The sequence below is a fragment of the Chenopodium quinoa genome, unplaced genomic scaffold (genome assembly GCF_001683475.1).
Source record: "Chenopodium quinoa cultivar QQ74 unplaced genomic scaffold, ASM168347v1, whole genome shotgun sequence".
In the NCBI taxonomy this organism is placed as follows: domain Eukaryota; kingdom Viridiplantae; phylum Streptophyta; class Magnoliopsida; order Caryophyllales; family Amaranthaceae; genus Chenopodium; species Chenopodium quinoa.
This window is the reverse complement of record NW_018743391.1, coordinates 1,413,528-1,474,475: the sequence shown is the minus strand read 5'-3', so window position 1 is coordinate 1,474,475 and position 60,948 is coordinate 1,413,528. Positions and strand designations below refer to the sequence as shown.

At 35.2% G+C, this 60,948-nt stretch overlaps 5 protein-coding genes, 1 long non-coding RNA gene and 1 pseudogene across 6 annotated transcripts; 3 read left to right on the top strand and 4 right to left on the bottom strand.

The window, feature by feature from the left end:
• The first annotated feature begins 236 nt into the window (after positions 1-236).
• On the top strand, positions 237-1,400 carry LOC110738538 (annotated as a pseudogene).
• A 203-nt stretch (positions 1,401-1,603) lies between these two features.
• LOC110738677 (2-alkenal reductase (NADP(+)-dependent)-like) lies at positions 1,604-13,939 on the bottom strand. The gene is made up of 5 exons (XM_021919076.1): positions 13,484-13,939; positions 3,073-3,250; positions 2,823-2,989; positions 2,526-2,608; positions 1,604-2,292 (listed from the first exon to the last, which is right to left on the bottom strand). Exons 1-5 carry the CDS (start codon positions 13,709-13,711, stop codon positions 1,914-1,916), a joined length of 1,035 nt encoding a protein of 344 aa, XP_021774768.1. The 5' UTR covers positions 13,712-13,939; the 3' UTR covers positions 1,604-1,913.
• A 1,706-nt stretch (positions 13,940-15,645) lies between these two features.
• On the bottom strand, positions 15,646-20,329 carry LOC110738676 (2-alkenal reductase (NADP(+)-dependent)-like). Its single transcript, XM_021919075.1, has 5 exons — positions 19,785-20,329; positions 17,779-17,956; positions 16,783-16,949; positions 16,437-16,519; positions 15,646-16,233 (listed from the first exon to the last, which is right to left on the bottom strand). Exons 1-5 carry the CDS (start codon positions 20,013-20,015, stop codon positions 15,855-15,857), a joined length of 1,038 nt encoding a protein of 345 aa, XP_021774767.1. The 5' UTR covers positions 20,016-20,329; the 3' UTR covers positions 15,646-15,854.
• Positions 20,330-21,863: 1,534 nt separating this feature from the next.
• On the top strand, positions 21,864-23,960 carry LOC110738578. The gene is made up of 3 exons (XM_021918974.1): positions 21,864-22,086; positions 22,136-23,130; positions 23,241-23,960. Exons 1-3 carry the CDS (start codon positions 21,864-21,866, stop codon positions 23,958-23,960), a joined length of 1,938 nt encoding a protein of 645 aa, XP_021774666.1.
• Positions 23,961-24,846: 886 nt separating this feature from the next.
• LOC110738674 lies at positions 24,847-26,816 on the bottom strand. The gene is made up of 3 exons (XR_002514647.1): positions 25,733-26,816; positions 25,228-25,299; positions 24,847-25,052 (listed from the first exon to the last, which is right to left on the bottom strand). It is a non-coding gene; the product is annotated as an uncharacterized LOC110738674 (long non-coding RNA).
• Positions 26,817-39,506: 12,690 nt separating this feature from the next.
• LOC110738537 lies at positions 39,507-41,776 on the top strand. Its single transcript, XM_021918941.1, has 2 exons — positions 39,507-40,320; positions 40,817-41,776. The coding sequence occupies exons 1-2, from the start codon at positions 39,525-39,527 to the stop codon at positions 41,587-41,589; spliced, it is 1,569 nt and encodes a 522-aa protein (XP_021774633.1). The 5' UTR covers positions 39,507-39,524; the 3' UTR covers positions 41,590-41,776.
• A 13,589-nt stretch (positions 41,777-55,365) lies between these two features.
• On the bottom strand, positions 55,366-57,124 carry LOC110738576 (polygalacturonase-like). Its single transcript, XM_021918973.1, has 4 exons — positions 56,660-57,124; positions 56,074-56,363; positions 55,704-55,932; positions 55,366-55,584 (listed from the first exon to the last, which is right to left on the bottom strand). Exons 1-4 carry the CDS (start codon positions 57,122-57,124, stop codon positions 55,366-55,368), a joined length of 1,203 nt encoding a protein of 400 aa, XP_021774665.1.
• Positions 57,125-60,948: the final 3,824 nt, after the last annotated feature.

Sequence of the window (60,948 nt, the reverse complement as noted above, 5' to 3'; positions counted from 1 at the left end):
AGTAATAACCATGCCCTCCATGCTCGGTGTTACACTCATCAACTCCACTTAATCGACAGTTGGAGCATTACAAAACTATACACCTAATTAAAGATCCAATATGTCGGCATACCCAACTTTTGGACAAGTGGAACCAACTCTAGTTGTATATTTAATTACTAATTCTACAATAATAATATACTAACTTTATGTTATTGCTATATAATACAAAACTTTGTTACATTAACTTCATCAACAACTATACTACACCAAAAATCCTCCTTTTTTCATATATCAAACCAAAAACCTATCAAAATGAATGAAGATAACGGGGGGGAGGAAATACAAGAAGTAGTGAGTGAACAAGAAGTTGAACAACTTATGCAAAACCTTCTTAAAGTAACCATAATGAGTAACAAACTTGAACTAGTAAACTATCAAGGGTTTTGGCATCCTAATATAAAAAACTACCTTAAGACTTTTAAGAGTACCCTAATGTTTCAACGACACTTTCAACCTCGAAACACCGATATTATCATAGCTAGCTTCCCTAAAACCGGTACCACTTGGTTAAAATCGTTACTCTTTTCGGTTATTAATCGTTTTCGTTACCCTAAAGATCAAACCCCTTTGCTCAAATATCATCCACATGAGCTTGTGTATGGATTAGAGGTTGATGTTTATGGCAATGCTTTCGAGTATCCTCGGCCTCAACACCTTGATGAGCTTCCTTCGCCGAGGCTTTTCCACACCCACTTGCCCTACACTTCTCTTCCGGAGAGTATAACGACTTCGGGGTGTCGGGTTTTGTACATTGGTCGGAATCCCTTGGACACGCTCGTTTCGTTGTATTACTTCTCTATAAAAATGATGAGAAAGATGGAAGGGGAAGATTTTTGTTTTAGTATGGAGGACTATTTTGAGGATTTTTATGCTGGGAGGATGCCACATGGGTCGTTTTTTGAACACGTGGTTGGATACTGGAAGCAGAGTTTAGAGCGGCCTGATAAGGTGTTATTTTTCAAGTATGAGGATTTGAAAGAGGATCCGAAATTTCATGTGAAGAGGTTGGCTGAGTTTGTAGGTGTACCATTTTGTTTAAAAGAAGAAAGTGAAGGTGTAATAGAAGATATAGTAGAGATGTGTAGTATAAATAATCTAAGAGAATTAGAGGGTAACAAAAGTGGGGTGATTAACAAGTACTTTGAGAAAAATAGCTATTTTAGGAAGGGGAAGTTGGGGATTGGACTCATCATTTAACACCTTTAATGGTAGAAAGGATGAATAATCTCATGCATGATAAACTTGAGGGTACTGGTTTATCCTTCAAAATGGTCCAGCCTACTTCGTTAAAAAATTAGGTTACTTCTTAATTAATGTGTATTAAGTAAGCCGGATTAGTAAAGAAAGTTTTAAGTATCTACTTCTGTTTCATTTTGATGTTTTATGTTGGAATTTTATAACATATCACAATTTGAGACTTGTAAAATTATCGTATTCAAAATATATTTATTCCGTCTTTATTCACTTAACAATTTTAATCAAGATAAGTCTGTAAATTAAATTGGTGCATATTCACAGAGTATAAGGAAATTGTGTTAGCCAAATAGAGATGGAGGGACTATGAGAAAAAACATAGGTTATTAAGGTATTGTTTGATTTGTCTCGCTAAGTATTCCAAGAATTTTATACATTTGTACTATTGTTAAGGAATAAAGATGTACAAATGTACAATGACATGCAAAGTCAAACCAAAACACACACACACACAATTATTCAAGTAACAACAGAAATGCAAAATGGAAAAGTACATAAATAAGCTAAGTACACATCTAAAATACCCATAACAACCGTCTTTCAAGAGTAGAAAGTACCCAATTCTACTCCATAGACACCACCATGCTTAACACGACATACTCATGGCTCATTTACCGTTACTCACGAGCCACAACGACGAGTTGCTTCCCAACATTACGGCCAGAGAAGATCCCAATCAAGGCAGAAGGAGCATTCTCTAGTCCTTCAGCAACATCTTCAACATATGAAACCTTGCCTTCCCTTATGTATGGCAGGATCATTTCCAAGTATTTAGGGTAGAGATGATAATGATCGAAAGCTATAAATCCTTCCATACGAATGCGTTTAGCTATAATATTAGATAAATTGTAGACTCCCTCAGGCTGTTGGAGATTGTACTGTGAGATCAGCCCACAGACTGGGATTCGGCCATGAGGTCTCATGTTCAATAGAACCGCGTCAAGCATCTTCCCTCCAACATTCTCAAAATAAATGTCAATGCCTTCCGGAAAGTACCTAAGCAAAGCAAGATCTCCAAAATATAAGTTAGTACTCCCTCCGTTAAATGTTATGTGTAACTTTAATTTGAGGTATTATTATTTGTAAGAGATAAAATATTCCAAAGTTGTACATAACATTTAACGGAGGTAGTATTGTGGATGTTCCACTAGCACTACTGGCAATGGTCATTTAGACATTAAGTTTTGCACAATGTTAAATATTTGGCCTAAAGCATCATACATACTCACCGTTTCAAGGTTGCATCCAAGTCTTCCTCTTCTTTGTAATTGAAGGCTTCATCAAATCCAAATTTGTTTTTCAATAAATCAACCTAACATGGCAGGAAGTTATGAAAACAAGTTAGAACTAGATAATTTCAAAATCAGAAACAGAGCTTCTATTGCAAAGTTATATGAACATCGCCTTTTTATATAAACCCAAATAAAGATAGAGCAACTTAATTCCATTAATTATCCTTCAAAAATCAAGTGATATATAATGGTATCAAAATAGCATTTAAATGTGTTTGTCAATAAGAAAATCACCTTCTCTTTGCTACCAGCACTTCCCACAACATAGCAACCAGTTAACTTTGCGAGTTGTCCAACTAATTGACCAACAGCACCAGATGCCGCGGAGACAAAGACATGATCTCCCTTCTTAGCAGATCCAATTTCATACAAGCCTGCATAGGCTGTAATGCCAGGCATTCCTACAAATTGATAGAAGACAAACATATCAAATGAAAAACAGATTGGAACGCTGCAACATTGCTGAATCCATAACGAAGCTTACCAAGAATCCCAGTATAGTAGGAAAGCGGAACATCTGTATGCTCGATTTTAAAGGAAAGCTGAGGTGATGAAACAACACTATATTCTTCCCAACCAGTAAAGCCCCATACAAGGTCGCCTGCCTTGAAGTTAGGATGCCGAGAATCCAGTACTTTTGACACTCCATATCCGATGATGGGCTGCATATATTCAGCATCTTAGTTAACAGACCAACATTCATGTCAAACTAACAAATCTTTATCACTACTTTCTCAACCTAGATAATCAAAAGTATCAAATTAACAAATCTTTATCACTACTTTCTCAATCTAGAAAATCAAAAGTATCAAATTTTGTTTATGTAGCTTAGGTTCCCTTAGGAATACTAATATAGTTACGAATTCTTTACATTTAAAAAGGTTTGGAATAAACATGCAAGCTTATTACTTCCCTCCCCTCGTCTTCCTTTTCTCACATCATGTTTAATTTAATTATATAACACTCCAATCCTCCAAATGCCTATTAGCCCTATTTAGCACTTCAATTATAAATCCAATGAATGCAATTTACCAAAAAAATAGCACATGCCACTTATTCCAACAAATATTCTAGGCAATAAACCAACACTAATTAATACTTTAGCATAGTACAATATAATCAAATTGCATAAGCACTCAAATAATTAACTAGAAATATTAGCATTTATATTTCCACTCTTTTCTTCTTCCTTAAATTAGAGTTTAATACTACACTACCCTACCACAAATAATCAATATCAATATCAATATCAATCAATATATATGTATTAAAACTCAATGACATAAATTGTAATCTTGCCACGTGTTGCCAATCTCGTCCGTGTTGCCATGTCACCTATTATTACTGATTATACATCAATGTTTTCTCATAAAATTTATAATGTATTAGCATTAATATTTGAACTCATAACCTCATATATATTCATTAAAGTTAAACTTTAACTAACCAGTAACCACCACTCCAATGACATCTTATGATGATAAAATTGTATTAAAAAGTGTTACTCATGTTCATAAATTCTAAAATTTTAATTGTGAACTTATACACTAGTGGAAAAATTGTCATTTGTAACACCCTATTTGTAACGGACATGATAAAATCCGTTACAAAAAAGAGTAATTATAACGGGCAAAATTTTTTATCGTTACAGAAAAACTTATTTGTAACGGGCAAAAAAATGTCCGTTACGAATAATTAATAATTGTAACGGGCAAATTAATTCCCGTTACAAATAGTTATTAATTGTAACGAACAAATATAAATCCCGTTACAACTAAATAACTTTCTAGGGTTAAAGATCGGTTCCTACATACTTCCCCAGCCGCTTTTCTTCCTCACTCCTCTTCTCTTTCTCTCTCCTCAAATCACTCTCTCTTTCTGCATTTCTCTTCTTCCTCAGTCATCTTCTCTTTCTCTCTCCTCAAATCACTGTCAACACTGCTCATTTCTCTTCCCGCATTTCTCTTCTTCCTCACTCGTCTTCTCTCTCTTCTTGTTCTTCAAGCTCAACAACAATGGCGGCGACTCCATTGTCAGTCGAGAAGACCACCTCTGGTAGACTCGAAATCGAGCTTGCCGAAGTCGAAATGCCTGGACTTATGTCTTGCCGTACTGAATTTGGTCCTTCTCAACCTTTTAAAGGTGCTAAGATGACTGGATCTCTTCAAATGACTATTCAAACTGCTGTTCTCTTCCCGCATTTGAAATGGACTGTTTTTTCTAGGGTTCAAGATCTCAGATCTTGTGATTTTTTATTTTAGTGGGATTTGGTATATAATTAGAGTTTAAAATGAATAAGTGTTTAATTTGTGCAATAAATAATTCGAAATGGGTTGTTCATTTCTGGATTCTTAAGATCTCAGATCTTATAGAATTATGGGGGAATTAATTAATATTAAAATTAAAATGGATGATTTAATGGTGGTATTACTGGTATATACTTAATTTGACTCCATGAATAGTTGCGATTTTAAGATAAAGTATATTTTAACAGCAATATGATTGCAAAATTAGTTTCATTTCTTTGATCAGTTACTCAACCATGATTCATATAGGTTATACTACCTCCGGTCCTTTTTAGTTGTAACTTTGGGGGTCATTGCGGAGGCCGAGGCAAAACTTTTAATGGGTTGATTAGAAAAAGTAAGGGTAAGTAATTAGGGGAATAATATAGAGGGAATACATGTGGTACCATAATTTGACTTTTTTGGACCACTTGCACTTTTTGATTTTTAGTGGGAATTTCCCACCAACAGATTCTGGCAGCATACAAACAGGTGGGAAAATTGTTTCCCACTTTGTTTCCCTCCTAATTTTTCACCCCAAATTCAAATTTTTTCCAATTTCTTCCAAAATTCGAATTTTTCATTGTCATTCAAACAAAATGCCCCTTATAAAAGGAGGGCATCCTTTCCAAAACCCCATATCAAAAGAACAGTTTTAGGGGAATTGGGGAAGGGTTGGGGGTAGGATAGTTAAGTTAGGTTACATCAGAAATAATGTTTTGTCAATTCAAAATACAGGCAGCCCTATCAAATTACATCATTCTAAATCCTAATTCCTAAAGTTGTGTTAGTAGATGCAACTTTTTTAATTACAGGAATAGGCTCCATTGAAGACCGACAAAAAACAACCAGCCGCCACTTTATCACTAAAAAGCCACCCTGAAAAATAAAAATTGGAGGGACTCATGGCAGAGTTCATAGATGAGCTTATGGATGAGTACATTCAGCATCAACAAGCATTGGATGATGAATTCATAGAAGATAAACAAATTCAAGAAGAATATCCATGGTGGTACGATTCAGATGATGATCAACAACAAGAACAGGAAGCCAATGATGATGGATATGATGCAGATGATTATGCAAATAATGAAGAAGCACGACAGCATGTTAGAGCAAGCAGAGAAATGAATGTAGAAGAGAAAAGAGCACTTGTTGATGAGATTATGTTGCACATGGAGGGGGACTCACTACCAAGAGGCTTCTTAGCCAATTTGGCTAGAAAACATTCAGTGCACAAACCAACAACAACAAGGTGGTTCAAGGTAATCAAACAATATCTTGCTAAAAGTACTGTTGTTGATGTTAATACCAAAAAATTAGGCAGGACAAGACCCAAACCAAAAGTGTACATAGATGAATTTCTAACATCAGTACCACTATACAAGAGAGGGACAGAGAGATGTTATGATGCAGCCCTCAAAATACCAAAGACAGCACTCCACAGACTCAGGCAACAAGGCAGGATGAGAACACACACCAGCACAAATCGTCCAGCTCTTACAGAGAAGCACAAAGTGTCAAGACTCAAATGGGTCCTAAGTCACATAGATCCCATTTCAACAAAAAGGGACCCAAAATTCAGAGACATGTAGCAATGGATACATTTAGATGAGAAATGGTTCTTCATTAATCCAGAGACAAGAACATTTTATTTGCTGCCTACAGAGGAAGATCCATACAGGGCACAACAATCAAGGAGATTCAAGATAAAAGCAATGTTCATGGGAATGATTGGGAAACCCTTGTTTGATGAGCAAAACAACACGGTACATGATGAGAAATATGGTCTATTTCCTTTTGTCAAGTATGAAATGGCCAAAAAGAAAAGCAAAAACAGAGATGCAGGGACTCTAGAGACAAAGGCACTTCAAAGTGTCACAAAAGAATGCATTAGGGACATGCTACTAACACATGTGATTCCAACTATCTATGAAAAGTGGCCAGAACAGCTACCTAAGGACATCTTCATTCAATAGGATAATGAAAGACCTCATCAAGTTCTAAAAGATGAAGAATTTCAGGCAGCTTGTCATGCACATGGATTCAACATTCAATTCATTTTCCAACCAGCTCAATCACCAGAAACAAATGTATTAGATTTAGGTTTGTTTAGTGTTATTCAATCACTACAATACCAATCATTCCCAAGGAATCTAGATGAGCTCATAAAGGAAGTTGCTAGAGCTTTTGAATAGTTTGATCCAGTTTTGAACAAGTACACATGGATCACACTACAATCATGCTTGATTAAGATAGTAGAGAAGCAAGGTGGGAACAACTTCTCTCCCCCTCACATGAAGAAGAGAAGTTTGGACAGTCAAGGTCTACTACCACAGTTACTAGAAGTTGACAGGAATCTCATTGGTCAAGTTGTTCAATATTTAGATTCAGTGACAGTAATTGGTGATTATCAAGAACACATGGAAGTGGATGCAGAATGAAGCACATGAGGAGGACATTGCAAATGGAATAAGGACTCAACACATGACTGCCACACATAACCTTTTAATATTCTAACAACTTTTTGAGTGAGTTTATGTCTAGGTTATGTGTCGTTTTGGTAAATACAAGTTACACATTTATTAGGCAGTCATGTATTCATTATAGTGTTAATCTTTTGTTTAGTGATACATGTAATCAACCACGCTTTGAAATGTTTTGTAACTAATACTTCCATCAGAATAGGTGTTTTTTCAGTCAAAGCTTTAGTGAGTGTTGGTACCTCAACAAAACCTCATACAGAGATTACAGGAGCATCCACACCACCCAAGTAGCTATCAGGTGAGTCCCATCCTCATTTGGAAAATAAACAAGGTATGCATTTACAGTTGGGGGGACTCAATGCATTTTAGGGACTCAAATGCCAAGGAAGGACATCTAGTACATGCATCTATGATCAACCAGGGGACTCAGAAGGGATGTGTTAAGCATTAAACATGTCACATGGTCCAACTAACACAATTACAACCTATAGCAACCTAGAGCATAACCCTAGGACAACCATAGCACCACAATAGCCACAAGACAGAGCACAACCCTAGCAGCACATAAGCCACGAGACTGAGCACAAGCCTACCAGCACACAACACAAAGCAGAACCAAGACAACACATAGCACAACCCTACCAGCACACAACACAGAGCACAACCATGCCAGCACACAAGACAGAGCAGAACCAAGACAACACAGAGCCCAACCCTATCAGCATTTAAGATACAGCAGAGCCAACACAGGCCATGTAATCCCCCATATTTTTAAATATATTATAAATGAATTTATATATTATTTATAATATTTATTTGTATTTTTCCGGAATTTAATTTCAAAAGTTTCAAATTATTTTTGAGGTTGATAAACGATTTTATTACAAAGAACTTTTTATGAACCTTCCTTCTATAATTTATGTCCAACAAACAAACCAAACCCAATTTACTTTCTTAATTGACCCATTAATTTAATGAGGCCCAATATCCCTACTTACCCTACTACCCTCTCTCCTATAAATACCCCATACATCCCCAAAAATTTCCCCACACAAAAGGTTAGTCTTATTTTCTTTCTCCTTTGTTTTATTAATTTGTGTAATTATAATTATTGATTATGGGTTTTGATTTTATTGTTTGAAATTAATTTAATTAGTATCAAATTGTATTTTGATGATTAAACTTTATAATTTCAGATTTTATAAATGTTATAATTTTCAGATTTTTGTAAATTTAATAACCTAGGGTTTTTAATCATTGAAAATCATGATTTTAGGGTTTTTATGAACAATTGATTTAGGGCTTTTATAGTAATGATGTTTTGAAATTTTGGTGATTATACTACTAATTAGTTTAACTTAATCCCAGATTATCTTGAACACGTAAATTCGTGTTTTAATGTTTATATTTTGGTTCGTTAATATTAATCCCGTTCTAATCCCGATCAGGTTCTGAACTCATCTGATTTTGACAAAAAAGTAGTGTTTTCCATGTGGAAACAATGTTTTAAGAAAGACTCACTTACTTTGGTAGTGAGCACCACCCTTTCGTGGCCAAATTCAGCCTCTAAATATGATTTTCGGGCAGTTTTTGATTTTTAACGAAGATTTTTTTATGCTTAATGTTTATGATTAGTTTTGGGTTTTGATTTTATAGTATAAAGTTTATATTTTTAGTATCAAAATCATGTTTTTATGTTTTAAACTAATAATTTCAAATTATAATTGTTGTTATAATTTTCAGATTTTATAATTTTAAAAACCTAGGGTTTCAATTTATTTAAATTGGGATTTTAGGGTTCTTATGACTAATTAAATTGGGGCTTTTGTTCCTATTGTATTTCTAATGCATAATTAACCATAAAAACATGTTTTTAATGAAGTTTTAAGGAGTTTTAATCTAAATTATATTGCTGGAAATTTGGTTAAGTATTAATTTATTATTGTTGCTTGTTTTCTAGGAAGTGATTATTTCTTAGGAGACTTTTAAGTGATTAAAAGTGGCACAAAGGATTGTTTATACGAGGTACGCACATGTCTACTTCGTTGTAAGTAGTATCATGTTTAGGTACCAAAGAAAAGAACTTAGTTTCATGATTAGAGAACACTTGGATGAAAATTATTTGGTTATACATTTAATTAATTCATGTGCTTATGTTTATGAGACATGTTTTGGTGAATTGATTATGTTTGTATGGAATTATGGATGCAAGCATATTGAATTATATTGGATTAATTATTTGTATGGAATGTTGATACAAACATATTTTATTGGATTGGTTTGTTAACCACATTTGGATTATTAAAGGATTGGAATTTAATGGTTTAAATGGAATGAATTTATTAATTATTCCACAAGGTTATTTATTTTATTTTATTACTCAATCATGAATTGTTAGTATGTTGAGTAAAGGTGGATTAAGCCGAAATGGCTAGGTGAGTTGACTATGTTCAACAATTTGGATAATTTGGAAGTTTAATGGAACTAAAGGTCAACTTGTGATGTGATCACCATTGTCCTAAATAAGATTAACAGTGAATTGATGTATGATTGTTATGTATGGTCTTCTTGAATGAGTCGGTTATTAATTAAAATTGTAATCACGTAAAGTGAAACATGGATGAGCAATAAAACTCTAGAAAGCGTGCACTTCTAGAGTATTGACAATTATGGGTTGGGGTACACGGTGGTAGCCCATGGCTTTCCGAGGCTTGTTTGATCAACATGTCCTCTTTTCTTTTGGTATTTACATTTTATTTTTATAATGAAAGTTAGATGGGATCCTAGACTAACTTTGTGAGAATGGAGTCGCGCCCATTCTTGCATCGCGCTAAACTTTTATTTTAAATGGTCATTTGGGACCAAAATGATTTGGTGGATTGGACAACCTCGTCTATTGATTACTCCAACTAAATTAATTAAATTAAATATAAAGAGTCAAGTGTTTGGAATTGATTAGCAAGTATGTTGAGTCGATTGAATTGTTTAAGTGTGGAGTCTTGATTAATGAATTTATGTTGTATGTTTATTTACTTTAATTAGTTGAGCATGCTAGGCTTGGTACGTTGTAGCTTGTATGTACTCAGCTTTGCTGATTGCGTGCTTTTGTGTGTTTTCTTTTGGTCATGGCCTTCGCCTTTCAATGACCCTGTGATGATCCAATTATTACACTTGTATTATTGAGGAGCAGTATTGCACAGGTTAGCTTGATGATGTGAAGTTCGGGGATTTGACATACGCGTTGTCAAGGGATTGGTGTGATTGAGAGTATTTGTTCTTTGTGTTGAACTTATTTATGTTTTACTATTTTAATTATGTTTTGGGATTTTGGAATATTGGGTTGGTTTTAATAAGGGCTTTTATGGTTCCAATTTGTAAGCTTTGACTTATTGGTTTTCTAAATTATATTATTTTAAGATTTAAGTTGGATTTCCGCTGCAATACTTTGATAAAGCCTTAACGTTTTAACACGTGGCGCTAACATGCCAATGGTTCTCCTCTCTTTTTATTTAAAGTAAGTGGTTTGGAAAAGGGAGAATTATTGGGGTGTTACAGGACACCAACAACTCACAACCAACACAATCCACAGAACATCATACAGTGCACAACTAACACAACCAAACAACAAGTTTTAAATAGAGAAAATGCACAACACAATACAACAACAATTTTGAGATTTACCAGCACACACAAAACATGATCCAACATCAAAGGAAGACAATCACCATTGTAACAAACCAAACATAAACCAAAGGAAAACTAAAATAAACTAGGGTTTATAGAGTATACGCTGCGCAATCAGTTTGGAGGAGGGTAGAATTGAGGGTAGTAGATCTGCAGGTACGCCTCAATCACCTCTTCCCTCGACATCCCTCCAGGTGGACCAGATTTGATCCTCTTAGCTCCGTTAGAAGGCCCTTCACAGTCGTCGTGGGACCCAGGTGGCTTAGCCACCTCAGAAACCTCCAGATCTACTGGGTTTAACTTCCCAGTAGCAGATCCAGCAGCGGAGACCTCACCCTCAACAACTACAGCAGCAGGAATAGGATGAACCTCAGCAATCGAAATCACCTCAAGTGGTGGTTCATCAGCGGCCATAGCCACAGGGACCACTTCCTGAGGCTTCTCCTCCTCATCGCTCAACTCAGCAAGTTTTGCACCACGGATCTTCCTCCTTGCGATCACTGAAGCACGACGAACGGGTTTCATGTTTCCCGTTCCTCGCTCCGGCTTATAAGTTACACGCCCAGATCGGCGCTTAGATGCAGTTGATTCAAGGGTCTCATGGCAAAGAGGATCGAGTTCTTTGTCCGTTGAAGTAGACATAGTGGGACTCAAGAAGTAGAAGAACATAACAGAAGAATGAAGGAAGGAGAAAACCCAGATCGCAAGGAGAGTGACAGAGTTAGAGAGAGAGAAAGAGAGAGAGGAGATCCTAAACGGCGAAGAGTGAGGAGTGAGAAAAATATGAACTAGGGTTTCGGGGGGGTAATATAATCCGGAGAATTCTCCAGAATAAATGCACCCAACCATATTCATCTGATGAATTGAATGTTGTAGCATTCAATTGAGTTAGTTGGGATGATGGAGAATTTAAAGAGTATGGGGGTTTTTTTTAGTGGGAATGATTAATCTAATTGCTCAGTTAGGTAGTGTAATTATATTAGGTTAGTAGTATAATAACATTGGTTATAAAAATAAGTAAGGGTAAGATTGTAATTTTACCTATAAAAAGTTACTAAATGAAGGAAATAAATGGGAAAGTTGCAAGTAATGTGGACCCAAAAAGGAAATAGTTGCAACTAATTTGGACCAAAGGTAGTAGTTAATTAAAATATATAACTCAAAAATGCAAAATAATTTTACATAATTTTTCTTTTTAACCACAAAATATGTTACTAGAAGGAATTTATTATGATAGTTGAATTATAAAAAAAATCCCTTTAACAAATAAAACAAATTGATACAATTTATTATTTAGGTTGTTGCAAATTGGATAATTTGCCAATTACTACCGCAAGTTAATACCACTTTGTAAATTAATACCGCAAATTAAAATAGTTGTGAATTACTAACGCAAAAATTTTTAAAATGTTGCGATTACTACCAAACCCCCATTAAACCCAACTATGACGTCATTATATCCCTTTAACCCGTATTTGACCATGGTTAAGGGCTTTAACCAGCCCCCCAAAAAAAGAAAATGGGTTAGGGATATAATGACGTCATGGTTAAGGGTTTTAACCATGGGTTAAAGTGATATAATGACGTCATAGTTGGGTTTAATGGGGGTTTGGTAGTAATCGCAACATCTTAAAATTTTTTGCGGTAGTAATTCACAACTTTTTTAATTTGCGGTAGTAATTTACAAAGTAGTATTAACTTGCGGTAGTAATTGGCAAATTATTGAATAATAATGAATTTTGATATTCAACTATATTTAAAATATTTAACAAATGATTTATTTTTATAAAGCCATAACTTATATTTCACTTGCTTTATTTTGTAATAATATTTTATATACAAATAATAACCTGGGCATCGCCCGGGCCAAAAACTAGTTACATATAAAATCAGCTCATAAACTCCAAAACAACATCACTAAACAATAACTAAATAAACAGATAACTAGTTTGAGGCCCGGGCGATGCCCCAGGTCATTTTTTTTTTGTATATAATAGTAAATTGTTTTAAAAAATAACTTTAATAAATTAAAGTGAAATCTATTGATGGTTTTATAATTTTTTTTAAAAAAAAAATCATATTTTTTAGTAAATTTTATTGAGCATTAACAAAATTCATTATCATATTAGTTTGTTTTATCTGTTAAATGAATGAGCAAACGACAGAATGAGGATTAAAAAATTAGAATTTATGAACATTAATTTTTTGTGAGGAAAAATTAATGATTAGTTTTAATATGACATGAATCACATGACCTCACAGCATTTATCAATTCATGACAACACGTGGCAAAAATGATGACAAGTGGCATGATTACAATTCTTGCCTTGGGTTTTAATATATATATGGATAGATTAATCAACAATTATTAAACGAATCACAATCAAAACATTAATGAATAAAAAAAATCGAAAAGGGTATTAATCAAAATAAATCGTACCGATCCAGGTAAGAAAGATTCGACATAAGAAGCACGATCACGGTTGGTCATACGACTCCTCATATAAGGATCACAAGACAAGTAGAGATTCTTAAGAAGAATTCCATTAGAATCTTCTGGAAGTTTAAGGTTAATGTTGGAAGTTTTGACCTCCATGTCTGATTCTTTGGGAAACCCAACAACGTAATCCTTTAACACTACTTGTTTGTTGCTCACTTCTTCCGCCATTGTTGCTCTGTTTTGCTCTGTTTTTCTTTCTAGAAGTTTCTGAAAGTGGGTAATAAAGAAAAGGCTTGATTTGGGTTGAAAATGGAGATTGAATATATAGGAGAGCGAAAAGTGTGAAAGTTGAATGTGGGTGTGTATGATTGAGATTTTGAGGTGTATTCATACTTTTCATTGCTGTTGTTGACTGTTCATGTTCACGTTGAAGTTGTGATTATTTAAGTAGTAATGATGATTTAGGAATCATTATAATATGTGGTTAATGTTAATATATTATGGTTGATTAGAATAAAATTATTATTCATATCTATTAGTGTGATTAACCAAATGGATGACATACTTGCCCATATAGGGATCATTATAATATGTGATTAATATGGTTGATTAGAAATAAAATTATTATTATTCATATCTATTATTGTGCCACATTGTGTGATTAACCAAATAGATGACATACTTGCCCATAATTAACAAATTAGTTGACATAGACTACTGAATACTTAAAACGGACCGCAGATTTCCACTATTAATTTTAGGGGCCGTTTGGTTGGGGATAATCAAGAAAGGGAATGGAAATCAACTGGCTCGATTCCCTTTGTTGATGTTTGTTTTGCACTTTTTTTCATTCTCTTTCCCCTCTTCATTACCCCAAATCGCTCTAAGTTCATTCCCCACACCCCTAGACTTTTCCATTCCATTCCCTAGCCACCACCACACCACCACCTTCTTACCTCCACACACCACCGAGAAAACCCAACCACCGCACTACCCACGATTCGCCGCCTCTCTGACGACCTCCGACGATTCTCCCCCTCCCCGTAAAACTCTCTTCTCCTCACGCAAAAACATCCCCAACCCCTAGAAATCCCTCCCTCTCCCCGAAAAACCACCGTCTGACCCTCCCCACCCTCGAAACCCTAGCCTAGGGTTTCGAGGGTGGGGAGGGTCAGACGGTGGTTTTTCGGGGAGAGGGAGGGATTTCTAGGGGCTGGGATGTTACTAGGGCTTTTCTGGGTTGGTTTTTGGGGAAGAGATCGCAGCGCGAGGCCGGAGAAGGGCGGCGAAGGTGCTGCGAAGGGCGGCGAAGGTGAGGCACCCGGCGGTGTAGGTGCGGCTGGTGGTTTGGTGGACGAATGGTGGCTAGAAAAGGTGGAAAGTGAATGAATTAGGTGGTTGTGTGGTGGTGGGATGATGGGTTTGTTTCCCTTAGTTTTGAAAACAAACAACATAGAGAAAATTGGGTATTTTCATTCCATTCTCTTCCATTCCCTTTGTTCATTCCATTCCGTTTACCCCAAGTGAACCAAACGACCCCTTAATATATTCTTCCTCCAATCCTAAATAATTGACACAATAAAAATTGACACACATGCCAATACAACTTTAGATATATATGATTAAACAGTTTTAAAAAAATATAAAAAAGTTGATATTATGAAACTTATTAATACTATTGACTACCTCCGTTTTTTATTAGTTGACACGTTTCGATTTTAGTACTATTTACACACCTCTCTTTGATTATAATTTGTAATTTATATTTAAAGAAAAATATAGTCAATTGAGATTTTGTTACGAATGTATATATTCAAAATATCAACTTTTTACCCGTCAAAAAAAAAAAAAAATATCAACTTTTTATAATTTTTGCTTATCGATAATTGAAGATATTAATGATTGAATTTGTACATTGACAAATGTGACTAAAGATTCTTGTCAACTAAAAAGAAACGGAGAAAGTATTTTACAAGGCGAGGGCCGGGAAACAGATAAGAAAACCGGGGAAAGTATTTTACAAGGCAAGGGCCGGGGACAGATAAGAAAACCGATCCCGTAAATGCAAAGGCAAATCCGTTAACCCAAAAGGCCAAGACATATTAGACGTCATATGCAGATTTTCTTCAAACAAAAAATGCACAAATGTATGCCCTATATTGTTGAATTAACCAATAGATCCCAATTAGCATTATCAATTAAGACTGCAAGAGTATAACAAGATATGCAAAATGCATAAGTACCATACATATTTATTTTAATTACTATTATAACATAATCTTTCAAAAATAGAAACCACTCAATTCTACTCACTACAAACATCATCACTTAAAAGCTCAACACAGCATGTTCAAATTTCATTTGATAGAATTTAGTCACGAGACACCACAACGAGCTGCTTCCCAACATTACGGCCAGAGTAGATCCCAATCAAGGCTGCAGGAGCGCTCTCTAAGCCTTCAGCAACATCTTCAACATATGAAACTTTGCCCTCCCTGATGTGTGGTAGGATCATTTCCAGATATTTAGGGTAGAGATGATAGTAATCGAAAACTATAAATCCTTCCATACGAATACGTTTGGCTATAATTTCAAACAAATTGTGGACTCCCTCCGGCTGTTCGAGATTATATTGTGAGATCATTCCGCAGGTTGGGATTCGGCCATGAAGTCTCATGTTCGATAGAACAGCCTCAAGCATCTTACCTCCAACATTCTCAAAATAAATATCAATTCCCTCCGGAAAATATCTAAACAAAGCAAGATATCAGGATTTGAGGACCGCAGTCTTAGTTTAAAATTTAAATGGGCATATAATAAAACTTCCCCTTGTGTTATGAATGTTTCACTCTAGCAATGGTCACTTAGACATACCTTCTTGCACAAAGATAAGGATTTGACATAATACGTTATATGAAGTACATATTGGCAGTCAGTACATGTAAATACTCACCTCCTCAAGGCCGCATCTAAGTCTTTCTCTTCCTTGTAATTGAAGGCTTCATCAAATCCAAATTTGTTTTTCAATAAATCAACCTAACATGCAGGAAGTTGTGAGAGCAAGTGAGAACCAGAAATATATTTCAAAAATGGCAAAAAGGTTTTAATTGAAAAGTTGTATAAACTCTCTACCAAGTGATATTTAATGGTATCCAACTAGCATTCAAGAACTCTCCACCAAGTGCAACTTACATCAAGAACTTATATTTGTCAATCATAATTTTAAATGCTAAGATTAAAAATCATAAAAGGATGTCATCCACAAGTAACAATCAAACATGTAGAATCAAAAAAATCACCTTCTCTTTGCTACCAGCACTTCCAACAACATAGCAACCATTCAATTTTGCAAGTTGTCCAACTAGTTGACCAACAGCACCAGACGCTGCGGAGACAAAGACACGATCTCCCTTCTTAGGAGATCCAACCTCATAGAAACCAGCATAGGCTGTCATGCCAGGCATACCTACAAATTGATAGAAGCCAAACATGTCAAATGATCTGAATTATTGAAATAGCTGAGAAGAGATTAGAAGGCTGCAAAATTCCTAGCAGGAACCACCTCCTGTTGGAAAAAAATTTCTTATGGTATTCCTCAAGGTCTCAGTAATCTTTTCATTTACTTCTTAAAGCCCAAATTCTGAATACAGTTTATATATTGATACGTGAAAGCATACAGGTAAGTCATCCTAGATTATGTATTATTTCTTTCCCATCTCTTTGTCCCTATAGGCAGCGGGGTTGTGAGTCCCAGTCCTGATCCCTCAGTTATCCTGGATTGGAGTGATGAGTCTGCCTTCTTTATTGCCCTCATCAGCAATCAGCACTGATTTACAAACGTATTTCTCCCTCCTCACAATCAAAACCTTAAATTTCATAGAATCTATTCACATGCAATAGTTTTTACATCCAATTCAGATGCCTAACCCTGTAGAATTTTATCCATTTATAATATCTTCAGTAAACGCTCCAGACTACAGCATATTTTATCCATTTATAATATCTTCAATAAACGCTCCAGACTACAGCATATTTTATCCATTTATAATATCTTATTCTTCTGCTGAATGCTGATAATTAAAACTGAAGCTATTGCTTAATTCAATGCTTGTCAAGTTCTTGCAGCTCTACCCACAAATAGTATTTCCAGAGAACATTCAATGGTTTTTCCAAGCAAATAGAACAAAAACTGAAATGAAATAGTCGGAAAATATGAAAAGATACTATAGTTCAACTAGTACCACATTTTTCAGAGTTCCTAAAAATTAAAATTAAAGGAAAACACAAACACTTACCAAGAATCCCAGTATAGTAGGAAAGAGGCACATCAGTATGCTCAATTTTAAAGAAGAACTGTGGAGATGAAATAAGACTATATTCTTCCCATCCAGTTATTCCCCATACAACGTCACCCACCTTGTAGTCTGGATGCCGAGAATCCAGCACTTTGGACACTCCATACCCCATAATGGGCTGCAAAAAAATCAGCATTTTAGTTAACAGAAGTTTCACGCACACCAAAAAACCTCTATCACTACTTTTTTTTAAGGAAGAAAAAAAACAAAAAAAGTATCAAACTTTGCTCTTAATTTCTGTAGGACTGTCGATACATTTACAATTTTGCATGTTTAGCATGCCATAATTCTTATTAATTCAAAGGCCAACCAAATTCTATATAATGGGTCAAGAAGAACGTTGGCAGGACAAGGTAACTAGTTGAGGCAAAGCCACAAAACAAAGCTCACCTCCCTAACTCTAGCTTTAGCAAATCTTCTTAATTCTTGTAGTCTGAAAATTTTCTATTTTACTCGATAGGCAACAAGTTAATAAGGAAGCAGGCCAATTATGGGTTACTGACTTATCACGTTTAATCATCTTTCATAATTCATACATGTGCACATCGGCAGTCAGAAATTATCACCTAAAGATCTCATGAAATAGAAGAATCGACAAACATATTGAACATAAAACCTTGAATGAAAGATGTAGAATAGTGATCATATCCGTAATAGGTGGAAAATCAACTTGTAAACGTTCTGTGCAAGTGTATGATAGGCAATTACATCCATTATGAGGGATCAGATCCATAGTATTGCCCCTAACTACTTTAAAATGAGCTGCAATTAGCACACAAAACATTTTAACCAGAGATTATCAAGTACAATTCTATAATCTTTTACCCCTTTTATTGAATTTACAGTGTGTTTGGAGGGAAAAGAATGCGTAGCATTCATTTTATTATTCAGATACGACTTCACTCAGTGAAGGGAGGAGAATTAGAGGGATCCAGTTCCCGTCCCCTACAACACTATGTTCAGTCAACTATTTTGGAAGGAAAGGGAGGGGTTGTAAGGGAAGAAATGAGCTTGCATTTCCTTCCAAACTTTCAAACACTTGAAGGATTTAACTTATAAGAAGAAAATGAAAAGGGATTCCTCTAGTCCCCTTCCTTTCTCTCAACCCCCACATCATATCCAAACGAGGGAAGATTGATCCCTCACTTTCTATAACCCTCCCTCTAACTCTAAAATGCCCTACATAAACCATATTTGTCAGGGGATATAAGTTGAGGGAAAAGGAAGATGAAGAAAATGAATTCTTCCTATTCTCTTCCATTCCCTTCTCCCATGTCATGTTCAAAAACAAATGAAGATGAATCCTTCACCTTTTCTTCTCTCCCTTTCTCTCCAAAATTCCACTATCCAAACACACTCGTAAAACCGGGTAATAGACTATGAAATCAGTGATTTCATATGCATAAAGTCATAACAAATTATCTCATATCATTCAAAAATGCCTCCCCAAAACCTCTTATGCTAAACATCTCCACAAATAACACCCATTTTGCCAAAAATTAATGTAACAAAATTTATTAAACCACCACCAGCTTTGATTTTAACATTGCAAAAGCCTATTTTAACACTTCTAAATTTCCCAAATAACACATGCAACAAAAATTTCTAGATTATAAAACGAACCTTATTAATACACTTTAGCATACAATAAATTAAAATTGCATATAAACCCAAATAATTGAATACAAATATATTTCATTTTAACTGTCCCATTCCTTTATATAGAGTTTATAACATCACCCTAAAGTCCAACACTATAAAACATGAAATGATGAAAAGAAAGGTAGCACATTTACAAATTATTTAACCCCAAAACGAATTAATTAATCAATTAGTCAAACAGCAAATATTAAAATAATCAAAAAAGGCTGAAAAACAAACAATTAATTAAACAAACAATCAATAAAAAAAAAAATGAAATGGGTATCAATTAAAATAAAATATACCGATCCAGGTACGAAAGATTCGACATAAGTAGGGCGATCATGCTTGGTCATACGACTCCTCATATAAGGATCACAAGACAAGTAGAGATTCTTAAGAAGAATCCCATTAGAATCTTCTGGAAGTTTAAGGTTAATCTTGGAAGTTTTGAACTCCATATCTGATTCTTTGGGAAACCCAACAACGTAATCCTTTAAGATTACTTGTTTGTTGCTCACTTCTTGTCCCGCCATTGTTGCTCTGGTTTTTTGTTTTCTGGAAGTTTCTGAATGTGAGTAGAAATGAAGAGTTTTTTCTGGGTTGAAAATTGGTGAAGGGTTGGGTTTTTATAGGGGAGAGAAAGTGTGAAAATTGCAGATTATTGCACCGATTTGTGAATGAATGAATGAACGAGAGTGTGAGGTGTAGTGTAGACACTTTTTTTTTGCTATTTTTGACTGTTTAATGTTCACATTACATACACATTGAAATCTTTATCAATTTTGCAATTGAATTGTACCTTGTAAACTTCTAGTCACTCATTTTGCCTTCCAATAGTTGTTAACTTTTTTTTTTTTTTTTTTTGACAAATCCAATAGTTGTTAACTTGTTATCCTACAATGTTTCGGATTTTAATACAAACTCCGTGCACAAGCGAGATATGGACCATGTGGTAGACAATAACGGGGTGGTGTTTGGTTGGAGGGATAGGAATAAGAGGGATAAAGAGGAAGGATAAAGATAGAGAATTGATGAAATACTACCTCCCTTACATATTATTTACAACAATTTGACATAAATTAAAGAGGAAAAATGTCTAATAATTGCAAATAACATATAACGAAGGTAGTATATCATAGCACTTGATCCAAACTAGGATACCACCTATAAAGATGATGGTTTTGACTTTTGAGCTAAGACAGCCAACAAGGCAACAAGGGCATGGTGTAGCACAACACACAACACAACATGCACGGTTATTATGTGTGTCAAGTCATGGACCAAACTTGGGCTAGACTAATTTTATTGAGAGAATCGCAATGAAAACACGTTGAAATCAATGAAATGTATTGGGCAAAGACACGCTAGCACATCCCTACACAAGGGAACGCGGCTTGGACCGTCCTTTTTAAACTTTCAGCACGACACATCATAAGGGCACAACATGTAGATCGTGGGTCGGGCTTGGTCCAGTTAACCCCAAAATATGTGGATTAGGCATAGGCACGATGTTAACCACTTGTCCACCTTAGCCAGTATCTTCAAGCGATATGACTTCTCTTAAATAAAGACGATTTTTTATTTGGAACAAATTTACTCATTAATAAATTAATATATTTGATTATTTATAATTAGGGTCAAACTATTGCATTGACAAGTGTATCAAGTTTGACTATGTTAACTGTTATGTAACAGACGGAGTAATTACAATGATTACTGCATTTGATACTTATAGAAATTAAACAAGGACTGATTAAGGAGTAGCTAAATGTTGGGCCCGTATTATCATACGACCCATTGCATCTAGGGCACCAATCCAAGGCCAATAAGTCAGCAAGAATATGCAAAACGGCCTGATTGAAATAAACAAGGAAAGCAGCATCAAGCATATCAATCAAGAAGATACTTGCCAAAGATACATCTACAGAGCAGGAAACAAGATAAATCAAGAAGATCTTATGCACTTCAAGGATATTCTGAATATATTTGTAAACCCTAGAGATCCCTAGATATAAATAAGAAGAATTAGACATTTTAACAGTCATGTACGTTCGCATATACATAAATATAAACAACTTGCTCTAATTTTATCTACGGAACTGCGTCCCTACTGAACAAGGAGGCCTATCCTTACTCAGTATTGTATCTCTAAACTCATCTTCTTTTTATAAGTGAATGTTTACTGCTTACTTATTGATTACTTATTGATTTATTATCGTTCTTAGTTATTTCTTATGCTATTGGTAGAATGATTGTTATTACCCCTCAAACCTAGCAAATTCTTAGATACCCTTATTGAGATTTGCCTAAACAATTTGGCGCCCACCGTGGGGCTGATAATCAATTAACCTACCAATTCGCCAAAAACCAAGACAAACACCATGATTGGGCAACCAGTACCTTTTACTATTGCCGAAATTAATGAAGGAATGAACGCATTCCGCCAAACTTTAGACCAGCAGAAAAGCCAAATCGAAACGCTGCTGGCTCAAAAGGTTCAAACTGAAGCCAAACTCACCAGCCTTACCAAACAAAATGAAGCCCTTTGCAGCCAAATACAATCAGTTGCATCTAAAACCATTAACACCAGAAAGAACACTGAAAGTATAGCCATGCAGCTCGACTTGTCCGGAACCTTTCACACCCCTAACAGGGAAAAAGGATCTAACAACAGGGAAAAAAACCCTGGATCTAGACTCTTTGGATGCAGGAACCCCCAAGAAGGACAATCAAGAAAGAGCCAAAGAGGGAAAAGTAGAAAAGATGGTCAAGGAATACCTCAAGACAATCGAGGCCAAAATAGCCAAAATCCCTGGAATGCCGAAACCCATGGAAGAAGAGGCAGCAGATGGCTATATAGAATCCCCATTCTCAGAAGTGATCGCCATGGTAGAGGTCCCAAAGAGGTTCAGTACGCCCAATATGACTATGTATGATGGAACAACAGACCCCGACGAGCATGTATCCCTTTACAAACAGAAGATGATGACAAGCTCAATCCCTAGAGACATCAGAGAGGCTATCATGTGTAAAGGCTTTGGAGCCACACTATCAGGTCCAGCTCTAACTTGGTTCATTAATTTAGATAATGGGACTATTCGATCTTTTGCAGGAATGGTGAACCTATTCAAGGTCCAATTCGCTAGCAGTAGAAAAATAGAAAAGCAATCTTCAGATCTGTACCGCGTTGTGCAGAGATATGGTGAATCCTTGAGAGATTATCTTAACAGGTTCAACAGGGAGAAGATCGGAATACATAAGTGTGATGCTCCCACAATAATCGAAGCGTTCAGAAGAGGATTGCTAGACCATAGTGAGCTCTACAAGGAATTGACTAAGTATCCCTGTACAACCTTTGAAGATGTGCAAGCCAAAGCTATGGCTCAAGTCAGATTTGAGGAAGATGCATATGCAAGAAAGACTCCTGAGCCAGATCGCCAGTCAAGAAGGAACAACAATTTTCCCAGAAGGGATCATCGATTCAAGCCATATCAGCGTTCCCGCTTTGATGAGGGAACAGTCAATGCAGTCGAAGAAGAATTTTCTGATTGGAGGGAAGATCCTGAGCTCCCACCTAAGTTACATGAGTATTGCTTTAAAGGCAACCCTGCAGGAGTAATTAGGACCCTAAATAAGATGGGAGATACTGTGCAGTGGCCCAGGAAGAGTGACAGGCCTGGAGAGAAGAAAGATCCGTCCAGATGGTGTGATTTTCATTCAGATATCGGTCACACTACTGATGAATGTGTCGCGCTCAGAAAGGAAGTGGCGTACGTGCTAAAGAAGGGCTACCTCAAAGAGCTCCTCAAGATAAATCTAAAGCTTCTGGGAGAGAAAGAGAATCTAAACAAGGAGGTCCTCCTCCTCCACCTCCAATTGTCAAAACCATCTGTTTCATATCAGGAGGGTTAGAAGTATGTGGCTTGACGTATTCTGCAGCAAAGCGGCATGCAAAGGAGAGTAATAAGGATCAACTTGACAAGAGGGAGAAATCCAAAATAGACATTCCCATCATGTTCGAAGAAAGCGATGTAGTAGAAGGCCACCATAACGGCCTAGTGATTTCACTCCCAGTTGGAAATTGCATGATCAAGCGAATTCTAGTTGACAATGGAAGTTCTGCAAACATCATCATGCTTGACACTCTGAAACATATGAACATAGACGAAAAGAGCATCGTCAACAAGTCAACAATGCTAGTGGAATTCAGTGGGGAAACCAAGAAGACAAGTGGAGAGATTACATTGGCCACGTACGCAAAAGGAATCAACCTACAGGTCAAGTTCCTAGTAATTGACACTCTATCTTCGTACAATATGATCTTAGGCAGACCTTGGATACATGAGATAAAGGCCATCCCCTCTACATACCATCAAGTCATTAAGTTTCCTACTAGATGGGGTATTCAAGAAATCAGAGGAGATCCTAAGGAAGCAAAGGAATGTTACAAGATCGCACTAAAAGCAACATCTTCATAAAAGAGTTCAGCATAGCAATCAGAGGGTCAGCTGGGCCAAGAAAAGTTAAGCATAGCAGAGGAACAAGAAGCTATAGAAGTCCAGTTGAACCCCAAACATCCAGACCAAAAGGTCAGAATAGGATCAGAACTGAAGTCAGAACTCAGACAACAAATATATAACTTCTTAGAAGAAGAAAAAGATGTATTCGCTTGGACCCATGAAGACATGAAAGGCATCTCTCCAGACGTAATTACTCACAAGTTGAATGTAGATCCACTACATTCACCAGTAAAGCAGAAGAGAAGGAAATTTGCGCCAGAAAGGAACAAGATTATTAATGAAGAAATCCAGAAACTATTGAAGACAGGAAAAATCAGAGAAGTAAAGTACCCAGAATGGCTTCACTAGTGGAAAAAAGGTTATCCGTAACAGGCAAAAAGGGCTCATCCGTAACGGGCAGCGTCCGTTACGTATGCAGCCGTTACGGATAGCCATTATTATTCGTAACGGGCACTGTCCGTTACAAATAACTACTTATTCGTAACGGGCGTTTCCAGTGCCCGTTCCGAATAATGGGTTATTCGTAACGGGCGGTTCAGGTGCCCGTTACAAATAACCCGTTATTTGTAACGGGCATTTATTTTGCCCGTTACGAATAACTTGTTATTTGTAACGGGCAATTATACTGCCCGTTACGAATAACTCGTTATTCGTAACAGACATTAAATATGCCCGTTACGAATACTGTTTGATGCAATTAAAAAAAAATCCAGCACATGCTGGATCATTTTATCAAATAGTGAGATTTTTTTTTTCACAAGTATAATACACAGATAATTTTTTTATTACACAAGTATAATACACAGATAATTTTTTTTTACACAAGTAAATTATACATTTAATATACAATAAGCAAAAATATATTCATTATCACTTCAAAATATATCAACTTGCTCATAATGTCGCAATTTTACATCTTAAGACTAAGACTAATAAAAGAGCAAAAACAAATCATAATTTAATAAAACAAGTTTTATCCCAACATTTGTGGTTTGATATTATATGCTCCACCTTCAATAAGCTCCCTTGTGTAGATATTATATGCTCCACCTTCAATAATTTCAACAAACCAAAATTAACATAATTGAAAAAAATAATAATATCAAAATTAAAATATAATTGAATCAGCCCGTAAAAATAAATATAAAAACTAAAAAAATAATTGAATCAGCCCGTTAAAAAAAATGAACCAGTGTTTATTTCTGGGAAAATTGAAAAGACTTACTTGAATACCAGAGCAATCCATGAGTTTTTCATCAGACAATTTAAGAACATCATTGTAAATGTATCGTCTTGCCTATAAATAAATTTAAAATAAAAAAAAAAATCAGCAATTTAATTCAAAAACAGAGAAAATTGAATAAAAAAAAAGAGGAAATCCAACCAATAAATAAAAAAAAAATAAATCAAAATTAGGGTTGAACAAGAAAAAACAAAAACCTAATCAAAGCTAAACTTTACTAAAACCAAGACTAATTTTCATCAAATAAAATTAACAATTTACTCATAGAAGAGCAAAGAACAAGCTTTAATTCGACAAAAATAAAAAAAAAATAAAAAAAAAATTAAAAAAATAGTTTAAAGAAAGGAGATGAAATTTGATTATACCTGAGAAACAAACGCGGCGAGAAAAGAGAGAAGAAATCACGAAGAGAGGTCAGAATTGGGGAATTGAACGAAGACCCACCTAATAAAATGGCCAGAAATGAGCAATCCCTTTTTACACTTACCTAGATTTACACTTACCCAGAAATGAGCGATCCCTTTTTACACTTACCCAGAAATGAGCGATCCCTTTTTACATCAGAGAAGCAAACAGACATAATTATTCAAAAGAAAAACTATAGATCTACAACTTAGGAACGAGAAATCCACGCAAAAAGAAAGAACACCAATGCCGTACACTTACCATCGCCACCGCTTTACACTTACCCATATTTACACCCACGAAGCCAACCGACCACCACGAACACAACTCTTCTGACCCGTGACACCCACCTTAAAAATCAAGAAAGTTAGATCCACAAACTATTCACCAACAGAAATAATAAACGCTTCTTCGCTGTAAATCCGTCTGCAAATCGTGGAATTCCATAATCAAAAACCCCAAATTCATCAAAATTCACCTCAATCAAACCCTAACCTCCGACTCTGATCGTCATCTCCTTATTTCAATCGATTCCCAATCTCTTTTCTGCTCTTCCGAGCTCAAAATCAACCATAACTTCATCTCTTTCTCGAATTCTCGGAGCTCAACCACGCTCTTCAAAAAAAAAAAAAGAAAAAAAACAAATTGGTTCCTGCAACGGCATCGTTTGCATCTCCGAGTTCCCAAACAACAATATATTCTTATACAATCCTCTCACAAATTCACACCGTAAGCTTCCTTCAAAACAAATTTCAATCCCAGAATGTTATATTTTTGTGTCTGGGTTTGGGTATGACGTCAAGAATGACGATTACAAGGTTTGAGGAGAAAGGACTGATAATTATAACACCGTACTAAAGGTCAAGTGTATAGTTTATAGTTTGAAGGATAATTCATGGAGATGTATAGAAAGTGTTCAAAACTATTCGTTTGGTGAGTGTTGTTACCTTGATTAGAGAAGTAGAGAGATTGAGTGAGCAAGAGAGAGAGAGAGAGAAGAGAGAGACAGAGAGAGAGAGAGAATGAGTGGAAATGATAAAGGAGAGAGGATATAGAGGGGGGAGGGCAATAATGTAGGTTGACGGCTGCAAATCGAGAAACCCTAATAATAATAACTAATGGGCTATGGGCTCATTTGGACTAATTTATTTGTAACGGGCACTATGTGTCTGTTACGAATAATATAGTATTCGTAACGGGCAAAATAGTGTCCGTTACGAATACTTATTTATTCGTAACGGGCACTAATTTGTCCGTTACAAATACATACGTATTCGTAACGGACACTATTTTGCCCGTTACGAATAAATAAGTATTCGTAACGGACACTACTTTTCCTGTTACGAATAAATAAGTATTCGTAACGGACACTACTTTGCCCGTTACGAATATCTTAGTTGTAACGGGCAAAGCTTTGCCCATTACAAATAGCCTGTTACAAATGAGATTTTTTCCACTAGTGCTTGCTAATGTAGTAGTAGTCAGAAAGAAGAACGGAAAATGGCGCATCTGTATAGACTTCACAGATATCAACAAGGCATGCCCAAAAGACCCGTTCCCTCTACCTCATATCGATGCCAGATGCCATGGTAGACGCTACAGCAGGGCATGAGTTACTGTCCTTCATGGACGCGTATAGTGGTTACAATCAGATCCTCATGCACAAGGACGACCAGGAGAAAACCGCTTCCATTACTAGCCAAGGAATATATTGCTATAAAGTAATGCCTTTTGGATTGAAGAATGCAGGAGCAACATATCAAAGGTTGGTGAACAAAATGTTTGAAGAGCAAATAGGAAATACAATAGAAGTCTACATAGACGACATGGTAGTAAAGTCCAAAAAGGTGGAAGATCACGTCAGAGACCTTAGAGAAGCATTCGACATCCTGAAGCAGTACGGTATGAAGTTGAACCCCACAAAATGCACATTTGGGGTACAGTCAGGAAAGTTCCTGGGATACATGGTTACCCAAAGAGGAATAGAAGCCAGCCCAGACCAAGTCAAAGCCATCCTAGACCTAGAGCGACCAAAGTCGAAGAAGGAAGTACACAGCTTAACAGGGAAGATCGCAGCATTGAATAGGTTCATTTCAAAGTCCTCAGACAAGAACATAGCCTTTTACGAAGTATTGAAGAAGAATAAGGAATTCAAATGGGAACAGGAGCACGACGAAGCATTTCAGAAGCTGAAAGAATACTTGGCCAACCCATTGATTCTTTCTAAGCCCAAGGAAGGAGAGCCACTCCAGCTATACCTCGCAGTGTCTGAAAGGACGATCAGCAGTCCTCACAAGAGAAGAAGACAAGGAGAAATTCCCAATCTATTACGTAAGCAAAACCCTACTCAGTGCGAAAACAAGGTATGCGTCACTAGAGAAGATCATTTTAGCCTTAGTTACTGCTTCAGTGAAGCTACGCCCGTACTTTGAAAGCCATTCCATACGAGTACGCACCAACTACCCCATAAAAACTATCATGAGAAAGCCAGAAATGTCAGGAAGGATGGAGAAATGGGCCCTACATTTGAGCAGGTACGATATACAGTACGAGCCCAGAACAGCAATCAAATCACAAGCCTTGGCAGACTTCGTAGCAGACTTCAGCCCAACCCTTGAGGAAGAAGCGCAAAAAGAAGTATTGGCACTACAGGAACCAAAAGCTACACAAAAGTGGATACTCCACACAGATGGCGCAGCAAACATACGAGGAGTAGGACTAGGAATAGTACTAACATCACCCCAAGGAGACAAGATAGCATAAGCAATAAGGTGCAACTTCAAAGCCACCAATAATGAAGCTGAATACGAAGCGCTGATCACAGGATTAACCGTCGCAAAGGACATGAAGATACAACATCTAGAGGTAATTTCAGACTCCTTACTCATGGTAAATCAAGTCAACGGAGAGTACGCAGCAAAGGATGCCAGGATGGTAGCCTACCTGGAAGTCACAAAGAGGCTCATTAAAGAGTTCAAGGAATTCAAGATAGATCAAGTACCCAGAAACTTGAACACTGAAGCAGACGCACTAGCAAACTTGGGATCAAACATCAACCCAGAAGAATTTGGAGCTATCCCCCTAGTGCACGTACTTTCTCCAGCCATAGGAAAAGAATCGACTGTGAGCGTCTACAAAGTTCAAGAAAACCCTACAGAGAAAGAAATCAACAGTTGGACAGCATCACTGAAAGAGTACCTCCTGGACACGACGAAACCAACAGGGAAAGTAGCAGCTCAAGCACTTGCTCAAAAAGCCTCCAAGTATTGCCTTATCAGCAACGTACTCTTCAAGAAATCTGCATCAGGCCCCTTCTTACGATGCCTAGAAGTAAAGGAAGCCCAACAAGTTTTATAGTCTTTACACAGCGGAGAGTGTGGAAATCATTCTAGAGGAAGGAATTTAGCCAACAGAGCACTTAGAATGGGATACTACTGGCCCAGCATGAGAAAGGATGCAGCAAAATTCGCCAAGAAGTGCCTAGCATGCAAGAAGCACGCACCCTTGACGCATAGGCCATCAGAAAAGCTACATCCAACACTGACACCTTGGCCATTCATGAAGTGGGGAATGGATATAGTAAAGCTCCCTCCATCATCAGGACAAAGAGTATACTTCTTAGCAATGACAGACTATTTTTCAAAATGGATCGAAGCAGAAGCATACAAGGAAATCAAGGATAAGCACGTCATATCGTTTATAAAAAGAAACATCCTAAGCAGATTCGGGGTACCAGCAGAGATCATCACAGACAATGGATCCCAGTTCATCAGCAATAAGACCACAAAGTTCTGTAAGGAATGGAACATCTCCCTCATTACATCCACACCTAGGTACCCACAGGCAAATGGACATGCAGAATCAAGCAATAAAGTCCTCATAGGTAACATGAAGAAAAGGCTAGAAGGTGCAAAAGGGAAATGGGCAGACGAGCTACCCAACATACTATGGGCAGACAGGACAACCCCAAAAGGCGCTACAGGCCACACCCCATTCTCGTTGGTGTACGGATGTGAAGCAGTGATCCCAACAGAGGTAGAAGTCCCCACAGCAAGATATGGGTTAATGACAGAAGAAAGGAATCAAGCAGAGCTAATTCACAACCTAGACACAGTGGAAGAACTTGGAGAAGACGCAAGAATGAGAATGGCAGCATATCACCAAGAAGTTGAAAGATCCTTCAACAAGAATGTCAGAACAAGAGTCTTCAAGTTGGGAGATTGGGTTCTCAGGAAGGTATACGAAAATACCAGAGAAGTGAACGCAGGGAAATTAGCACCCAACTGGGAGGGACCTTACGAGATCATTAAGGTAGTAGGCAATGGAGCCTACAGACTCAGAAATGCAGAAGGAAAAGAGGTACAACAAAGCTGGAATGCAGCACACTTAAAGCTATATCATTTCTGAGGAGCGAAGGTACATAGTTATCATTTCAATTTTATTTATTTTTTTAAAAAAAAAACAAAAAAAAAAGGAAAAACACAAAAAGCTCCAACAGCTAAAATCAGCACGAAAGGTACTCCTCTTTACTCACACTTTGTCAATTCAATTTATGATCATTACGAGTACTGACTTTGGCATTGGAGGGCCGTTGGGGAAACCCACGGCCACCCCTCACATTATTCTGTTTTGCAAGGAACAACACCTACACTGCTAGGCAAAAGCGCAACAAGTCATCACAGAGCAAAGGTTATCCATCCTTGCAAGGAGTAAATCAAGTAAGAAGGTCATCGTAAAACTGTCCCCGCAGAACAAGCAAACACATGTAAGCAACACTACATTCATATTACAATTGTAATACAACTGTAATACAACTGCAATACAACTGCAATGCGACCATAAGACAGCAATGATACAATAAGAAACATAAATACAGATCAACATAGCAAAAGAGGCAGAATTACTTAGTTGCAAAGCAACAAAACAAACAAATTATCCAGCTACAAAAGTGTAGCACAAAGACAAAATAAAAAAAAAATTATCCAACTGCACTAAGGCAGTAAAAACAAACATCCTTCAAAGTTAACAATTTTTTTTAAGGTGACACAGCACCATTGAAACTAATTCTCATCCATGTTATCAGCAGGGACCACTTCCTCAGCAACAGGCTTTGTACTCTCCGGGACATCCCTGACCTCGGCGTTGTGAGGAGAATTTACTTCCTCATCAGCATAGCTCAGCAACAATGTGCCAGGAGCAGCAGTCCCTGCAGGAAATGCAACCTCAAAAGCAGCCTTGTCAGCATCATAATCCCAGGCCTCATGTTTTCCTTGCTGAAACTCCTCCATCATTTCCAGATGAGCTTTCCCAAAGTAATACGCTGCAGCATCAACAGCCTCGTTTCCAGCCTCCTTCAAGGTCCTCTTCAGCCCATCACGTTCAGCAATGCATTCCCTATGCCTAGCACGTTCAGCCTTCAGAGCATCAGTAGCAGCCTTGTACTTGTTAGAAAGAGCATCACGCTCCTTCTTCATAGCCTCATACACTCGAGTAAACTCTGACACCTTACCCAGTACACCCAAACAAGACTGAAGGCTCTGCAGAATATGGAATCAAATAAGAGATGCGCAATCCGATATAGCCATGTTTATTAAATTTTTGTTGTTTTTTTTCGGAGTATACCATACCTGGAAAGACAGCACAGCAGCCTCTTGAGAAAGGTCAGCGAAAGTCTGCGAGGACTGGCGATCTTTGAAGGACGGAAACAGCAAGGCATCCACATGGAGCCAGGGAATCAAAAGAGAAATCAGCAGCATCAACATCAATAGGTACCCCCAACTTCCTCTTAAGGCCAGTACGAGGTGGAGGTGGAGGAGGACCGCTCTTTGGAGCTACCGTGTTGAGAGGAACATCCTCAGTAGTTTGAGGAGAAGAGCGATGTTTAAGGCAACCCAAGAGAGAGGATGAGCTGAGAAGGTCATGAGACCTTAGTGACCTCGAAGTATCTACAAGGAACATGGCAGAATTCAAAAACGCATACAACAAGGAACATGACAAATGCATACAACAAGGAACATGACAAACGCATACAACAAGGAACACGACAAACATACTCAGCAAAATACATAACCACCTCAGAAAGGACAAACAAATTAAGAACCAAGTAAATCATTAACAAAGGCGAAACAAATTTGCAACAGGACACAGCTACAGGGAACAACACAATAAAAATCACAAGCACATCAGAAAAAAGAAGAACATACCTTGAGACATAGTCGGGGCAACTTTCTGCTCGGAATCAGAATCGTCCAAGGACTTGATCTGGATAACCGCTTCTGATTGCGTCAACTTGATGAAAGATCTCTCGTCTGCACCCAACTCGTACAACTTGTTTATCAGGGACGGAGACTGAGAACGCTGCTTCAATTTACTCACTGCAACCATCAAGCAAATAAGCTCAAATCAACAAAGAAGGAGAGCAAAACACAAGAAAATGAGAAAACAAAATACCTTCGGCCTCAACAGTGTCAATCAAAAAGTCACAATCACCACCCAACGAATCAATCCTCACAAAGAAGAACTTGTGATACCACTTTTTTGTCAAACGCCTTCTCCAAATCAGTCACCAAAGGACCAACACCATCCTTCAAACGAAGACCAATCCGACCCTTACCACTGGTCCTAATAGTATAAGGGTAACACAAATCCCTCACATCAAGTTCTAAACCCAATTTCGCACTCAGGAAGTCCAAAATTCTCAAAACCCTCCAAGTTTGGGGCAATAACTGACAAGGTGAAACCCTAACCCTAGAGAGAAATTGTCGAACAAGAGGAGAAAAAAGGAAGGTATGCCCAATTGCAAAGGGGTACTCAAAGAAGCACACCCAACCAGGGGCGGTCCAGTCAGCCCTCTCCCTAGAGGATGGGATTTTCACCACAACCCCATCAGGGAATCGCGCAACAGCAGCGATGCTCTAAACTTCTTCTTTCGTTATGGTGGAAGGATAAACATCCTTAGCAGGGAATATGTTCTACGCTATCAAAGACGACTTTTTCACACCCTCATCCACCCCAGCAAACACCAATTTTACATGACCACCCATCGCAAAACAAAAAGAAAGCAACGAAGTAAAGAAACAGAGGAAACAGAGAAGAGAGAGAAAATACCTAGTGAAAACTGAAAATTGGGGCAAAGCAATGAAGTGATTAGACAAGAGCCTGCACACTCAATAAATACCAAAAAAGAAATAAACCGCCATGAACGGTTATGGAGGAAGTTGCCTTAAAACTACTATCACGTTTCCTATTTTGCTAACCGTTGAAATAATTTCTGAAAAATTCAAAATCCTTCCAACGGCTTTTTAAGTAATTTTCACTTCCAAATACTTGAAAATAAAAATTAGGGGCAATTGTTGGGCCCGTATTATCATACGACCCATTGCATCTAGGGCACCAATCCAAGGCCAATAAGTCAGCAAGAATATGCAAAACGGCTTGATTGAAATAAACAAGGAAAGCAGCATCAAGCATATCAATCAAGAAGATACTTGCCAAAGATACATCTACAGAGCAGGAAACAAGATAAATCAAGAAGATCTTATGCACTTCAAGGATATTCTGAATATATTTGTAAACCCTAGAGATCCCTAGATATAAATAAGAAGAATTAGACATTTTAACAGTCATGTACGTTCGCATATACATAAATATAAACAATTTGCTCTAATTTTATCTACGGAATTGCGTCCCTACTGAACAAGGAGGCCTATCCTTACTCAGTATTGTATCTCTAAACTCATCTTCTTTTTATAAGTGAATGTTTACTGCTTACTTATTGATTTATTATCGTTCTTAGTTATTTCTTATGTTATTGGTAGAATGATTGTTATTACCCCTCAAACCTAGCAAATTCTTAGATACCCTTATTGAGATTTGCCTAAACACTAAAGATTTAAGATTAGGAATAGCTAAAGATAAAGTCAAGAAGTCGAGAGAGCTGGCTTGGTAGATTCTAGTCATTCTAGAGTATTCAAATTGAGGATGTGTATTCAGTAATCTTGTGGCATGGTTTTACACTTTGCTATGTATTTCTGAATGAGTAGGTTTCATGGAACTCCACTCAAAATTAACAAGATCGTAATTTTTTTTTTTTTTTTAATTATATAGATCGTAATTCAAGTTAAATACGAGCAATAGTGTAAAATTAGATTTTGTGACGTACATACTTGTGCAAATTCTGAAAGTAAACTTCTTTTTATTTTTCAATTACTATACCTTTATAAAACACAATTTTGATTTTAATTACCTTTACAAACTTTTTTAAAAAATTATTTAATTTTATTTTACTATCTTTAAACCGCCAAACTTTTTGAAAAATTTTCAGTTATTTTACTACCTTTACAAGTGCTAATTTTTAAGAGCATTTAATAATGTGTATGTAGTATGTTTATTTAATATATACTTTTATAATATAACTAGTTTTTGTGTCCCGTGCGATGCCCAGGTTGTTTATGAAGTCTATTTAAATCTAACCAACGTGGCGCGACACTCAAATTTTATTTTATCGAAAATAAAACTTTAACTAAACAATTTTATCCTAAAATTCTATTCAAAATAGAATTATAAACTAACTTTTTTATCTTATGAAGTCAATTTGAACCTATCCAACGTGGCGCGACACTTGGCGAAAAGTTAGAACGCCAAGTGTCGCTGCCTCGTGACCTGGCTAAAAGTTTAGCTTTATATATTAGTTATATGATATTATTTTGAATGCAATATTAAACCATAATTGACTATTTGCCTAGATGGTTAAACAATAACATTACTTTAAAGAGGTCAAGGGTTCAAACCATTTCGTCCATATATTTTTTTTTAATATGAGTAATCCCTACAAGTAACCCCAGACCAAACCAGTAACACCTAACCAAAACTAGTAAGTCCATACAAGTAACCCCAGAATACACAATACAAGTAATACCTATAAGTAACACCCTGACTAGAACCAGTAACACCCTAAAAGTAACCCCAGAATACAAGTAGCCTACAAGTAACACTCTACCAGTAATCCCTGCCGCACCATGTGTTACTTGTAGAGCTGTCAATTCGGGTAAACGGGTCGGGTCAACTCGAGTTGGTTCAATACGGGTTAATGTCGTAACCTAAACGGGTCGGGTTCGAGGTGGGTCATGCTTGAGTCGGGTCACGTCGGATCATACATCTTACCGGGTTTGGATCGGGTTTGGGTCGGTTAATAAAAAATCGGGTTACATTCGGGTCGGGTGAATAATAGGTCAGGTTAAATTCGGTTTTTTTACGAGTTAAAACAAGTTATGGTCGTTCTCGGGTATGAGTCGGGTTCGATTCAAGTCAATTATTTGCGGGTTATAATCAGGTCGGTTCATTCTCGGGTTCGAGTTGGGTTCGGTTCAAGTCAATAATTTGCGGGTTATAAACAAGTCGGGTCATTCTCGGTTTCATGTCAGGTTCGATTTAAGTCAATAATTTACAAGTTATAATCAGGTCGGGCATTTCCAATCTGGTCATTCTCGGGTTCGAGTTGGGTTCGGTTCAAGTCAATAATTTGCGGGTTATAAACAAGTCGGGTCATTCTCGGTTTCATGTCAGGTTCGATTTAAGTCAATAATTTACAAGTTATAATCAGGTCGGGCATTTCCAATCTGGTCATTCTCGGGTTCAAGTCGGCAAGTCAATAATTTGCGGGCTATAACCATGTCGGGTCATTATCGGGTTGAATTTTGGGTCGGGTTAGTAATAGGTCAGGTAAAATTTGGGTCGTGTCAATAACAAGTCAAGTTGAATTTGGGTCGGGTCAATAACCAGTCGGGTTGATTTTGGGTTGGGTTTGTAACAGGTCGAGTTGAATTTCGAGTCGGGTTAGTAACATGTCGGATTAAATTCAGGTCGGGTAGGAACAGGTCGGGTTGAATTTAGGTCGGGTAAAATTCGGGTTTTGACGGGTTAAAACGGGTTTGGGTCAATTTCAGTTCAGGTCGGGTTCGGTTCAGGTCAATAATTTACGGGTTACAGTTGGGTCGGGTCATCTCTAGGTCGGTTCATGTTCGGGTTCGGGTCTCAAATACTCTGGTAAACTCGGGTCTAGGGCTGGTTTCAGTTCGGGTCACCATTTTTTCGGGTTCAGACGGGTCGATTAATAATCGGATTTGGGTCGGGTCAGCTTTTGACAACTTTAGTTACTTGTAGGTGTTACTTGTATTTTGAGGTTACTTATATAGGTTACTTATAGGTGTTACTTGTATTCTGAGTAACCCTTACAAATAACCCCAGACCAAACCCACATACCAAACCAGTAACATCTGACCAAAACCAGTATGACCATACAAGTAACCCCAAAATACAAGTAACACCTACAAGTAGGGATGGAAATGGATCGGGTGGAGCTCCACCCGCATCTATCCGTTTTACCCGATCCATCCGTCACCCGCATAATACATCACCCGAAATCTATCCATCCACCATCCGCGGGTGAAACGGATGGGCCGGGTGGTAAACGGGTGGGTGAATAAAAATTAATTTTATATAAAAAAAACTTGAGAAAACTATTTTGATCCTTTAATATTAAAATAATTGTGATATGTCAAATATTAATATAAAAAATAAAATATAATCGTACCATACAACTTCTAATATGCAAATATTATATATGTATCAGATATTTATATATTTTTTTTAAATAAGAATATTTATAATACTAAACGGATGGATAGATGGGTGACGGATGGGATTAACCACCACCCGAATCCGACCCGATCCATCACCCGATTCACCCGTCACCCGCCTCTCATCCATATAAACCGGGTTTTTCACCCGTTTAATAAAGCGGATGGACCGGGTGGTCGGATCATCCGTTGGATATTTCCACCCTTACCTACAAGTAACACCCTGACCAAAACCAATAACACCCTACAGGTAACCCCTGCGACACCATGTGGTCAGCTACATACAAAAAATTGTATTTAATATAGTTGAGAGTCTTGAGACAACATTAAGTATTGTTGGTAGTGTGGATGATGTGGCATATTGAAGAATTGAGTAATGACGTGGCGTAATAAAGAGTTGAGTGAGTGACATGACATACTGAGGGGGTCTACGTGGATTAGAGACTTTTTAGGAGCGCCTTTTAATATATTAGTATCGATAGATGACTACTTCCATGATTTTAGTTTAATTGCAATAATTTGACTTTTGTCATATGTATAGTTTATTACTCATACTACCTCCGTTTCATATTATTTGCAACGATTAGACATTTTTTCTCTCAACTTTATGTCAAATCGTTGCAAATAATTTAAAACGGAGGTAGTGTATAATGTCAAATTTTATCATGTAAAGTATCGTTAAATTAATGTTATTGCTTATTTTCATAATTAATATCGACTTTATATAAGTTAATTAATATTTTAGTTACATATATATATCAACGATTAAGGGTATTTAATTTTATCTTATTGTATCTTATTCCAGACAAAATAAGTTTACACAAGATAAGTTCAAACCAAATGAATAGAAAAAAATAAGCTATGACAAAATAAGTTTAAATAAAAGAAGTTCAAACAAAACTTTCAGAAAATTTCTGACAATGTATACTTCGTATTATTTTAGATAAGTTCAAACAAATCCAAAATATTATAGGTTCACACAAATTCATATACAAGTATGAAAATATAAGGCTATGTCCATTCTCTTCCACTTATATTTGCTTTTTTTTCACCAAATTGATGGATTTTTTTAAAGTATCTTTGCAGAACTGAAACTATTTATACTGAAATTATATTATTTTTACCGATTCTCTGTTAGATTTGTTTTTAACGTTATTCTTGATTTTTATTGATTAAAACTTATTAATTTTCACTTAAAGTTGTTTTCACTAAATTAAAATTAATTAACTGAACTTTGATTAATTAGTTTTAATAAATAATACTCATAAGGTGAAGAGAATATGGCCTAAATTCAGATAAGACACTATGAAGTACTCCGAATAAGTTTTGATAACATAATTTTAGAGAAAAATCTGATGAATTAAACATAGCCTAAATTTGTGTAATGGGCTATAGTACCCTAATTAAAATATTGCAAATATTCTAACACAAAAGGAAGTAAAGAAAAATCTGATGAATTAAACGTAGCCTAAATTTGTGTGATGGGCTATAGTACCCTAGTTAAAATATTGCAAATATTCTAACACAAAAGGAAGTAAAGGTTCTAATTAAGAACATAAAATCCAACTGACTAAATTAAAGCTTATTGTTTAGGTTAGCATTTATTAATTTAACTAGTGCACAATGTTTCGTTTACAACTTAATTAAAAAGTAGTGGATAAAGCGGTACATATGTCAAAGTAGCTCTAGCATATACCATATACGGTGTAAGGTCCTGTTCTATTCACCTTAAAAAAATAATATTAAGTAAAAATAATTTCAGTTCAGTAAAAATAATTTTAGTTCAGTAAAATTAATTTCAGTTCAGTAAAAATAATTTCAGTTCAGTAAAAATAAGTTCAGTTCAGTAAAATTCAATTTTCTTAAAGAAGAATTATAATAGAAAATCAGTAAAAATAATTTCAGTTAACTAAAAATAATTTAAGTTCAGTAAAAATAATTTAAGTTCAGTAAAAATAATTTCAGTTCAGCAAAATTAAGGTGAAGAGAACAGGAAGTCAGATAAGAGAAATTCCTCAAATAACTCAAATAATTTTCATAAGGTTTAATTGTAGATGCATATACATGATAAATATGAGGTGGGAAACGATGTCACATGTCTTAATACAAGCTAGTAATGCATACAACATATTCTTTATTAGAGTTTGAATTTCACCATATATATATACTTTTTTTTTTCTCTTCTTTTTTCTATTGTTGTGATTACTTTTTTTTTTTGGAAGAATATTGTTGAGATTACTTCATTACCCAATAGTGGGAATCAATTCAATGTTATCACTTTATAATACTTTATCTCTCTTTATTCCATTTCCTTTGTAAATAGGGCTTCTTAATGACTATTTTTCTTACCTTATTATAAAAAATTACAAGTGTGACAATGTTGTGTGCTAAATTGAATTTGTCAGACATAATAATATGTATATATTATTTGTACACATTAGCCTTGTAATATATTAGGGTATTGTGTATAAATCCTAGTATGCAAATATGCGATGCATATATAGATTATATACTAATATTGCTGAATAGAAGCCTCCAAGGAGAATTATCTTATCTTACAGAATTAGTTTGTAAATAAAATGATATGTGTATTAAGACATGGAGGTAGTATTTGAAGTCAAGAGATAAGATATTATTTAGTTTGATGCCACATTACTGATTTTTCTCAAGTATATATGAAGATACAGACTACTGCACTCAATATACACTTTTAAATACATTACGAAAGTACATATACCTTTTTTTTTCTAAATAAATTCTTTGTATGATAACTAATTTAATTCAATCATAAATAAGCACCATTTCGATTGAAGTGTTATTATCGTAAAGTAAGTTTTTAATACATGTCAAATTAAAGAAATAGCTAATTTGTTTCTTTAATTGAAAGTGATTCCAATATATAGATATATATTTATTTTTTTTAAAAAAAAAACATATTATGGCAGGATAGTTAACAATGAAAGTCCCTTTTAATTTATTTAATTGCTTGCACTTTAGATACATACAAGCTAAATCATAATAAACCATTCTTAATGCGTATTGTTAGATAGATGCATGTGTAAAGCTTTTGACTTAGCTTCAAATACTCTATGTTATATTTGACCCGATATCATAGGAATATACTACTTGTATTAATTAAGTCATGCAACATTCACGGCCGTATACATCTATAAAAGCACTTGTTTTGTTTAGTATTTGGATATAACTCAACAAATTCAACCCTCCCATACTATAGCAATGGCTCCATCCAAGATCTTTTATCTCGGGTGCTTAGTTTTGGTGTTGGCCATCGCGGTAGAGGCAGCAAGTACTCCTCCAGGAATTGCTAAAAATCCTTCAAGAGCATCATGTAACAAAAAAGAGTACAAGATGTGCTATAACCTAGAGCATGTTTGCCCTAAATTTTGTCCTGATAGTTGTGAAGTTGATTGTGCATCTTGCAAGCCTATTTGTTCTTCTACTCCATCAAGTGATGAGCATAGATCATCTTCTGGATCATCATCTTCTTCATCATCTTCATCCTCATCCTCATCATCATCTGCATCTTCGGCTGCAGCTGCTGCTGCTGCCGCCGCTGCATCATCATCAGCCTCTTCATCAGCTTCCTCTGCTGCTTCATCTGCCTCTTCATCAGCTTCCTCTGCTGCCTCATCAGCTGCCGGAGGATCCTCTTCATCTTCTTCCTCCCCCTCATCATCAGGAGGATCACCACAAAACTCTCATCATTCGTCCTCTCACAATTCATCATCTACCCCATCAAACTATTACCCAACACCTTCAACACCATCTCCTAAGCCATCAACCCCACCTACTCCAAAACCATCAACTCCAACAAAACCATCTCCTTCTACCCCTAATACTCCAACTACTCCTTCAACACCTTCATCTCTTCCTACTTCTAATGTCGACTCTAGAAAGAGAGCTAAGTGTAGAAACAAGAACTATGGACAATGTTATAATCAAGTACATGTCTGCCCAGCTAACTGCCCTACTTCATGTCAAGTTGATTGTGTCACTTGCAAGCCCGTTTGTAGTAAGTCTTACTTTTTATATACATTTTACTAAAATTGTTACACTTAACTTTACGTACCTAGCCTTTTGCGATAACATTTTAATCTTTGAGTAAATATTGTCACTCTTACAAACTACGAATTTTTATCACACTAGGTCCTTCTTTTGAAGTGTATCATCGGTGTAAAAGTAAAATATCAAAATGTTTTAATTTTCAGTGATACATACTTCGTAATTTATAATATATATTATAAATCATCAAGGTTAATGTGCATTAAAAACTGTGAAAAAAATGACAATTTATTTTTAGTAAAATGAAGATAGTATTGCTTGTAGTAATTTGGTAAATACATATTGGCACAATTAACACAAAATTTTAAATTAAAACTCATATATAATGTTACATACATTACTATTGTCCTTAATTAGTATCAAATATCAAATATTAAATTAGTTTTCAATTGAGAATTCAAGTTTAATTAGAATGGCCACTAATTCTTTGGTTTTCTATGTTATAGATTGTGATTATCCAGGAGCAGTATGTCAAGACCCTCGATTCATAGGAGGAGATGGTATCACCTTCTACTTCCACGGCAAGAAGGATCAACAATTTTGCCTTGTGAGCGACCCCAACCTCCACATCAACGCACACTTCATAGGAAAAAGAAATGAAAACATGGGTCGCGATTTTACTTGGGTTCAATCCATTGGAATCATGTTTGATAACCACCGTCTCTTCTTAGGTGCAAGGAAAACCTCTACATGGGACGATGCCATTGACCGCCTTTCATTAGACTTTGATGGAGAACAAATATTCCTAGAAGAAACCCTAGGGTCTCAATGGTCATCCACTTCTATGCCACAAGTTACAATAACTAGGGCAAGTGAAACAAATGACATTGTCGTCGAAATCCAAGGTAAACTCAAGATCACGGCTAAGGTTGTACCTATTACCGATGAAGAGTCTAGGGTACACAACTATGGAATTACTAACGAGGATCGGTTTGCTCATCTTGATCTCGGGTTTAAGTTTTACTCTTTGACCGGAAAGGTTGATGGTGTTCTAGGAAAAACTTATAGGGATGATTATGTGAGCCGAGTGAATATGAGAGCATCCATGCCGGTTATGGGAGGCGAAAGAGAGTTCGCAAGTAGTAGCATTTTTGCCACGGATTGTTTGGCTTCGAGGTTCGTTGGTAGTCAAGAAGAGACTTCATTGGAGACCATGGATCTTGCTAGCATGAATTGTGCTAGTGGGATGAATGGGCGTGGTGTAGTTTGCAAGAGGTAATTATTAACTTAAAATGTATTCATTTCATGAATATTTATAAGTAAAACTTTTATTTACTTATACAAATCAATAAAATTTATACACAAGGTTGAAAGCCTTAAAGATTATTCAATTTTTTATATGTATTTTTGTATTATTTGTAATAAGAATCTTCAATTTGCATTGTAAGATGGCTATACAAGTATAATGAAACACTATTTTTAAGTTTTACCTTGATGACTCTTCTAATCCTTTTTAATTGTCTTTTGTGTATTTTTTCGCAATTTTAATGCACACATATTTAAACATCAATATGCATCTTTAACTATTATATGCATTACATGTAATGTTTCTTAAAAAAAATGATAAATCTAACAAGATCTCATATATAGTACTCATAAATTTTTTTCTTATATTTATAAAAGAATCTGCTGGATTGTAACTCTACTTGATCAAATTGAAGATTTCAACTTAAACAAAGATGACTATGTATGTTGTTTGTAGATCTTGACAATTAAAAGCATTAATCAACAATTTATTTCTCAAGATAATGCATGTCATCCACGATGAGTTCTTAGATCGAGGTGATAAACAAATCATATAAAAAGACTTAAAACATGTCAATTATAATCCGCAATTATAATGGATATACAACAATTATGATACACACAAAGTTGACATGTTTGTGTGTTGACAGGGTAAAGTCGTATCCCCTAATCAAAAGTAAATACCTAAATCCTCTAACTAAACTAGATAGGGAAGTAGGGTCGATCTCCACAGGGAAACAAATCTTTTTACTCCTAATTAATTATTATAATCTAAATTATCTAAGTAACCAATATTTATGTTTGAGTATGAAACTAAACTACAAAGAATAGGAATAGGGAGAAAACAATATATAAAAGGATTTAGGGCATAGGTTCACCAATAAATAATACTCTAGGGTAAAACATAGTAATCAATCATTGACATTGCATAAATAACATGATTAACAGGCTCTTGCAATTTACTAGATCTAAGTTCTTATTGAAAATAGCCTTTAATATCAAATTAACATCTACTCGATTCATCAATTTAATATTGCTATACTTTTACAAGCCGCAATTGTAAAACATTAAAACAATTCAATAGGAAATTATCATGCAATACCAATAATCAATAATAGTCACTCATCAATGCATCAATTAACCAGATTGTAAAGGGCTCTCGCTACGTATTATAATCACACAATTAATTTACCGGTATTAAATCTCATCTCTCGAATCTTGACTTAACCATTTATAAATTAACTTGCCTATTGAAACTAGACCTAAACATTAATTCTCATCTCTCGATTCTTGAATCAATATTGTCAAACTCATGCATAAAAGATAGGCCTAATCTAGTCACAGAGCATTAAATCAATCAATAGGAAATTAATCTAGCATTGATAATCAACAACAATAATTTACCCCTTCATATTATTTATTCCCCTAGAAATAAAACTACTCACAAATCATCATGACTAAACTAATCAAATAAATAGATAAAAGCATAATCAAGGGAGTAAATAAAATAACTGAAATTAAAGGGGAAGAAATTGTTACCAAAAAGTAATCTGGAATTAATGGAAGAATTAAGGAAAAAAGTTTAGAGAAAGAATTCTAAGAGAATAATTAAGAGAGTAAAGAAAGTCTAAGGAGAAGAAGAAGAGATAGAGATACTAAAATCGTATTACGAAGGAGTATTTATACTCCGTACAAAATCCTAAATTAAAACAAATTAAAACTACGTTAAACATCTCCTAAGAAATACACGCACCCGATCGGGCGAGGCACCGCCCGATCGGGCGCGCCTTCGGGCGCCAGCCTTTGCTTCTCTCGCCCGGCCGGGCGCGCCTCCGGGTGCCAGCCTTTTCGGCCGGGCGGCTCTCTTGGGCCACTATTTGGACTACGATTGGGCTTCAATTCTTCGGGCCAATCTGGGTTTCCTCTTTGGGTCTTGAGTAGTCGGTCCAAATGCCCCGATATCACCTATACCGAGCCCTTAATCACCGGTTCGATGGCTCTAACCGGCCCTGGGCTATAAAATCTGGTCGTGTTTCTCCAATGCTCGTGATTGCTCCAAAATATCTTGGGAAAATACTCCAAAAGCATAAATCCCTGCAAAAGTCAACCAAATCTACGAAAACACTAGAAAACCCCAATTAGTAATAAAAGTGGCTCTAAAGAGCCAAAAACACTATTAATTATAACCAAGGGACGGGGGTGAAATACTATATAAAATAGACACATCAAACTCCCCCAAGCCAAACCTTTGCTTGTCCCTAAGCAAAGATCTCATCAATGAATCAATAAATATAATTCACCCCAAAAAGTAAAAATCAAGCACAAACGATTCATGATAAATCAAATAAACATGCTTCAGAGTCAACCAATCAAATCCATCTAATTACCAATCTTCCCTAACAATTGCCAAACAGAGCAAACCACAAGAGCATATAGAATTCAAGACTAGTGCTCACGCACTCAACTCTCATTTTCATGGCGAGTAAAAGATGTAGTCGATCACTCTCCATCCAACCCCTTTATGTGAACAATGCCCTCCCAACTCACACTCTCGTGTGTATAAAAACAATATACGCTCGATACTACTAGTCGACTCGAAATATGTCAAATCATAACTTGCATTGATAAACAACACTTTCACATTCATACAACTCTATGCACAAAGGTCAGAAGGTCTTTAAAGCTTGTAATGTAAGGCTAGGGTAAAGGGTAGGAATCATTTGGGAACAAGTGAGAGTAAAGCTATGCTTAAGGGAGCAAATCCTAATAAAGCCCATGATCAAAATAAATAGTGATCATACATCTCCTACATAACCAACTCTAACATCAACCAAATATACTCCAATCATAATAAATAGACCCAACTCTTACAATTTCACTCATAAAATATAATAATGAAGAAGTAGAGTGAATAAACAAACTTTATTTTCAAAACTTGAATTTTTTTCCATTGAGGCTCTATTTTTTTTCTTTTGATCAACCTCCAACTAGAACACTTGAACATTTTTTCCTTTTCGAAGTTCACTTATTTTTCATATTTTTTTCTTTGAACTTTTTTTTTCATAATATCATGCTTTATTTTTTTCAAGAAAATATAACTCTCAAACGCATCAAAAATAAACATGAATAACAACAAAACAACTTCTCAAAGTCCCACCCAAGTTGTGCAAATAATAATCACACTACAAACTCTCTCACCTCACTCACTAATAGTTCCCCCAAGCCAAGCTTGGGACTAGTAACCAATGGGGCAAAATAGGCTTGTAATGTGGCTAACAAACAACAAAAAGTCAAGGCAACAACATGGGTAGCAAGAAGGGAACAAATGTATCTACAATCATCTGGAGGCTACCTAAAAGAACAAATGTCTTCGTCCTCCACAATGTGCATAATAATGAATCATATAAATATTACTAATAATTGCAAACCAATACTCAAATTCATTGACATACCAGGAATTATGGAACTATCACACATTCCTTACCAAATCAACTAGTCAAGCACTATATTCACAAGTAGTTGGACAAAATTGACACATGTTAAAGTTTCAGGCAATCAAACATCAAATCATGTTCAACTAATCCACAATGCCTATCATCAAATACCAAGAATCAAAACAATTTTCTCAAGTAAGGGGCATAGGGAAGCATAATTTATAATTCATTGGAACAAAACTAACCTAAGAAAGTAATAAAATCTATACTAATAAAATCTACGAAAATCTACGAAAGAGAAGAGAGAGAGTGAAAGATGTACCATACGAACACGAGAACCTCCCCCCAAGCTAAATCAGACAATGTCCTCATTGTCTTAAAGGGAAGCTAGTAGTCAAGGTGAATACTCTTCATCATCACCGCATCAATGTCACCAAAGCCTCGAGGATTGCAATGCATCTCTTTGGAACAAAATTGGGCAAGAAAGAAACAAAGTGTTAGTGGGAAAAAAGTTCAAATTTGAGTCAGGTGCACTATTCTGATCATAACTTTTGATGTATAAATGATAATACAGTGATTCCAATTGAATTGGAGACTAGACTTGAAGAGCTTTCCAACGACAGGTCACACGCAAAAATCGAATAAGAAACGCAACAGTTATGGCCTGTCAAAGTTGACGTAGTTTGCTGACGCGTACGCGCGCCCGATCGGGCGAGCTCTGCCTGATCGGGCCCGTGCTACTGATTTGACGGGGAAGCTTGCTGCTGCTAATTGCCCCGGGATTCCTTTAGCCCTTCGATCTTTTCTCAACTTTTCTAGTATCTCTGCACAAAATCACACTCCCACAAATATAAGATATACTCTCCTCTACCTCTCTAAAACAAAACAAAAAGAAAACACACAAACAAATAAAAAAAACTAAATAAAAAGCAACAAAATACGGGTTGCCTCCCGCAAAGCGCTAGTTTATCAAGGTCCCGCTCGACCATACTCCTTCTCTCAATCGAAAGAATTCAATGCCTTGAGTAACTTACCAAACGCTCCTGCAAACATTTCATTAAGCACTATATAGGGCTTAATAGCAAGCACATTATTTATCCCTACAAAGAAAAAGTTAGGAGCACATAAACAGAACTCAAGGTAGAAAGAAAAATCAAAAGAGGGAGATGAAAATACACCACAACCTTCTACTTCCTCCGCTAAAAATTTAGAATTAATAGAACGAACATGGAGGTAGTCATTGTCTTTATCATCCAATAATGACTTTAAAATTTTACCCTAACAAAAAACCTTATCATCAACAAAGGAATTATCAACCACCGTTTCTACAACTAATGATTTTTCAATCACCGATTCGTCAACCAATGATTTTTCAACCACAAATTCTATAACCGATGATTCTTCATCCTCAATAACATTCATATTATTATAATGTCCATAGACTTTTTCATCAAGAGCCTTCCAATAACTTTCATTAGCAACTAATCGTTTCCGAATATGATCATATGTATATGGAAAGACTCTAAAATCATCCGGAGCACGCACAAAAAACTCACTATAAGGGCATTCAGGATTTTCATGACAAAGACGTTGACAACTACAGTAGTTAGGTGCTGCATAAAAATTATATAATTCTTGTAGTGACATAAGCATGGATATTTTCAACTCATAAAAAAAAATAAAAAATAAATAAAATAAAATAAATAAAATAAAATTAAAAAAATAAAACAAAATAATCTAGACTCTAATAATAATTAGAAATAAAAATAAAACAGTTTTCCCGGCAACGGCGCCAAATTTTGACAGGGTAAAGTCGTATCCCCTAATCAAAAGTAAATACCTAAATCCTCTAACTAAAGTAGATAGGGAAGTAGGGTCGATCTCCACAGGGAAACAAGTCTTTTTACTCCTAATTAATTATTATAATCTAAATTATCTAAGTAACCAATATTTATATTTGAGTATGAAACTAAACTACAAAGAATAGGAATAGGGAGAAAACAATATATAAAAGGATCTAGGGCATAGGTTCACCAATAAATAATACTCCAGGGTAAAACATAGTAATCAATCATTGACATTGCATAAATAACATGATTAACAGGCTCTCGCAATTTACTAGATCTAAGTTCTTATTGAAAATAGCCTTTAATATCAAATTAACATCTGCTCGATTCATCAATTTAATATTGTTATACTTTTACAAGCTGCAATTGTAAAACATTAAAACAATTCTATAGGAAATTATCATGCAATACCAATAATCAATAATAGTCACTCATCAATGCATCAATTAACCAGATTGTAAAGGGCTCTCGCTACGTATTACAATCACACAATTAATTTACCGGTATTAAATCTCATCTCTCGAATCTTGACTTAACCATTTATAAATTAACTTGCCTATTGAAACTAGACCTAAACATTAATTCTCATCTCTCGATTCTTAAATCAATATTGTCAAACTCATGCATAAAAGATAGGCCTAATCTAGTCACAGAGCAATAAATCAATCAATAGGAAATTAATCTAGCATTGATAATCAACAACAATAATTTACCCCTTCATATTATTTATTAGATCCCCATAATCCCTAGAAATAAAACTACTCACAAATCATCATGACTAAACTAATCAAATAAATAAATAAAAGCATAATCAAGGGAGTAAATAAAATAACTGAAATTAAAGGGGAAGAAATTGTTACCAAAAAGTAATCTAGAATTAATGGAAGAATTAAGGGCAAAAGTTTAGAGAAAGAATTCTAAGAGAATAATTAAGAGAGTAAAGAAAGTCTAAGGAGAAGAAGAAGAGATAGAGATACTAAAATCGTATTACGGAGGAGTATTTATACTCCGTACAAAATCCTAAATTAAAACAAATTAAAACTACGTTAAACATCTCCTAATAAATACACGCGCCCGATCAGGCGAGGCACCGCCCGATTGGGCGCTCCTTCGGGCGCCAGCCTTTTTGGCCGGGCGCCGACCTTTTCTTCTCCCGCCCGGCCGAGCGCGCCTCCGGGCGCCAGCCTTTTTGGCCGGGCGGCTCTCTTGGGCCACTATTTGGACTACGATTGGGCTTCAATTCTTCGGGCCAATCTGGGTTTCCTCTTTGGTTCTTTAATAGTCGGTCCAAATGCCCCGATATCACCTAAACCGAGCCCTTAATCACCGGTTCGATGGCTCTAACCGGCCCTGGGCTATAAAATCTGGTCGTGTTTCTCCAATGCTCGTGATTGCTCCAAAATATCTCGGGAAAATACTCCAAAAGCATAAATCCCTGCAAAAGTCAACCAAATCTACGAAAACACTAGAAAACCCCAATTAGTAATAAAAGTGGCTCTAAAGAGCCAAAAACACTACTAATTATAACCAAGGGACGGGGGTGAAATACTATATAAAATAGACACATCATGTGTATTGAAGATACTCAGCATGCACAGTCAGCAAACCTCAGCTCGGGCAGCATTGCCAGCTCAGACCAAGCTCATAACAGAATTGTCATCTCAGCTCAGGACAGTAACAGAATTTCCATGTTCATGATATCCATCTCAATACTTCAAATACTATTTTCCATGTTCATGATATCCATCTCAATACTTCTTCTGATATTACACATACTTATTCTCCAAACACAAATTCTTCTAGTTTTGTTTCTTCTGATTTTACTTCTGGTTCTGATTCTTCATCACATTCTTCTCAACTTCCCTATCCCATTTCTTCTGCTCCTACTTCTCCTTCTTCTTATTCTTCTTCTCCTATAATTCTACCCGAAGTCAGAAAATCTTCCAGACCTCACAAATTTCCTTCTAAATATGACATTTATCAATGTCATTCTGCCTGTTCTACTGATCCTGATACTTCCTGGTGTAATTTGGTTTCCTTTGATGAATATCCTTTTGAACACAAGTGTTTTTTGGCCAAAACTTGTGATATTCAAGAACCATATACCTATGCTCAAGCCTCTCTTGATCCTTTATGGGTTGAGGCAATGGATAAAGAGATCAATGCTCTTCTTAGCAATGAAACTTGGGAATTGGTTGACTTACCTAAGGGTAAGAAGCCTATAGGCTGCAAATGGGTTTATAAGGTTAAACTCAAAGAAAATGGAGATCTGGAAAGGTGCAAAGAAATATTAGTGGCTAAGGGCTTCACACAAAAGTATGGTGTTGATTATGAAGAGACCTTTAGCCCTATAGTCAAGATGAACACAGTGAGATGCTTACTTGCTATTGCAGCTTGCAAACACTGGCCATTATATCAACTGGATGTGAACAATGCATTTTTGCATGGTGATTTGAAGGAAGTTGTCTATATGAAAGTTCCGATCCTAAAGGAATTTCAAATCCAAACAACAAGGTTTGCAGGCTCAAGAGATCCATTTATGGACTCAAACAGGCCTCTAGACAATGGTTTGAGAAGCTGGTTCATTCTTTATTAGGACTGGGATTTATTCAATCCAAAAATGACTATAGTCTGTTAATCAAGGGTGCTGGAAACCAGATTTGTTTGTTGTTGTGTATGTGAATGACATCATCTTAATTGGAACTGATGAATTGTCTATGGATTTAGTCAAGTCTACTCTTGATCAGCAGTTCAGTATTAAGGATTTGGGAAAACTGAGTTATTTCTTGGGCATTGAGGTTGGTTATTCTGCAGATGGCATCATTCTTAGCTAGAAGAAGTTTACTAAAGAGTTGTTACATGACTGTAATTTTACTCTAAGTCCAAGAGCAGTTACTCCTTTGCCCTTACATCTCAAGCTTCAATTGTTAGAGGGTGATTTAATACCTGATCCAGAAATATACAGGTCACTTGTTGGAAGACTGAATTTCTTGACTCATACTAGGCCTGACTTGTCATTTGCAGTACAATCCTTGAGTCAATTCATGCAGAAGCCAAGGACTAATCATTTACAGGCTCTAATTCATATTTTTAGTTATATTGCTAACACTGAAGGTCAAGGCATTCTTCTTAAGGTTGCAGACCAATTATTTCTGCAGGCTTTCACTGATTCTGATTGGGCTAGCTGTGCTGATACTAGAAGATTTGTCACAGGTTATGTATTGATGTTAGGAGATTCTCCTATTGCCTAGAAGTCTAAAAAGCAAAGCTTGGTTTCTAAATCATCAGCAGAAGCTGAGTATCGAGTTATGGCTTCTGCAGCTTCAGAAGTTACTTGGTTAGTAAGGTTGCTGGAAGAGTTGGGAGTAATCAATTTGAAGCCTGTCACCTTGTTCTATTACAACCAGTCTGCTATACATATTTCTAAAAATCCTGTCTTCCATGAGAGGACCAAACACATAGAATGTAATCCCCCGTATTTTTAAGTATATTATAAATGAAATTATTTTTTATTTATAATATTTATTTGTATTTTTCCGGAATTTAATTTCAAAAGTTTCAAATTATTTTGGGTGGAAAATTATTTTTATTACAATATGATTTTTATGAACCATCATTCTATAATTCATGTCCAAACAATCAAAGCCAATCTCACTTTACATACTTGATTGGCCCATTAATTTTATGAGGCTCAATCTTACAACTTGCCCTACACCACTCTCTCTCCTATAAATACCCCATACATCCCCAAATTTTTCCCCACACAAAAGGTTAGTTGTTTTATTTTCCCTTTATTTTATTTATTTCCTTTTTCCTTTATTTTATTTTCTTTTCTTTCCCTTTTCTTTTTTTTCTTTCTTTCTTTCCTTCTTTTCTTTCTTTTCTTTTCCTCCTCCTTCCTACGTGAGAAGATGCTGCCGCCCAGCAACCTCCGGCGCACCCCCCTGCCGCCGCCACCTGGTCGCCGGCGACCACCCAGCCGGCGCCTGCCACCGCACCACCTTCCCCCCTTCTTCTTCCTTTGTTTTCTTAATTTTGCTTAATGTTCATATAATTAGTTTTGGGTTTTGATTTTATAGTATAAAGTTTATATTTTTAGTATCAAAATCATGTTTTTGATGTTTTAAACTAATAATTTCAGATTATAATTATTGTTATAATTTTCAGATTTTATAATTTTAAAACCTAGGGTTTCAATTTATTTAAATTGGGATTTTAGGATTCTTATGACTAATTAAATTGGGGCTTTTGTTCCTATTGTATTTCTAATGCATAATTAAGCATAAAAACATGTTTTTGATGAAGTTTTAAGGAGCTTTAATCAAATTTATATTGCTGGAAATTTGTTTAAAAGTGTTAATTTGTGATTATTGGTTGTTTTCTAGGAGGTGATTATTCCCTAGGAGACTTTTAATTGATTAAAAGTGGCACAAAGGATTGTTTATACGAGGTACGTACATGTCTACTTCGTTGTAAGTAGTATCATGTTTAGATACCAAAGAAAAGAACTTAGTTTCATGATTAGAGAACTCTTGGATGAAAATTGTTTGGTTATACATTTAATTAATTCATGTGCGTATGTTTATGAGACATGTTTTGGTGAATTAATAATATTTGTATGGGATTATGGATGCAAACATGTTGAATTATATTGGATTAATTGTTTGTATGGAATGTTGATATAAGCATATTTTTATTGGATTGGTTTGTTAACCACATTTGGATTATTAAAGGATTGGAATTGAATGGTTTAAATGGAATGAATTTATTAATTATTCCACAAGGTTGTTTTTTATTTTATTTATTAGTCAAGCATGACTTGCTAGTATATTGAGTAAAAGTGGATTAAGCCGAAATGGCTAGGTGGGTTGACTATGTTCAACAATTTGGATAATTTGGAAGTTTAATGAAATTAAAGGTCAATTTGTGATGTGATCACCATTGTCCTAAATAAGATTAAAAGTAAATTGATGTATGATTTTTATGTATGGTCTATTTTATTGAGTTGGCTATTAATTAAAATTGTAATCACGTAAAGTGAAACATGGATGAGCAATAAAACTCTAGAAAGCGTGCACTTCTAGAGTATTGACAATTATGGGTTGGGGTACACGGTGGTAGCCCGTGGCTTTCCGAGGCTTGTTTGATCAACATGTCCTCTTCTCTTTTGGTATTTACATTTTTATTTTATAATGAAAGTTAGATGAGATCCTAGACTAACTTTGTGAGAATGGAGTCGCGCCCATTCTTGCATCGCGCTAAACTTTTATTTTAAATGGTCATTTGGGACCAAAATGATTTGGTGGGTTGGACAACCTCGTCTATTGCTTACTCCAAACTAAATTAATTAAATTAAATATAAAGAGTCGAGTATTTAGAATTGGTTAGAAAGTATGTTGAGTCAATTGAATTGTTTAAGTGTGGAGTCTTGATTAATGAATTCGTGTTGTATGTTTATTTACTTTAATTAGTTGAGAATGCTAGGTTTGGTACGTTGTAGCTTGTATGTACTCAGCTTTGCTGATTGCGTGCTTTTGTGTGTTTTCTTTTGGTCATGGCCTTCGCCTTTCAATGACCCTGTGATGATCCAATTATTACACTTGTATTATTGGGGAGCAGTATTGCACAGGTTAGCTTGATGATGTGAAGTTCGGGGATTTGACATACGCGTTGTCAAGGGATTGGTGTGATTGAGAGTATTCGTTCTTTGTGTTGAACTTATTTATGTTTTACTATTTTAATTATGTTTTGGGATTTTGAATATTGGTTTGGTTTTAATAAGGGCCTTTATGGTTCCAATTTGTAAGCTTTGACTTATTGGTTTTCTAAATTATATTATTTTAATATTTAAGTTGGATTTCCGCTGCAATACTTTGATAAAGCCTTAACATTTTAACACGTGGCGGTAACATGCCAATGATTCTCCTCTATTTTTATTTAAAGTAAGTGGTTTGGAAAAGGGAGAATTATTGGGGTGTTACATAGAAATTGACTGTCATTTACTAGAGACAAGGTGTTGGAAGGTTTAATCAAACTAGCCTATCTTCCTACTGGTGAACAGCTTGCAGACTTGTTCACCAAAATTGTTCCTTCTTCTCATTTGCAGCTTCTTTTGTCCAAGTTGGGAGTGATTTCATCAGCTCCCATCTTGAAGGGGGGTATTGAAGATACTCAGCATGCACAGTTAGCAAACCTTAGCTCGGGCAGCATTGCCAGCTCAGACCAAGCTCATAACAGAATTGCCAGCTCAGCTCAGGGCAGTAACAGAATTTCCTTGTTTTCAGGGAATTAGTTATTAAGTTAGTTGCTGTATTTGTTTTCTTCTTACAGAAGATTCTAGATTATGAATTCTACTCCGTACCAATTAAATGAAAGACGTTAAATGTCGTCCTGGATGGGAAAATATGTTTCACCCACGCACTATGACTTAGCTTGATCGTCTTGGTATAGATTTAACATAATATAAATTTGCAGTCAGGGTAAGGGAAAACTTGATCATACAAAATAAGAATTACAAGTATATCTTAATGTTCATATGAACAAATCTACAAAAAATAGAGTTGAGAGGCAATAAAAGATAGAATGATGACATATATAAAACCTTATAAAGGAAATTTTGGTTGGAGATTTTGGAAGAATTAAGCCTTTTTTCGAGGCTTGACGCCAGTGGCAGAGCCAGGATTTGTAATCCGGGGGGACAAATTTCAAATGTTTAATAAATCGACAAATTTTTTTGATAACATAATTTCTTAATATGTAATTAAAATCGCATATGAAATATGACAAATATTCTTATATGACAAAAGAGGAGTGGTTAAAAGATTCATTGCATATATATTAAGAAAATTATTAACCAAAAAAATAATTTTTTGTTGGTAAACCCCAGTTTTAAGTTATGTAATAAATATAATTAATCAAATAACAAGCATTTAAATAAATTGATAATAGATATAAAGAGATTTGGGTTACATTCGAAAAAAATAAACACAACTTTGTTTGACTATTGAAATTATTACAATGTAATCTATAAAGTAAAATTAGTTCCAAACAATTAAAAAAAAAATAATAAAATAGAATTTAAGCGCACATAATTAAAGAGATGAAAAAATTACGGAAATATGTATTCATCAAACGATCATATATAGTCGAATAACACATTAGTAATCATTATCAACAAGGCAGTACGCCGGTACTTGATTAAATAGCTAAATGAGAGTAGTTAGAGGTTTGAAGATTTATAATACTGTACTTTAAATATACGAAGTATATATTATACACTATATAACGAAATCCTAATACAAGTAAATAAAAGGGAAAAATCCAAAATCAAGAAAAAGAAGTTAAATGGGAGCACTTTGTATAAACTATAAAATGAAATAAAAAAATCTCAAAAGAGGAAAAAGGAATTAAAATTAAATAAAAATATGTATTTGTGAAGGCTTGATCCTAGAAATGAAGGAAGAAACAAGCCCTATTCTAAGCCTAACAACCACCAGACCATATTCAGCCTTTATGGTACTAGTTGCACATATAATATATATATTGTTATTTACTGAAGCTGTTAATGCTTACAAAAATAATTTTTTTATTTTTTTTTTAAATATGGGGGGACCGTTGTCCCCCATGTTCCTATAGTGGCTCCGCCACTGCTTGACGCATCAAAAGTAAATATCAATTAATCGATATATATACGTCGCTTATTTATTTATTTTTTTGAAGAAATATATACGTCACCTTAATTGAAATAAAGATATATAATTAAAAGTTTGTTGTAAACATTTTTTAATTATTTTTTATTTTTTGAAATAATTAAAGATATACGTCACCTTATTTGAAATAAAGATATGTTTTTAAGATCCTGTTTTGGGTGATCTTGTTTCCTTCTTTAATTTGTGCATGCAGAAATCTTATTTATCATAGTTTTTTTTTTTTAATTTGTTTATTTTATAGTAGTTTGTATTTATTATTGTTTACTTTTGTCAATACTTGATTAAGTGTTTATTTCAAAAGAAAAAAAAATCAATTAAGGACACGTTCACGTTTACTTAATTTCAGTTCAGTTCATCTCTAATCAATTCAATTCAGTTCAGTTCAGTGCATCTCCAATCAGTTCAGTTCAACTCCCAATTTCCCTCTCTCATAAAATATTCATTTCAGCTCAGTTCAGCTTCAATCAGTTCAGTTCAATTCAGTTTAGTTCAGTTCAGTAAATGTGAACATGGGCAAAGTGGCATAAAATAAGGTATACATAAACAAAGATACACCAAAACATGAACCATAGCAATACATATAGTACTCTTGTCAATATCAACTTATAAAGATACAAATCATACAATCTTTTATTCAATTAATGCCATCACAAAGATAAATGATCAATAATTTTATATTGATTGTGCTAGATATGAAAAACTAATTACGTATTAACTATATAATAAAATGATGATCTACACTACTTAAATTAACCAAAACTTAAAAACAGTTATTAGGCTGACTTGAACCAAAGATACTTCCAACAGTATTAATACAAGTTTTTCCAGCTGGTTTGTTTCTATAGGTGAGATGCACGTCATTGAGTTTGATGTTTGTACAATGGTATTTTGAACTACAATCAAATTTCACACCAATTGGTGTCCTTGATGCTCCATGAATATCTTGATATGTTATATCAGTGATTCTTACTCCTGAAACCTGGTCAATTATAAGTATGCAATGTAACAATTAGTATAAATAGAGGATATGAATGGTTAATTAATTAGTTTAATTTTTAATGAATAAATAAGAAGAAAAAAATGATGTTGTTTTCTTACCTTTCCCGGGCAACCTCTTTCATTTGGACAATAATTTTGGTTAATGATGATTGGATTTTGAGCATTCACCATTGTAAGATGCTGAAAGAGAACATGTCTCACAAATCCATTGCTTGGCCTTCCCCATGATTTAATCCTTACTCCATTTTTGGTGCCAACAAATGTACAACTCTTGATTGTCACATTCACTACTCCAGGTTCGTTTAGCTCCTTACCTAAACTCCCGATGCTGAAATTCAATGGAACATATGTTCAAACTTTGCGCGTAATTTAATTTAATTTTTTTAGCACACCATTGCTTATTGCTTTTAGTATGTATATTATTTGGACAACAAAATCACTATAGTTAGAAATGGCTCTTAATAAATACCTAATTCCATGACCGGGACCACAAGCAATATTTTCAATCCACAAGTTACTAATCCCGGCTCCAATTGATATACAATCATCTCCTGTGCCTATTTTTGTGTTCATGATTGTCACTCCAGTCGAGTGTTGAACATGAATTCCGTCGGTGTTAGGGCTTGCACCAGAGGCCGAGACTTGCACACCTTCAGCTTTTACTTCCTTACAACCATCAAAATCAATATGATACAATTGGCTATTCAATGAAGTTAATCCATTCACCACGATGTTCATTGAATTTGAAAATCGAATTGTCTGGACAAATAAAGAAGTAGTTAGATGATAAACTATTGTCCAACATTAAGAATATAATGTACTCTAACAAATAATATAACATCCGTGATACATTAGGTACAACAAGTGTGTTAATAACATGTTAACATCATCTTAATATAGTGGTTAACATGTACATAGTTTATTAAAGCTTTGATCAGCTATTTAAATTAACAAATTAATTTTCAATTTATTATGTGTTTTTATTTTGATTTTAAATAATTGATCATGTATGTCATAGATAATTATATTAAGGTTGAAAAATAAAATTTACTTACGGTAGCTCCCGGGGGACAAGTCTTCCCGGACCTCTTACAAGCCCACAAACCAGCACCTTGTCCATCAAACACCCCGCCGAAGATAGAAACTCCGGTAACATCATCAAAAGAGAACCAAGTACCGGCATTTCCGAGCACTCGAAAGTCAGCCGGGGCCACCAAGGTACCTCTAATGACAAAGCTTATAGCCTTGTTCTTGCAATTCCTCCCATTAAATACTAAGGCTTTGTTAACCAAGTACCTTCCTTGTGGTACAAGAATTGTGGAAGGGTTTCTTGACTCACACGCAATTTTCCATGCAGACGTAAATGCCCTTGATGAGTCTGTTAACCCGTCTGATTTTGCACCTAGGCTCACCAAGTTAATATTGGTTGCTGCTACAAGTTGTCGATTTACAACGAAGAATAAGGTGAAGAGAACAAATATAAGTACATGTGTTAAGGATGATGTTACTTTGGTTTCCATTTTCTTTTTCTTAACTAGAAAAAGATATATAGAAATGTTGTGTGTGGAAAAGAGAAGGAAGTTAGGTTGTTGAGGATGAAAGATATTAAGGAAAGGTAGAGGGTATTTATAGGTTTTAATTTGTGCAATAGGTCATAACTTTATACTTTATTTGTACGTAACATGCATGCAATTATAATACACTGGAATTATTATTATTATTATTAATATATTGAAATTACAAATTGCAAGACAGTATTATACCCCCTTCCATTGAAACCTCGCATGGTTCCCTATTGGTTTATGTTAACTATTTGCCGTATTTGTGTAGAGATATGCATGGTTATTGGATGTTGTAATATGTTTTTGAATTAACGTTGTGGCTATCTGCGACTTTTTTTGTTGCAACTTTGAGGTATTATTTATGAGATATAAAATATTCCAAAGTTGCAACTAAAAAAATCGGAGGTAGTATATGCTATATTACAGCTTGTTTTTTGTGAGCTGATCATATTGTGTAGTCACTTATAAATGAATTAAAAAAAAAAAAAAAAAAAAACAAAGTAACTCCTATAACACTAATAGAGTAGCCCCTATAACACTAACGGAGTACCCTCAAGTTAGCAACTATACTGACAGAATAATCCCTTTTTTTTTTTTTTTATTTTATTTTGCAACCCTTAAATAATATAATAACTCCTATAACCGTGATAGAGTACCCCTTATAACACAAATAACCGATAGTCTCATGGTGGCTCCATATAAAAGTTAGTGGTCAAACATATATGTACAACTAAATTGTCTTTCATTATTTGTATTGAATTAATTAAATGCTTTATGAAATTGAAAAAAATGTAAAAGAACATTCAATATCTTTTGTAATTTTTAAAAACGTAACCTTGTAACAATCTAATGACATTTTCCTTGAATGTGCTAGTGATTTACACTTATCTCCAATATTTTTTCAATACAAAGCACCTCTATAGTTATTTCTCCCTCGATGACAAGTATCATATCGAGATAATCTAACAAGATCACACATGATTATATATATTTGTGTATATTAACCATTTTTATTATCTAAATATTGTCTTCAGGCCTCATTAGCTCAAACTAACTAAGGATTTGTAAAGGAACAAAAAGATTATATTGCGACTTTATTGGGATTGGTATGCATATGTATGGGTCCTTAAGTTAAGGCATCGAGCTATATCTCAGGTTTTTGACCTAGCTAGTTATTTTTTGTTCAAAAATGATTTTTTTTACATTTTGTACTGTTAACATGTTTGAACTTTGAAGTAATAAATTGAAGATTGCAATTTTGATTGAATCAACAAAGCATGGTATGTAAGAGTACGTATCTTTGAGATACTTTAGAAAAATATCTTTATAATGGCCGGACAGGCCGGTTACATTTTATGCAAGTGTGTGTTTGAGAGCTTAGCTTTGTCCCGGCCCGTCTTGTGTGTGGCTGGCCACACCGTGTGACCGCTTGTAAAAGAATAAAGTAACACCTATTACATTGACTAATGACCTGTTCTCATTTACTTAATTGATCAGCTGAGCTGAGCTGAACTGAACTGAATTATTTATTGGAGAAGGAAATTAGGAACTGAATTGAAATGAAATGAACTGAACTGAAGAGAACGGACCCCAAGTTTCCCTGTAATGCTGAAAAAGTAGCCCTTTTAATTAATACTGTCTGAGTAACCTTTATAACATTTACGAAGTAACCTATTTAACACTGAGCAAGTAATCCCTATAACACTAACAAAGTAACCCTTACGATGACTGGTCACACGGTGTGGCCAGCCACATATAAGAATTTGTGATTTTTTTTTTTTTTAAAAAAAAAAAAACATCCAACATAAAAAAATAAAAATATATAAAAAGAATTCGAAAGTTATCAAACTAAAATTAAAATTACATAGATAAATGAAACTGAAAATGGGATGAATAAAAAAATGTTGATGATATAATTTTTATACCAAAAATAAAGAAATACACTTTTTTACTTTCCCCATTTTTAGATGGAATATTTTGCCATTTTCGCTGTTGCGTATGAGGGGTCTCAATCGTCTCATGCCGCATCAACTCTTTAAATTCAACGGGTTCTCATATGAGAGGGCGTGATAGATTATATAAACCAATTATAAACTTCAACCATTAGTTAAAGTTTTTGACCCTTTAACACTTTGAATGAACCAATAAGCTAAAATAACTAAACTTTTTTTTGTTAATTGTCAAGTGATCAAATTAAGCACATTATCATTAATTTAAAGTAAATTGTACTTCTCTCGGTTGCAATATGACGATAAATATTGAGTGAAAAACACAAAAGAAGTTGATCAAATCGCCCATTTGAGCAAATTGAAACAAAAGGAATTTGAGATGCAACATACAGTAAGAATGATGACATAATAATACCACAAAAAAAGGAAAAAGTGTTGGAGGTTCTGGGGGTGATAAAGCCCTTTTCTAAAGCTTGCGGCTCACTACACATACAAACAATATATACTTTCTATAGTTGTTTCTTTATAGTTGCAACATTTCTATTTTCATACTTGCTGATGCATGATTTTAATCGTTAATATCTTAATTCTCAATAAGTTAAAATTATAAACATTTGATATTAAAATAATACAAATCGAGACGAATCTAACAAGATCCGACCTAACTATATTTTGCTAAGTATTAATCATTAAAGCTTGTCAAAGTGAAACACGTGAATAGTGTAAAAGTCAAATTATTGAAAAAAAAAAAAAAAGCAGATGAAGTATATTCTATTATTATTCCACCTTTTTTGTTAAAAAATTAAATAAATATATCAATAGACTTGATCTAAATGGTTCATCAGCCCTATATAATCATAAATAAAACTCTATTATTTCACCAATATTTGATTTTATTTTAAACAACAATATCTCAATAGACGTCATATTAATGGTTAAAACCCTCAAAAATATAGATTTAATAAGTTGAATGCCATGCATCATTTTTAGCTGCCTAATAGTTCTAGGTATGTAAGATCATGTTTCCTTATCCATTCATGCAAATACGTACGCACATTGCTCAACATGGTAGTTATTGAACCGTGCTCTAAGCACAACTGAGCAAATTAAGGAACATATGCTCCTTGTGATGCGAATCGAAGAAGGCGCGTGAGATTTTTGTGTAACTACATAGCTTCTGCGAAAAAATTGGTAGAAAAAGAAAGTCAATGCTATAAATAAAGTCATAGAAACGTATGATAAAGTTTGTATCTCACAGTTATGAAAAACTAGAGGCACTTTGAGATGAGGACTCACTTATCCTTCTCCTCTTCTCCTAAAGTGTCTAACCCACTAATCCGGACTGAGAGAATCTGTGAGAGATTCTGGCTCAGTAGGGTCCTTCTTGCCAACCAAAAAAAAAAAAAAAAATTATGATATCATATATATACCTTACACTTTATCACATTTTTAAATTACAAAATGAGGAAATAATACTAAAATATACTGCGAGTTTGTTCTATTCAACTTAATTTAAGTTTTGTTCAGTTCAGCTCCAATCAATTCAGTTCTCAATTTCCTTCTCTTATAAACAATTTATTTTAGCTCTATGTAGTTCAGTTCAGTTCGTCGTTTTCAGTAAATCGGAACAGATCCTACGTGTATATTAATGGAAGCCGCAAGCCTTAGCATAGGGCTTTGTTGCCCCAAAATCTCCACCCTTTTTTCCGTTTTTTTTTTATTGTGTTAAATTGTCATCATATTTTTTGTTGCATCTCAAACTTCATTTGTTTTTATTTGCTCATAGTATGTACTATATGATCAACTTGAATTGTTTGGTTTGTTTTGGTTTTG

Bases quoted from the DNA above. Each gene is read 5' to 3' on its own strand.
- LOC110738677 (XM_021919076.1), bottom strand. From the start codon at position 13,711: ATGGCGGAAGAAGTGAGCAACAAACAAGTAGTGTTAAAGGATTACGTT. The intron at 3,251-13,483 runs GTACGATTTATT...GAATATATGCAG, and splicing joins AATCTTTCTTACCTGGATCG to CCCATCATCGGATATGGAGT. The intron at 2,609-2,822 runs GTGATTTTCTTA...CTGCCATGTTAG, and splicing joins GTGCTGGTAGCAAAGAGAAG to GTTGATTTATTGAAAAACAA.
- LOC110738676 (XM_021919075.1), bottom strand. From the start codon at position 20,015: ATGGCGGGACAAGAAGTGAGCAACAAACAAGTAATCTTAAAGGATTAC. The intron at 16,520-16,782 runs GTGATTTTTTTG...CCTGCATGTTAG, and splicing joins GTGCTGGTAGCAAAGAGAAG to GTTGATTTATTGAAAAACAA. The intron at 16,234-16,436 runs GTGAGTATTTAC...TGCTTTGTTTAG, and splicing joins TTAGATGCGGCCTTGAGGAG to ATATTTTCCGGAGGGAATTG.
- LOC110738578 (XM_021918974.1), top strand. From the start codon at position 21,864: ATGATTGGGCAACCAGTACCTTTTACTATTGCCGAAATTAATGAAGGA. The intron at 22,087-22,135 runs GTATAGCCATGC...CACCCCTAACAG, and splicing joins CACCAGAAAGAACACTGAAA to GGAAAAAGGATCTAACAACA. The intron at 23,131-23,240 runs GTGCAGTGGCCC...TGTCGCGCTCAG, and splicing joins TAAATAAGATGGGAGATACT to AAAGGAAGTGGCGTACGTGC.
- LOC110738537 (XM_021918941.1), top strand. From the start codon at position 39,525: ATGGCTCCATCCAAGATCTTTTATCTCGGGTGCTTAGTTTTGGTGTTG. The intron at 40,321-40,816 runs GTAAGTCTTACT...TCTATGTTATAG, and splicing joins CACTTGCAAGCCCGTTTGTA to ATTGTGATTATCCAGGAGCA.
- LOC110738576 (XM_021918973.1), bottom strand. From the start codon at position 57,124: ATGGAAACCAAAGTAACATCATCCTTAACACATGTACTTATATTTGTT. The intron at 56,364-56,659 runs GTAAGTAAATTT...TTATTTGTCCAG, and splicing joins CTTGTCCCCCGGGAGCTACC to ACAATTCGATTTTCAAATTC. The intron at 55,585-55,703 runs GTAAGAAAACAA...ATAATTGACCAG, and splicing joins AAAGAGGTTGCCCGGGAAAG to GTTTCAGGAGTAAGAATCAC.